The following is a 72089-nucleotide window of genomic DNA, read 5'->3' on the forward strand; positions in this document are numbered from 1 at the left end:
TTGTATAACCCACGAAAAAGTTCACTAAGTGAACTTGAAGTTCACTTTAGTGAACTTTGGCCTTTGTTGAGCCTTGGTTGAGCGTTCCTTTGCTCCTAGGCCTTGTGTAATCCGCGATAAAGTTCACTAAGTGAACTTGAAGTTCACTTTAGTGAACTTGGCTCCTTTGTTGAGCTTTGGTCCTTGGCCCATGCTTTTCTTGGAAGTTCACTTAGTGAACTCTAAGTTCATTTAGTGAACTTTACCCTTTGTTTCTCTTTTTCTTCCCTGCAAACAACCAAATAAACAATCAAAGCATCACCAAATTCACAAGGTCTTTGCATCATTCATAAAATCAATTAATTCCAACATAAACCCCTATGATTTTGTGTCAAATAAATGATGGTTGATTGATTCAACATAATCATGAAAATCCACTCCAAGTCACTTACTTATTGTGCAAGAAAGTGCATAAAACCTAATGGAACAAGTGAAAAATTCTTGAAAATCTAGCATAAGATGACTTGTCATCAATGCTTGATTTCTTCAATGTTACTCCTTTGCCTTTGTTGCTCTTCCTTCATAGCCCTTTGGTCTTCCCTTATGGCTCTTTGATCTTCTCTTTGGTCTTTGCTCCATCCTCAATTGTTCCACGTTAGTGCTCAATTCTCCAAGAGAAGTTTGCCATTAATCCCAATAAATTTGAGGAGGAAAATACATCCCTTGAGGCATCTAAGGGATCTCATACTAAGGCGATTGCACAGGCTCTTATGCATGCTCTCTAGTTTGCTCCATCCTCTTCTTAGTGATGGGCTTATCCTCCCCAATAGAGATATCTCATTCTATGGCAATACCAACTGAATTGCATAGATGACAAATAAGGTGTGGGAATGCCAACCTTGCATTGGTGGAAGGCTTCTCAGCTATCTTGTACAGTTCTTGAGGAATCACCTCATGTACTTCCACCTTACTTCCAATCATGATGCAATGGATCATGATGGCTCTGTCAATGGTCACTTTTGACCGGTTGCTAGTAGGGACGATGGATCTTTGGATGAATTTCAACCATCCTCTAGCTATGGGCTTAAGGTTAACCCTTCTTAACTGAATGGGCTTGCCTTGGAAATCCCTTTTCTACTGTGCTCCTTCCACACAGATATCTGAGAGCACTTGATCCAATCTCTAATCAAAGTTGACTCTCCTAATGTAAGGATGAGGATCTCCTTGTATTAGAGGCAAGTTGAACGCCAACCTCATACTTTCTGGGCTGAAATCTAAGATTCTTCCTCGGACCATGGTGATCCAATTTCTTGGATTTAGGTTCACACTAGTGTCATGTTTTTTAGTAACCCATGCTTTAGCATAGAACTCTTGCACCATGAGAATTCCAACATCTTGAATGCGATTGGTTAGGACTTCCCAACCTCTTCTCTGTATCTCTCTTCGAATTTTTGGATACTCAATCTTCTTGAGCCTGAAAGGGACCTCAGAGATCACTTTCTTCTCAGCCACTACTTCATGGAAGTGGTCTTAGTGGGCTTTGGTGATGAATCTCTCCATCTCTCAAGATTCAGAGGGAGTGTCTTTCCTTTCCTCTTTCTAGAGGGTTCTCCAATCTTGGGTGCCATGAATGGTAATGGAAAGAAAAACCAAAACCAAACTTAAAACTTTGTTTGTTCTCGAGCAAAAATAAAGAGAATAGAAGAATAGAGTAGAAGAAGAAGAAAATAGAAGGATAGAGAGGGAGAGAGAGGGCTCGGCCTTGTGGGGTGTATAAGGGTATGAGAGGTGTGTGTATGAAGGGTTATGGAGAGGGGTATTTATAGGAATGGGGATGGGTAGGGTTTGGCCATAGGGTGGGTTTTGGGTTGGAAATTCAATTTGTAAGTGGGTGGGGGTAGGTGGGAGTTATAATGGTCTTGGGGAAGTGGTATAGATGTGATTGGGCTAGGGTTTAAAGGGAAGTGTGTATAGGGAGGTGTGAAAGTAGGTGGGGTTAAGTCGGGTAGGTGAAGATGCTGTGGGACCCACAGGTCCTGAGAGGCTAGGAAATTCCAGATTTACTGCTTCTCTGCACTGGCGTTTGAATGCCCAGGGGCTACTCCCTGGCTGGCGTTCAACTTTAACACTATATTCGGAGTATTCTATTTTCACTGCTGTTAATTCTGTCTCTATTTTGACTGATGCACATGATCAAGACTCTAAAAGAAAAACAAAACAAACAAAAAGAAATAAATAAATAATTAATTAAGGTTGTGTTGCCTCCCAAGAAACGCTTCTTTAACGTCACTATCTTGACCTTTAGCTCCTTATGGAGCTGAGTATGGGCTCAGATTTTTGCCCCTTACAGTGAATTTTCTTCCTGTCCTCTCATGAATAAGCTCCACATGCTCTAGAGATAGGACACGACTCACTGTGTGTGGTAAGACTGTCTTCTTAGTGAAGACAACTCTCATGCCATGTGAGAGGTCTTCAATTGGGACTTTCTTGTCCCTTCAGCCTTTAGGTACTGACGTTAGAATTTTTGCCAGTAAAGAATTTCATAAAAATAGTCGCGTTGTAGATATAGTCTCTAAACTGACAGAAATCCCTTCATACAAACGTTTTGGTTGTCACAAGTAACAAACCCCTAAATAAATTGTTAACCGAGTATTTAAACCTCGGGTCGTCTTCTCAAGGAATTGCAGGGAGGTATGTTCTTATTATTGGCTATGAAAAAGGTAAAATTTGGGGTTTTGGAAGTAAGGTGGGAATATATTATATGACAAATAAAATAAAATAATAATAGCTGTAAAATAAACCCTTGGCAAGGTATAAGAACTGGAGGTCCTTTCCTAGTTATCCTTATCAATTGTGATGAGAATTGGATTTTTCTCCCACTTTGTTAACCTCTAACTATGAAGGTAAGTTAAGTGAATGAATTAATTCCAATTCTCAACTAACAATGAGTTTGATAACTCAAGAGTCACCAATTATTTAACCAAGGCCAAAAGGGGAAAAACTAAATCTACTAGAATAACAATATCCTCAGATTGGGAATAATAAAAAGGAACAATCATAAACTGAAATGCTTCAAATATCATTAAATAAAATATTCAAATCTTAACATGGAAAAGTTCATAAATTAAATTGGGATAAATAAAAATAAAGAACCTGGGATTGAGAGTCACTCTTAAAAACTAAGAGAAGTCCTAAATCCTAATCCTAAGAGAGAGAGGAGAGAACCTCTCTCAAAACTAATCTAAATCATGAGAAGTGAATTATGAAAAGCTTTTTTATGATGGATGCATTCCTCCACTTTATAGCCTCTAATCTGTGCCTTCTGGACTTGGATTTGGGCCAAAAGGGCCTCAGAACTCGTTATGAGCGTTTTCTGCAATTTCTGCGTGCGTGGCCGGTCGTGTCACTTGCCACGTGGTCGCGTCAGTCATCGGAGTCATGTGCGTTCTGCTTAAGGCGCGCGGTGGCGTCAGTCATGCGGCCGCGTTGCTGCTGATTCGTGCTTGGCACGCGATCGCGTCGTCCATGCGATCGCGTGGATACCAGTTTCCTTAAAGCTCCGTTTTGCTTTTTCCTTTCCTTTTAGTATGTTTCCTTTTTCATCCTTTAAGTCATTCTGCTTTAGAAAATCTGAAACTACTCAACACACTAATCACGACATCGAATGGAAATAAGAGAGGATTAATAATAAGCAAATATAAGTCCAAAGAAACATGTTTTCAATCAAAGCACATAATTAGGAAGGCAAATGTAAAACATGCAAATAGTATGAATAAGTGGGTAAAGAGTTGATAATATCCACTCAATTGAGCACAAGATAAACCATAAAATAGTGGTTTATCAACCTCCCCACACTTAAACAAAAGCATGTCCTGATGCTAAGCTCAAGAGAAACTATAAAGGAATGAAGAGGAATGGTAGAATGTATGAAATGCAACCTATCTATATGAATGCAACTACATGCAAAAAAATGTTTCTACCTACTTGGTTAAAAGTAAATAAGCTCTTCAAGACAAACATAAACCAGATTTCACTAATTCAAATCATACAATAAAAAGCAAGTAAACTTGTAAGAAGACAGCTCATGAAAGCAGGGAACATAGAATCAAGCATTGAACCCTCACTGGTAGTGTGTATCACTCTAATCTCTCAAGTGTATAGGGTTATTCACTCTACTCTTCTCTAGTCATGCTTTCTAAACCTTGTTCTTCATCTAACCAATCAACAATATTTAATATACCAATGCAAACGTCATGAGGTCTTTTTCAAGGTTGTAATGGGGTTATGGTAAGGGTAAAGGTATATATATGGCTAAGTGAGCTTTATAAATTGAATCTTTAATTAACCTAAACTCTCACCTAATATACATATACTCTATATACTTTTAAATTCATCCCTAGCTACCCATAATTCCCACTTTTGTATAATTCCCATACTCATGTATCAACTTTTTCTTTTTAATTTATTACATGTGCATTGATTTTTTCATTAACTTAACATTGGGGTAATTTTGTCCCCTTTATATATTATATATATTATTTTTTTTTTGTAGAGAAATAAACATAACTTATCAATGCACATGGATTTTCTATTATTTTTCTATTTTGGTTTTTCATGAGTAGGTTCCCAAATTCCTAATATTCAAATAAATTAGAAACATGTTACATTCCCTTATCAACCCATGTTCCCAAAATTTCCCCACACTTATTTGCTACACAATCTCTATCTTAAGCTAACCAAAGATTCAATTGGGATAATTAATTTGTTTTCCGCTTAAGGCTAGTGATGTGGTTATAGAACAGAAGGGGATTAAAAGCTCAAGGGGCTAACAAAGGTGATGTAAAAGGTAGCCTTATTTGGGGTAAGTGAGTTGATAATCAAATATGGCCTCAATTATACGCAAGCATGTAAATATACTAAACAAAGGACATATAGACTGGAACAAAATACAGATTACAATCATGGAGAAGGAAACACACAGGAATAAAATATTTATGGTTAAATAATATAACCATGTAAATAAGCTCAAAGTCTCACAGGTTGTGTGTTCTTTAGCTCAAAAACCATGTTCCAAATACAACTTCAAACAAATTTAACAAACAAATTTTCAATTTAAATTAGTAAAATTTTTCAAAAAATAGGATCTTAAGAAGAAACTTATTATTTTAACCAAGCAGTAGCTAAATGCAAAAATCAAATAAACATGAAATGAAATATGCAAATGCAACAATTAACAAAGAAAATAAAATATTGGTGTTTGAGACAGGAAAGTACTAACCCATGGAGATCGGTATCGACCTCTGATGAGCGGATAATTTGTACGCTTTTTGGCATTGTTTTTAGTATGTTTTTAGTATCTTTTAGTTAGTTTTTAGTATATTTTTATTAGTTTTTAGTTAAAATTCACTTTTATGGACTTTACTATGAGTTTGTGTGTTTTTCTGTGATTTCAGGTATTTTCTGACTGAAATTGAAGGTTCTGAGCAAAAATCTGATTCAGAGACTGAAAAGGACTGCAGATGCTGTTGGATTCTGACCTCCCTGCACTCGAAGTGGATTTTCTGGAGCTACAGATGCCCAATTGGTGCGCTCTCAACGGCGTTGGAAAGTAGACATCCTGGGCTTTCCAGAAATATATGATAGTCCATACTTTGCCCAAGATTTGATGGCCCAAACCGGCGTAGCAATTCGGCCTCAGAAATTCCAGTGTTAAACGCCGGAACTGGCATAAAACTTGGAGTTAAACGCCCAAACTGGCATGAGAGCTGGCGTTTAACTCCAGAAAAGGTCTCTACACGAAAATGCTTCATTGTTCAGCCCAAGCACACACCAAGTGGGCCCGGAAGTGGATTTTTCTGTCATTTACTCATTTCTGTAAACCTTAGGATACTAGTTTTCTATTAATAGGATCTTTTGACATTGTATCAAAAACCTCATGACATTTTTACACGTTTCTTTGTATACATTCCACGGCATGAGTCTCTAAACCCCATGGTTGGGGGTGAGGAGCTCTGCTGTGTCTTGATGGATTAATGCAATTACTACTGTTCCTTATTCAATCATGCTTGCTTCCATTCTAAGATATCACTTGTTCTTAACTCGGATGAATATGATGATCCGTGACACTCATCATATTCTCAACTATGAACGTGTGCCTGACAACCACCTCCGTTCTACCTTAGATTGAGTAGATATCTCTTGGATTCCTTAACCAGAATCTTCGTGGTATAAGCTAGAACTGATGGCGGCATTCAAGAGAATCCGGAAGGTCTAAACCTTGTCTGTGGTATTCTGAGTAGGATTCAATGACTGAATGACTGTGACGTGCTTCAAACTCCTAGCAGGCGGGGCGTTAGTGACAGACGCAAAAGGATCGATGGATTCTATTCTGGCCTGACCGAGAACCGACAGCTGATTAGCCATGCTGTGACAGAGCATAGGAACATTTTCACTGAGAGGATGGGAGGTAGCCATTGACAACGGTGAAACCCTACACACAGCTTGCCATGGAAGGAGCCTTGCGTGTTTGATGAAGAAGACAGTAGGAAAGCAGAGATTCAGAAGATGAAGCATCTCTAAAACCTCAACCTATTCTCCATTACTGCTGAACAAGTAATAATTTCATGTTCTTTCGCCTTTCACAATCAATCCTGATAATTTCTGATATCCTGACTAAGATTTACAAGATAACCATAGCTTGCTTCAAGCCGACAATCTCCGTGGGATCGACCCTTGCTCACGCAAGGTATTACTTGGACGACCCAGTGCACTTGCTGGTTAGTTGTGCGGGATTGCAAAAGTGTGATTGCAATTTCGTGCACCAAGTTTTTGGCGCCGTTGCCGGGGACTGTTCGAGTTTGGACAACTGACGGCTTATCTTGTTGCTTAGATTAGGACTGTTTTGTTTTTATTGGTTTAGAGTCTTTTAGTTGAGTCTAGTTTCATATTTTAAGTTTGGTGTCAATTGCATGCCTTTGTTTTTCTTTTAAATTTTCGATTTTGCATGTTCCTAAGTCCCTTTTTGATTCATAAAAATTCTAAGTTTGGTGTCCTCTTTGTGTTTTTCCTTTAAAATTTTCGAAAATTAGTGTTTGATTTTCTAAAAATTTTAAGTTTGGTGTCTTTTTGTTGTTTTTCTCTTTCCTCTTTTTAAAAATCAAATCTTTTTCATAAAAATTTTTCAATCATATCTTCTTAATTGCTGTTTTCAAAATCTTTTTAATTAACTAATTGATTCAATTCTCAATTTGCTTTGATTTTATTTTCTTTTTGATTTTCGAATTTTTATCTTAATTTCCTTTTATTTTATTTTAATTTTTTTCGTTTAATTCAAAAAAAAAATTTATCTATTTGCAATCATTATCATTTCCCTTTTGTCCATTATGGACTTAAGTGGGATTAATCAGTCCAAAAGGACTCTGGGGTCATATGCTAACCCCATTACAGCTGCATATGGGAGTAGCATCTGTATACCTCCCATCAAAGCAAGCAGCTTTGAGCTAAATCCTCAACTCATTATCATAGTGCAGCAAAATTGCCAGTATTCCGGTCTTCCACAGGAAGAACCTACTGAGTTTCTGGCACAGTTCTTACAAATTGCTGACACAGTACATGATAAAGAGGTAGATCAGGATGTCTACAGACTACTACTGTTTCCATTTGCTGTAAAAGATCAAGCTAAAAGGTGGTTGAATAACCAACCTACAGCAAGCATAAAAACATGGAAACAGTTGTCAGACAAATTCCTGAATCACTTTTACCCTCCAAAGAGGATGACACAGCTAAGGCTGGACATCCAAGGCTTTAAACAAGAGGATAATGAATCCCTTTATAATGCCTGGGAGAGGTATAGAGGTATGCTTAGAAAATGCCCCTCTGAAATGTTTTCAGAGTGGGTACAGTTAGACATCTTCTACTATGGGCTCACAGAAAAAGCTCAGATGTCTTTAGACCACTCAGCTGGTGGATCTATACACATGAGGAAGACAATTGAAGAAGCTCAAGAGCTTATAGACACTGTTGCTAGAAACCAACACTTATATTCTAGCAATGAGTTCGTTCCAAAGGAGGAAGTCATGGCATTAGTCACTGATCATAATCCTCAAGAACAGATGAATGAGCTTAATCAACAATTGCTCCTGATGACAGAACAGTTAGCAGAATTTAAAGAAATGCTCCATGATACTAAGGTTGCTAACAAGAGCATAGAACTGCAGTTGAATCAAGCAAAACAGCAAATATCTAAACAGATAACAGAAGAATGTCAAGCTGTTCAACTAAGGAGTGGGAAGACACTGAATACCACTGCTCAAAAGAGCAAAAAGCCAAACAAGGAACAATTGACAGAGGATAACCAACCCACTGTTCAAAATCCCTCTGAGGACAATAAGAGCCCAGAGAGGAATGTTATTGGTGTTCAAACGCCAGAAAGGGAAGGAAAGCTGGCGTTAAACGCCCATTCCTTGCCCAGTTCTGGCGTTCAAATGCCAGAAAGGGGGGAAAAGCTGGCGTTAAACGCCCATTCCCTGCCCAGTTCTGGCGTTCAAACGCTAGAAAAGGGGGAAAAGTTGGCGTTTAATGCCCATTTTCCACCCAATCCTGGCGTTCATACGCCAAGGGAGGATCAGACACCTGAGAGTGCTGACAGTAATCCCTCTAAAAAGGCTTCTTCAACCACTTCTGTAAGGAATAAACCTGCAGCATCTAAGGTTGAAGAATATCAAGCCAAGATGCCTTATCCTCAGAAACTCCGCAAAGCGGAACAGGATAAGCAATTTGCCCGCTTTGCAGACTATCTAAGGACTCTTGAAATAAAGATTCCGTTTGCAGAGGCACTTGAGCAGATACCTTCTTATGCTAAGTTCATGAAAGAGATCTTAAGTCATAAGAAGGATTGGAGAGAAACTGAAAAAGTGTTTCTCACTGAAGAATGCAGTGCAGTTATTCTGAAAAGCTTACCAGAAAAGCTTCAAGATCCTAGAAGCTTTATGATACCATGCACATTAGAAGGTGCTTGCACCAAGACAGCTCTATGTGATCTTGGAGCAAGCATCAATCTAATACCTACATCCACTATCAGAAAGCTTGGGTTGGCTGGAGAAGTCAAACCAACCAGGATATGCCTCCAACTTGCTGATGGCTCCATTAAACACCCATCAGGCATAATAGAGGACATGATTGTCAAGGTTGGGCCCTTTGCCTTCCCCACTGACTTTGTGGTGCTGGAAATGGAGGAGCACAAGAGTGCAACTCTCATTCTAGGAAGACCTTTCCTAGCAACTGGACGAACTCTCATTGATGTACAAAGAGGGGAAGTAACCCTAAGAGTCAATGAGGATGAGTTCAAGTTGAATACTGTAAAAGCTATGCAGCATCCAGACACACCAGATGACTGCATGGGCGCTGACATTATTGACTCTCTGGTAGAAGAGATCAATATGGCTGAAAGCCTAGAATCAGAGCTTGAGGACATCTTCAAAGATGCTCAACCTGATCAAGAAAAACTAGAGGAAGCAAAGGAATTTTCGAAAATTCCTCAGGAGGAGGATAAACCTCCCAAACCTGAACTCAAATCTCTACCACCATCCCTGAAGTACGCATTTCTGGGAGAGGGTGACACTTTTCCAGTGATTATAAGCTCTGCTTTGAATCCACAGGAAGAGGAAGCATTGATTCAAGTGCTAAGGACACACAAGACAGCTCTTGGGTGGTCCATAAGTGATCTTAAGGGCATTAGCCCAGCTAGATGCATGCACAAGATCCTGTTGGAGGATAATGCCAAACCAGTGGTCCAACCACAGAGGAGGCTAAATCCAGCCATGAAGGAGGTAGTGCAGAAAGAGGTCACTAAATTACTAGAGGCTGGGATTATTTATCCTATTTCTGATAGCCCCTGGGTGAGCCCTGTCCAAGTTGTCCCCAAAAAGGGAGGCATGACAGTGGTTCATAATGAAAAAAATGAACTGGTTCCTACAAGAACAGTCACAGGGTGGCGCATGTGTATTGACTACAGAAGGCTCAATACAGCCACCAGAAAGGATCATTTCCCTTTACCATTCATAGACCAAATGCTAGAAAGACTAGCTGGTCATGATTACTACTGCTTTTTGGATGGCTATTCAGGCTACAACCAAATTGCAGTAGATCCTCAGGACCAAGAGAAAACAGCATTTACTTGCCCTTCTGGCGTGTTTGCTTACAGAAGGATGCCTTTTGGTCTGTGCAATGCACCTGCAACCTTTCAGAGGTGCATGCTCTCTATCTTCTCAGATATGGTAGAGAAATTTCTGGAAGTCTTCATGGATGACTTCTCAGTATATGAAGACTCATTCAGCTCCTGTCTTAACCACCTATCACTTGTCCTGAAAATATGCCAAGAGACTAACCTGGTTTTAAACTGGGAGAAATGTCACTTTATGGTGACTGAAGGAATTGTCCTTGGGCACAAAATTTCAAGCAGGGGAATAGAGGTGGATAAGGCAAAGGTAGAGGTAATTGAAAAATTACCACCACCTGCCAATGTTAAGGCAATCAGAAGCTTTCTGGGGCATGCAGGATTATACAGAAGGTTCATAAAGGATTTTTCGAAAATTGCAAAACCTTTAAGTAACCTGCTAGCTGCTGACACACCATTTGTGTTTGACACACAGTGTCTGCAGGCATTTGAGACCCTGAAAGCTAAACTGGTCACAGCACCAGTCATCTCTGCACCAGATTGGGCATTACCATTTGAATTAATGTGTGATGCCAGTGATCATGCCATTGGTGCAGTGTTGGGACAGAGGCATAACAAACTTCTGCATGTCATTTATTATGCTAGCCGTGTTCTAAATGATGCACAGAAGATTTACACAACCACAGAAAAAGAATTACTTGCAGTGGTTTATGCCATTGACAAGTTTAGATCTTATCTAGTAGGATCCAAGGTGGTTGTGTACACTGACCATGCTGCTCTTAAATACTTACTCACAAAGCAGGATTCAAAACCCAGGCTTATCAGATGGGTGTTGCTTCTGCAAGAGTTTGATATAGAAATAAGAGACAGAAAAGGGACAGAGAACCAAGTAGCTGATCATCTGTCCCGAATAGAACCAGTAGCTGGGGCGTCTCTCCCTTCTACTGAGATCTCTGAGACTTTTCTAGATGAGCAACTCTTTGCCATTCAGGAAGCTCCATGGTTTGCAGATATTGCAAATTATAAAGCTGTGAGGTTCATACCCAAGGAGTACAGCAGTGTGCAAAGAAAGAAATTGCTTTCAGATGCCAAGTACTACCTCTGGGATGAACCATATCTCTTTAAGAGATGTGCTGACGGAGTGATCCGCAGATGTGTACCCAGAGAAGAAGCACAAAGGATCCTATGGCACTGCCATGGATCACATTATGGAGGACATTTTGGAAGTGAGCGAACAGCCACTAAAGTCCTCCAGTGTGGCTTCTACTGGCCTACTCTCTGTAAAGATTCCCGAGAGTTTGTGCGTAACTGTGATAGTTGCCAAAGAGCTGGTAACCTGCCTCACGGATATGCCATGCCTCAACAAGGGATATTAGAGATAGAATTGTTTGATGTATGGGGAATTGACTTCATGGGGCCATTCCCACCATCATACTCAAACACTTACATTCTGGTGGCGGTGGACTATGTATCTAAGTGGGTAGAAGCAATTGCTACACCCACTAATGATACCAAGACCGTGCTAAAATTCCTCCAGAAACACATCTTCAGCAGATTTGGTGTTCCCAGAGTACTAATCAGTGATGGGGGCTCTCATTTCTGCAACAAACAGCTATACTCTGCTATGGTTAGATATGGAATCAGCCATAAAGTGGCAACTCCGTATCATCCACAGACAAATGGGCAAGCTGAAGTCTCTAACAGAGAGCTAAAAAGAATCCTAGAACGGACTGTAATAGCCCGAAGAAAGGATTGGGCAAAGAGCTTGGATGATGCTCTGTGGGCATACAGAACAGCATTCAAGACTCCTATAGGAACCTCTCCATACCAACTGGTGTATGGGAAGGCCTGTCATTTGCCTGTGGAACTGGAACATAAAGCCTACTGGGCAACCAGATTCCTAAACATGGATGCTTAGTTAGCTGGTGAAAAAAGATTGCTCCAGTTAAATGAGCTAGAGGAGTTCAGACTCAATGCCTTTGAAAATGCAAAAATTTATAAGGAAAAGGCAAAGAAATGGCATGACAAGAAATTGTCAACCAGAGTCTTTGAGCCAGGACAAAAAGTTTTGCTCTTCAACTCCAGGCTCAAATTGTTCCCAGGAAAACTCAAATCCCGGTGGAGGGGTCCGTATGTGATCACAGGAGTGTCACCATATGGATATGTTGAGCTTCAGGATATTGATTCTGACAAAAAGTTCATTGTTAATGGACAGAGAATCAAGCATTATCTTGAGAGCAATTTTGAGCAGGAATGCTCAAAACTGAGACTTGAGTGATTCTCAGCAAAGGTCCAGCTAAAGACAGAAAAGAAGCGCTTGCTGGGAGGCAACCCAGTCATTAGGAGGTTATATGATTAGTTCTTACAGAGGCAAGTATCAAAAATGAAGGAATTCACAGAGTTACAGAAGGATTCAGCTCAAAAAGCAGAGAAAATGAGCTTACTGGCGAAAAAACGCCAGTAAGGGGCATTTTGGGCGTTAAACGCCAGAATGGGTACCATTCTGGGCGTTTAACGCCAGGAATGGTGCCATTTTGGGCGTTAAACACCAGAATGGGCACCATTCTGGGCGTTTAACGCCAGGTGTGCAGCATCCTGGGCGTTTTGGAAAAACGCCCAGTGATAAAGGATTTCTGGCGTTTAACGCCAGCCAGGGCACCTGGCTGGGCGTTAAACGCCCAAAAGGGGCAACAAATGGGCGTTAAACGCCAGAATGGGTGCCATTCTGGGCGTTTAACGCCAGAAAGGTGGGGGGACCACAATTTTGTTTTCAAATCAGATTTTTTCAAACTTTCCTTTTCTTACCCATACTTTTCTACAAAATCACACTTCAATCATTCATCATTCACTTTCAAATCTTCAAAAAAACAAATCCATTCTTCAAATTTATTTCATATCAATTCCAAACTTTGTTCAAAAATTTCAACCTTTTCTCAATTTCTTTCCATATCTTCCCAAATCTCCTTTCAAATTTCTCTCTTTTTTCGAAAACTCCCCTCCCCACCTTATAAATTCACGTTTGTCACCCTCATTCCACCACACCATTCGAATTTTCTCTTCCTCTCTCTCTTCTTTCCTTTCTTTTGCTTGAGGACAAGCAAACCTCTAAGTTTGGTGTGCTTTTCCGTGATCACTAAGCCAAGATTCATCAATATCATGGCTCCTAAGGGAAAACAAACCAATTTAAGAGGCAAGCAAGAGAATAATCCAAAGAATCTTTGGAATCAAGAGAAGTTCTTAACCAAAGAACATGAAGACCATTATCACAAGATAATGGGTCTGAGGTCAGTGATCCCGGAAGTAAAATTTGATCTGAAAGAAGATGAATATCCGGGGATCCAAGAGCAAATTCAAAACAGAGGATGGGAAGTTCTAACCAATCCTGAGACAAAGGTTGGAAGGAACATGGTTCAGGAATTCTACTCAAATCTGTGGCTGACAGATAAGCAGAGAATGACTGGAACCGCTTACCATACCTACAGAACCATGGTCAGAGGGAAAGTTATGTACTTCCATCTGGACAAAATAAGAGAAATCTTCAAATTGCCTCAACTGCAAGATGATCCTGACTCCTTTAATAGGAGGATGGTGAGAGTAGACAAAGGGTTGGATCAAGTTCTAGAGGACATATGCCTCCCTGGAACTAAGTGGATAACCAATTCTAAGGGTGTCCCAAACCAACTCAAGAGAGGAGACCTCAAACCAATTGCAAGAGGGTGGCTAGACTTCATTGGGCGTTCCATATTGCCCACTAGCAACCGTTCTGAGGTCACTATCAAGAGGGCAGTGATGATTCACTGCATTATGCTTGGAAAAGAAGTGGAGGTTCATCATGTGATTGCTTGTGAGATCTACACAATTGCAAATAAAAATTCCACTGAAGCCAAACTGGCTTACCCAATCTTGATCTCCTTGCTCTGTAAAGAGGCTGGGGTGAAGATGGGAGTAGACGAATTCATACCCATTGAACACCCAATCACCAAGAAGTCAATAGAAGGACAAATGCAAGACAACTCTATCAAAAGGAGGGCGCAGGAATTCCTCCCTGAATTCCCAAGAATTGACTACTGGACCAGCCTAGAAGCATTTATTACCAAGTTGCAAGAAACTATGGAGCAACTGAAGGAAGAACAGCAGAATCAGAACTGCATGCTCTGCAAATTGCTGAAGGAACAAGAGAAGCAAGGGCGTGAAATCCAAGAGATGAAATGCCAAAAGCTATCCTCTCAAGCTGAGGGGGCATCCACTTCTCAAAATCAAGGTTGTTGAGTCCTAACTCTGTGAAAACCTCTATCATTAGAAGCCTATTTAGTATTTTTGTTTTCTATTTTTAGTTTTATTTTATATCTATTTTTTTTAGTATTTGTCTTAATGCATAATTAATAAAATTTAAAGTTTATGCCTTTAAGCTATGAATGTCCTATGAATCCATCACCTCTCTTAAATGAAAAATGCTTTAATCACAAAAGAACAAGAAGTACAGGATTTCGAATTTATCTCTGAAACTAGTTGAATTAGTTTGATGTGGTGACAATACTTTTTGTTTTCTGAATGAATGCTTGAACAGTGCATATGTCTTTTGAATTTGTTGTTTTGAGAATGTTAAAATTATTGGCTCTTGAAAGAATGAGGAGAAAGAGAACTGTTATTGAGGATCTGAAAAATCATCAAATTGATTCTTGAAGCAAGAAAAAGCAGTGAAAAAAAAATTTCGAAAAAAAAAGAAAGGAGAAGAAAGAAAAAGAAAAAGAAAAAAGAGAGAGAAATAAAGTTGTGAACCAAGGCAAAAAGAGTGTGCTTAAGAACCCTGGACACCTCTAATTGGGGACTCTAGCAAAGCTGAGTCACAATCTAAAAAGGTTCACCCAATTATGTGTCTGTGGCATGTATGTATCCGGTGGTAATACTGGAAGATAGAGTGCTTTGGGCCACAGCCAAGACTCATACACTAGCTATGTTTAAGAATCATTATACTTAACTAGGAGAATCAATAACACTATCTGAGTTCTGAGTTCTCATAGATGCCAATCATTCTGAACTTCAAAGGATAGAGTGAGATGCCAAAACTGTTCGGAGGCAAAAAGCTACTAGTCCCGCTCATCTAATTGGAACTATGTTTCTTTGATATTTTGGAGTCTATAGTATATTCTCTTTTTTTTATTCTATTTTGATTTTCAGTTGCTTGGGGACAAGCAACAATTTAAGTTTGGTGTTGTGATGAGCGGATAATTTGTACGCTTTTTGGCATTGTTTTTAGTATGTTTTTAGTATCTTTTAGTTAGTTTTTAGTATATTTTTATTAGTTTTTAGTTAAAATTCACTTTTCTGGACTTTACTATGAGTTTGTGTGTTTTTCTGTGATTTCAGGTATTTTCTGACTGAAATTGAAGGTTCTGAGCAAAAATCTGATTCAGAGACTGAAAAGGACTGCAGATGCTGTTAGATTCTGACCTCCCTGCACTCGAAGTGGATTTTCTGGAGCTACAGATGCCCAATTGGCGCGCTCTCAACGGCGTTGGAAAGTAGACATCCTGGGCTTTCCAGCAATATATGATAGTCCATACTTTGCCCAAGATTTGATGGCCCAAACTGGCGTAGCAATTCGGCCTCAGAAATTCCAGCGTTAAACGCCGGAACTGGCATAAAACTTGGAGTTAAACGCCCAAACTGGCATGAGAGCTGGCGTTTAACTCCAGAAAAGGTCTCTACACGAAAATGCTTCATTGTTCAGCCCAAGCACACACCAAGTGGGCCCGGAAGTGGATTTTTCTATCATTTACTCATTTCTGTAAACCTTAGGATACTAGTTTTCTATTAATAGGATCTTTTGACATTGTATCAAAAACCTCATGACATTTTTACACGTTTCATTGTATACATTCCACGGCATGAGTCTCTAAACCCCATGGTTGGGGGTGAGGAGCTCTGCTGTGTCTTGATGGATTAATGCAATTACTACTGTTCCTTATTCAATCATGCTTGCTTCCATTCTAAGATATCACTTGTTCTTAACTCGGATGAATATGATGATCCGTGACACTCATCATATTCTCAACTATGAACGTGTGCCTGACAACCACCTCCGTTCTACCTTAGATTGAGTAGATATCTCTTGGATTCCTTAACCAGAATCTTCGTGGTATAAGCTAGAACTGATGGCGGCATTCAAGAGAATCCGGAAGGTCTAAACCTTGTCTGTGGTATTCTGAGTAGGATTCAATGACTGAATGACTGTGACGTGCTTCAAACTCCTAGCAGGCGGGGCGTTAGTGACAGACGCAAAAGGATCGATGGATTCTATTCCGGCCTGACCGAGAACCGACAGCTGATTAGCCATGCTGTGACAGAGCATAGGAACATTTTCACTGAGAGGATGGGAGGTAGCCATTGACAACGGTGAAACCCTACATACAGCTTGCCATGGAAGGAGCCTTGCGTGTTTGATGAAGAAGACAGTAGGAAAGCAGAGATTCAGAAGATTGAGCATCTACAAAACCTCAACCTATTCTCCATTACTGCTGAACAAGTAATAATTTCATGTTCTTTCGCCTTTCACAATCAATCCTGATAATTTCTGATATCCTGACTAAGATTTACAAGATAACCATAGCTTGCTTCAAGCCGACAATCTCCGTGGGATCGACCCTTGCTCATGCAAGGTATTACTTGGACGACCCAGTGCACTTGCTGGTTAGTTGTGCGGGATTGCAAAAGTGTGATTGCAATTTCGTGCACCAACCTCCCCACACTTAAAGATTGCACCGTCCTCGGTGCATGCTGAGATGTGCAAGTGGACGGGTTGCTCCAACTGACGCTTGTAGATGGAAGCGCCTTAGTTGGAGATCTCTTGGTTCCTTTCCTTGCTGGTGTCTTGTCAGTGGCCTTCTCTTTTCCTTTCTTGGTACCCATGCCTAAGGAAGAAGAAAAAGGAAGAGTGTGAATTATAGAAAACTAAGACCAGAAGGGAGGAAATTCCAAGTGATAAAGAATGCCAAAGGAAAGATGATAGTCCATCTACATGGTAGCTATAACATGTAGGGAAGACAACAATAAAGAGCAATTCAAAATAATTAGATGCAAGAGGGTAAAAACATGCAAATAATAGGCATGAGAGGCATAGCTGAAGCATCAAGTAATAAATGTGCCAAATTAAAGAGCATGTGTAATGATGACAATTGTGAATGATAATCCCAAATACATTGGGTGTGCAAGTTAAAATAGGGATGAAAATAATGTAATCCAAATGTATATGAGAGCCATAAGTAAATGTCAATTGTCAAATCTCTTCTCCGAGTAGCCACGTGCTCAAATAAAATAAGGCACTTATCCAAATAAAACTCCAACACCAATGAGAATAATGCAATGAATGAAATATGCAAATAAATGAAGTAAAATAAAATGAGAGGGAAAAAGGATGAGAAGATAAAAGAAAGTGAGAAACGAGAGAGAAGGAAGAAATTAGGATTAGAAAAGAAAAGATAAGAAAACTGGCACTAATCTGGATAGGTTGTGCGACGCTGGCGACGCAGTCGCGTAGGTGACGCGGTCGCGTGGTGCGCGATAAGGTTGGGTGACGCGGACGCGTGGGGGACACGATCGCGTGACTCGATTTGTGCTAGTGACGCGAGTGCAGCCTCGCAGCCGCACAACTCTCTGTTCAAAACGTCAGTATTGCCAAAATCCAGGGTGACGCGGTCGCGTGGTCGACGCGATCGCGCGGGTGGCCTTATTTCCAATATGACGCGGATGCGTGGGTGACGCGTTCGCGTGGTAGGGCTTGTGCTACTAGCACGGGTCCAGCCCAATTCCAGCATAACTCTCTGTCATACACCATTTTTACACCGATTACACTACAACAAATAAGGGTTTTCGCAACGGTCAAAAACTGTTGCCATAGATCAAAAAACCGTTCTTAAAACCTTAGGCAACGCTTTGGCAACGGTTTTTAACCTGTGGTATATGCGGCCGTTGCCAATACTCATAGGCAACGGTTTTTTCCTAAGGCAACGGTAACAAAAAAAACCGTTGCCATACTTATTGTCATAAACAACGGTTTTGAAAGAAATTTTTAAAGAACGGTTTAAAACTGTTACTGAATAGGCAACGGTTTAGAACCGTTCTTGTTCATGATGTAACGTTTTAAAACCATAACTAAATAGGCAACGGTTTTAAACTGTTGTCGTTTTGTAATTCATAAAGCCAACAGTTTTAAAGCGTTACTGTCGGTGCTATTTTTTGGCAACAGTTTTAATACCATTACAATTTTGTAGTCGTCTTTGACAACGGTTTTAACACCATTACCTTTTGTAACCTTTGACAACGGTTTTTTGTAATATATAATTTTTTATTTACAATAGTTTTCTCATAGATGAAATTAGTTCCAACTTTTTTTTTATTTAATATCAATAAATAACCTTAACTATTTGACTCAAATTACTAAAAAAAACTAATTGAACATTTACCATCAAATTTGATTTATAAAGTAATACATAAGATCTACAATCACATTATATCATCATTGCAAAATACCATAATACTAGTTTAAGTCGTAACTACTTCTAATTATCATCATCTTTTTTAAAAATACTATAGTACTAGCCTAAGTCATAACAACCTTGAACTATATCATCTAATTTTGCGAAAAATACTATAACAAAAGAGAGTTGAAATAGCTAAGTAGCAAGTAGGTTTATCGTCATCATGTCTACAAGTTCATGACTTTTACTAGCTAACATTTGCTCTTCAAAATTTGTGACCTTAATTAAGTTCGTTTTCCCCTTCAACATGGTTTTCCTGTAAATAAAACAAAAAATAGCAAAAGTGTGAAGTAGGAAGTAATCCAGCACACTACATCAGATTAAGCGTTAAAACATAAATCATCAAAATAGAAGTCTTGAAATGAAATTTATTCATATCAAGTTATCAACAAAAGGCTTGATATAAAGTGATTCATACTTACAGTGAGCCTTCTTGTTCATTTTTTCTTCTTCATCAACTTTTTTGGTCTAGGAACACATACATATAGGGTTATCAAAGTCAAGTTACCTTTAAAGTGGGTGATGGGGAGTTTAAAGATGAATTAAGCAAGGGTAGATCCTCTGCATCTATGCATGTTACTTCTCCAACAGGAAAATTTGTCCCATATCTACCAACTCTCCCTACAATAATATGCATGCAAAAATCTTGGAATAAAATAAGATTCAAATATCCAAGTCTCCAAATTTGAATAGAATATAAAAATATAATTTGATTAATTTCTAATAACATAACATAAAATACAATTCTTGACTTTATTTTTTTTCTTTTTTTTTTCAAAAAGGTGTCTATCTACTTACTTGAATCTTGTGTTACCTGCACTCTGTTTCATTTCAGGTACAGTCAAGTCCCAAAATTCAAAACCATCAAACTTTTTCAACGTTGAAAATATGATCCTAGATATATTTAAATTAAGACCCATTCTGATGGCATCAATGGCCACTAGAACATCAAACTCACTTGTTGCATCATTGAACATGCTTGCCTGAAGTCCTAATTAAAATTTCAACTCAGAAAATCCTTAAGGGTTGGCATCCAAATACAATCCATTATAAATAACACTGGACCACAACTGATTTTGGTTAGCATGATATTTATTGTCAATTATTGACACACGTGAAGTTTTCGAAATAAGGAAACAAATAGCATAAATTTTTGTATGGAAAGAGAGAGTAAAACTTTAAATTCAAATATCAGATTTCCATGAAACAAGTGAAAGGCAACAGGGAAATTAAAACTTAGGTAAGAGTCCACACCTGCCTTGTTTGAGTTTCTGGTGGCAGCGAGCCATATACTACTAAACAAAGATGCTTTCCTTGATTCTCAATTTTCTTCTGAACAATATGAATGCCAACTTTAACCAGTTAGTCCATTGTTTATATAAGACAAGTGAATGAAATATGCAAGTAAATTCACAAAAAAGGATAATTGACTATAACAATGAATTTAAGATAGATTGGTCTACTTAGGAGGTTGCTGTAAATATACATAGCACTCTACTTAAGAGGCTGCTGGCAAGAAAATTAAGAGTGTAGTGCATTTAGTTGGTGGAGAGAAAGAAAGAGAGTGACATGAATGAATGAATGAATGAATGATTGTAGAGTTGAACTTGTTCACAAGTTATCACTGGTGATGTGATAGCTAAAAATGCAGTATGCGGGTCTTCCATCCATCAACCATGACTAAAGTCTATACCGCATATTCTTTAATTTGTACCAAAACACATGGATTCGACTTTGGAAAAACAAATGAAGAAAAGTAGTAAAAAGGAACACAATACATACAACACTAATAGTAATGAACAATTATTTATATGATTTTACTTTTTTTTTTGCTTAAGAAGAGAATATATATATTCAACTTGTCTTAAATTTATTTTCCCTAATTAAGTGACTTGATGACTAAAAAAGTTATTAAGGTTTTCTTTTTATTCAAACTATTAATTAACACATGAAAATAATAATTTAATGCTAGCTTCAACTACAACCTCTTATTTAATCCTTTTTTACCTTTTATCTCCGGTGAAATATATCCATAATTCACTTCTATATACAACTTTAAGAACTACCATTACTATGTATAAAATAAAACTAATGACCCCTAATAATATAAAAAGTCCTTTTACGTAACATTTTTCTCTATGCTACAAAGCCAATTTCTTTCTTCCTCTTGAACTCTGTTATATGCCACTACTGTTCTTACTTTTTCATGATCCTTATTTTCTTTTACATGAACTATCTCCAAATATAATTAGTGCCATATACAGTATATGTATAACATGATCTTCCTATCCTCAGCTGATAGGGATGAGGCTGTTAATCTTATCTTGTAAATGCATAACTTTCTTATCAAACATAAATGACTTTTGTACTTAAGATAAGTTTGGTTTGATCCTAAACTACAGGGGATTATAGTGCCAATGATTAGAACTATATACTTTTGTATGCTTTAATTTGATCAATTCATCTCCCTTTGGTTATGCGTTAAAATTCCTTTTTGACATTTGCCTATCACTCAAAGCTAGTCTAAATTATCCTTTCGAATTAAGTATAGTAATCAATACAAGAATAAATATATGAATTATCTTAAATTCATACAGATAACAATGAATCATCTTAAATTTACAATGAAAGGATAACAATGAATCATCTTAAATTCACAATGAAAATAGCAATAACTATAACCAGTCTACAAGCTACACAGAACATAATTTGAAAAAAGGATTCACAATAAAAAATTGACTTGCCTGAGCTATAGGATTGTTACAGAGCAATAAGAGTTCAGAAATGGTGGTTCTGGTAGCTAGGGCACAACCAACTCACCATGAACGACGGCAGCGACCAGGAATTCTGGCGGCGGCAGAGGAACGGCTCCTCCTTTGTTGTGTCACTTTCTCACACGCGTCCCTTCCTTCCTCTCTGCGGCAGCATCAACAGCGACCTCCTATCCTTGTTTGGTTCCTTCCACCGGCAGCGGCGGCAAGGCACGGCAGCGGCAGCATGGCGCAGCGATGGCAGCAACGAAGACGAGCTCCTTCTCTTCCTCGGGTCGCGCGTTCTGTGTGTGTCTCTCTCTCACTCTCGTTTTCCTCTAAAGGTCAGCGGCGACGGTGGCTGTGGTCACCACTGGCAGCGCCTCTCCCTTCCCCTCACCTTCCCGTTCTCTAATCCCCCCTCCTTTGAGCTCTCCCTCTTCTCTCGTTTTACCCCTCTCTATTTCCCCTTCTCTCGTATTCCCCTTCTGTATGTTTACATTATGTTAGGGTTAGGAATTGTTAAATTTGGATTTTATTTAGGAATTTAGAGTTAGAATAAAATATATACAAGTAATATAATAATTTTATAAAATATTTAAAATAGAATAATAATTTAAAATATAAATATAATATTGTAAAAATTATTTTTGAAATAGAAAATTTTATTTATTAATATATTAATAGGTTTAAATAATTATTTTTAATTTTAAATTATAAAATAAATATATTAATCACATTTGTGAAATACAGTTTAAATTAAAAAATATTAATTATTTAAATTAAATAATATAATTTTTTATTATCTTTTTATTATCAAACTTTTAATTTTAATTTATATAATATAAAAATCAATTTAATCATTCCTAATGAATTAATTTTTTAAGAACTCAAATTAATAAAATAAATCATAATTTATTCATAATAGAAATGACTTAAATTAAATTATATAGTTCTTCAATTACTGAATTTTTAATTTTAAATTATGTGAAATAACCAATTATAAAAATTTCACAAGAATATTAATTAGCTTAACTCTAAATATTAATAAAATTAATTTAATTATTCTTAATTAATTAATTTTTAAAAATAAAGAGTTCATATTAAGGTGGGTTGGGGCTCGATGGTACGGTGACGACTGCGTGAAGTTATGCGATGATGGCTAACGTATGATGATGAATGGTGGGTTATGGTGATCGGTTAAGGCTCGCTAGTAAAGGGAGGGAAGATGATGAATGGTGGTGGGTTAGGATTCGCCAGAGGGAGGAAAAAAGAACGAGCGAGAAGTCTGCATTAGGGTTATGAATATTTTTTTTGGGTTTTTCTTTAAGTGTAAAAAAAATATTATATGTTAAATTTTAGAGCAGGAATTAAATGGAACAAAAACTGTTATTTGTTAAATTATTTAAACAACATTAGAAAATTATTTCTTCATAAAATAATTGATGTAACGGTTATAAAACCGTTCTTTAAGATAGTCAAAGAGAACGGTTTTATTTTGTTGTTATAACGTAGTGAAAAAATGAACTTCAACAGCAACGTTATAAAAACCGTTCTCTAAGATCATCTAATAGAACAGTTTTAAAGTGTTACAATATTGACAACAGTTTTTATGTGTATCCTTTGCACAAATATTTAAACAAAAATAGAAAACCGTTGCCTAAAAACAAATAATTGTAACGGTTATAAAACCGTTCTTTAAAATAGTCAAAGAGAACGGTTTTATTTTGTTGTTATAACGTAATGAAAAATTGAACTTCAACAGCAACAGTTTAAAAAACTGTTCTCTAAAACCATCTAAGAGAACGATTTTAAGGCGTTACAAATTTTGGCGTTGCTAAAGCCCATATTTATGGTAGTGATTTCAGGTCACGCGGCCGCGTGGGTGACGCGGTCGCGTGGGAGGCCATTATTCCCATGTGACGTGGTCGCGTCAGCGACGCGGTCGCGTGGGTCGATTTGTGCCATTGGCACGCCTCCAGCGCTGCTCCTGCGAAACTCTCTGTTCATATTAATATTGTCTCCCAGCGACGCGGACGCGTCGCTGATGCGGTCACGTCGCGTGCTCGCTTTTTTTTTATAATCTGAAAAATGCAGAATGCAGTGTTAATATGAATGTGATGCAAAACTCCAGGTTCAATATAACAAAATAAAATAAAATTCAAAAACAAATAAAACTAAATAAAAATGAAAAAGGACGATCATACCATGGTGGGTTGTCTCCCACCTAGCACTTTTAGTTAAAGTCCTTAAGTTGGACATTTGATGAGCTTCCTGTTATGGTGGCTTATGCTTGAACTCATCCAGGAATCTCCACCAATGTTTGTATCTCCAGTAACCTTCGGGGTCCCAAACTAAGCACGTAAAGCCCTTACGAAGCTTCAAATAGATTCTTAGGCTCCCGGGGTGACAAATGTCAGAACAGATTCCAGGATCCCAAACTTTACCTTTACACCCGTTTTTGTCTTGATCTGCATTTTTCCAGCCGGGTGAAAGGTGATCTGAATTCTCACTGCAGCGACCAAACAGCTTCCTAGACCCATTCAGTTGAGCTCTATACCAACCTTTGCGTTTAAACTTAAAGCTTCCAACCATAATGAACCTTGCAGGACAATTCTTACCACTGGCCATCTTTCGCTTACTCTTAATGTCACAAAGAGCTCTAAGTTGACCATCCGTCTCCAGTAGCCCATATTCAAGTGGAATTAGAAAGCTAAGGGATATGAATTTTACCCACTTGAATGTTGTGAAGGATGATGGCAACTTATGGGGAGGTATTTTTAATGAAATTGCAAGCTCTACTCCCTTATGCTCTTTTCGGATAACTACCACCTCTTTGCAAGCTTCTTCAATTTCAACTTCTTCCTCTTGGTAGCTCCCTTCCAATTCAATCTCCTCTTCATTGCTTTCCAAGGGCATGGGAGGTCGTGCTTCTTCTTCTTGAAGCTCCATCTCCTGATCAACCTCTTCCAAGTCTTCAACTATGATATGCTTTGGAGGTTGTACACCCTCTTCAGCATCAATTTCAACCGTCTTGGAAGGAGGTTTTATGACTGGACTTTCCCATGGAGGTTCTGTATCTCCTAAGTCTTCAACCAACTCTTCTTCTTGAACAACGATAGCTTCTTCTACTTGTTCTAGTATGAATTCATGCTCTGTCTTGTCCACTGGAGTTTCTGGTATCTCCTTTATGCTATGCTCTTCACTAGACTGTCCACATGGGGCTGTGGCTGATCCTTGTGTATTTAAGCGTCTAGAAGCCCATTGAATTAATACTTGCCCCAGTTGTTGAGTGGTTGCCTGAAATCGATCCATTGTTTCCTTGAGACGATCCTTTGCCTCTTGATGCACTCGGTTTTCATAAGTAGGATCATAATGCTCTTGGATTGATGGATATGGAGATGGTGAATATTGAAGTGGTGGTTCTTGTGAGTAATTGGGTTGGAATTGGGGTGGTTCTATATATGGTTCATATGGCTCATAAGGTGGTTGCTATGGTGGTTGAGGGTTAGGGTTATATGGAGGTGAATGGCGGAAAGGGGCTTGTGAGTATGGTGGTCTAAAGTCATGTTGAAGAGGGGGTTCATAGGCATATGGTGGTGGTTATTGATAATCAAAAGAGTGCTCACCATAGCCATCATCTTGATATGCATCACAAAATGGTTGTTGATAGTCCATTGGAGGTGGTTGTTGCCATGAGGGTTGATTAAATCCTTGTGGTTCCTCCCATCTTTGATTGTTCCAACCATAGTGCATGTTGTCATTATAATCTCCTCTTCCTACAACATAATTGTAACCAGACTCATAGCCAAATGGGTGAGAGTTCATGGTAGTAAGAGAAAATAAAAACAAAAATTAATAAAAAGAAAATATTTTTAAAAAGATATAATTTTTGAAAAAGATATGATTTTTGAAAAAGATAAGATAAGATAAAAAAAATTTTAAAATAAAAATCTGAATTTTTGTTTTTGAAAAATATTTACAATAACCAATAATAAGGCACACGTTTGCAATTCCCCGGCAACGGCGCCATTTTGACGTTAGGATTTTTGCCAGTAAAGAATTTCATAAAAAACAGTCGCGTTGTAGATATAGTCTCTAAACCGACAGAAATCCCTTCGTACAAACGTTTTGGTTGTCACAAGTAACAAACCCCTAAATAAATTGTTAACCGAGTATTTAAACCTCGGGTCGTCTTCTCAAGGAATTGCAGGGAGGTATGTTCTTATTCTTGGCTATAAAAAAGGTAAAATTTGGGGTTTTGGAAGTAAGTGATGTGTGGAAAACGATCCAACACAAAACTCACCGGCAAGTGTACCGGGTCGCATCAAGTAATAATAACTCACATGAGTGAGGTCGATCCCACAGGGATTGAAGGATTGAGCAATTTTAGTTTAGTGGGTGATTTAGTCAAGCGAATCAGGTTTTGGTTGAGTGATTTGTGTTTAACAGAAAGTAAATGACAGTAAATGTAAAGGGGGAAGGGAAAAGTGCAGTAAATTGAAGAACAGAATGGTAAATTTGCAGAATCTTAAAGAGCAAGAAAGTAAATGACTGAAACTTAAAGTGCAAGAAGCTTAAATTGCAGTAACTTAAATGGCAAGAAAGATAAATGGCTTGAATATAAAAGGGAATTGAGGAATGGGATTGCAAGATCTAAACAAAGAAAAAGTAAATTGCAGCAATTAATTGAGCAGAATTTAAATCAGAGGCAATAAACATTCAAACAGAAAAGAAATAAAATGCAGTAAAGGTTCACAGAAGAACCCCAAAATGAATTGTGATCTCAGGACCCAAGGGCTTAGGTAGCAGAGCCTAAAACCCAATTTCCTTCCCAGATCTGAATTATCTAAGCAATTGACAGAAAATTAAAGAAGAAGCAATAGAAGAACAGAATTGAAACTGAATTATGCAGAAAACAATTTGAGAAGAGTTTGAATGGGAATTGGGACAGAATTTCCCCAATTTCACACACCCAAAACTCAAAACAGAAGAGTAGATTTGCCCAAGGGAAATGAGGAAGGAGATCAGTCAATTCTCCCTTGATCCTCTTAGTGCTCGGACAAGTCTCTCAAGAAAGCTCAAAGAAAGTGAAAGATTCAAAAGTTCCAAAAATGAAAGTCAAAATTCAAAGCTCAAAGTAAAGGTAGCTAAAAAAGGTCCTAATTACATCAAACTAACTCCTATTTATACACTTTCTATTCTTGGATAATGGGATTTGGATGGGCTTTTGAATTGGTGAAGAAATGAATTCAAATGAATTTATAATTTGAATTCTGGCCCAAAAAGTCACTCCCAGGAGGCTGCCCTGCCCTTGTGGAGGGCAGGGCAGAAAATTGATGTATGGTGCACAAGCTTGGTGCGGCCTTGGTGCAAGTTGGTGCTGCGTGGTGCGCGTCTGGCACGGCGTGGTGCTTGAGAAGCTGCCCTGCCCGCGTCAAGGGCAGGGCGGGAAAAGGTTGATGCGCCAGGGACGAGCGTGCGTGCGCGAGATGCTTGTTGGTGCGTGGGACGCTGCCCTGCCCGCGCCAAGGGCAGGGCAGGAGGGCTTTGGTGCGCCAGGGGAGGAACGCGCGCGTCAGATGCTTGCCAGGACGATAGTTTGGTGCGCCAGGAAGCAAAGTTGGTGCGCCAGAAATTTTTGTGTGGTGCGCCAGTCCAATTGCTGCCCTGCCCGCGCCAAGGGCAGGGCAGAGTTGCCATATTGCACGCCCGTGTTCGAACCTGGGCGAATACACACGCTTCATTAATTTTCTTGATTTCTTGGCACGGCAATGGGTCTTAGAGCTTGGCTTCCTCATGGTTCCTTGTTCGAACCTTGTGGCATGCATGGGTGACCTTTTCTCTTTGATTTTCTTCCTTATGGAGCCCGATTCTGCTCTCCACAAGGGCAGGGCAGAGTTTGCTTTCTCTTGTTTGGTTCTCTATGTTGCCCTCCTAGAGGGCAGTCTGCCCTTGTGGAGGGCAATGTTGCTTCCCCCATTGTAATGCGGCACGCTTCTCTCCTCTTTGGCCACGCTTTCCTTTTCTTGGGCTACACTTTTTATGCCACGCTTTTCCTTTTCTTTTCTTTTCTTCACCTATAATAAACCAAACAACCACTCAAAGTATCACTAAATTCAAGAGGCTTATAAATCAATTAAAATTCAATTAAAATTAGCTTAAACCTCATGGATTAACATTAATTTCATGGTGGTTGCTTGATTTAAAGAGTTTATGCATTTTCACTCCAAATCACTTACTTAGGATGCAAGAAAGTGCATAAATGCTAACAAAACAAGTGAAATTAGCTTGAAAAATGGGTATATGATGACTTGTCATCACAACACCAAACTTAAACCTTGCTTGTCCCCAAGCAAGCATCAAAACTAAGAGAAAATGGAATGAATAAGAAAAGAGTATATATCCTTATTATGCAGATAGCAGAACTTGATCTATGGGGCATTTATGCAGACAATGACAACTCATTTATTGTTGCTGCTGCATAATACACATTTTACATCAAAGGTTTGCTAGACTTGCTGTTATAAGACTCACTTTGTTACTCTCTCCCTTGCTAACTTTTCTTGGCTTACAAAGCTTAACAAGCTTATTATTCTTTCATAGGTTGGGTGTCAAATGCTGCAGCATAGCCTTTGGCTTTATTTTTTTCTTTCTTTTTTTTTTTTTCAACATCTCTCCACCACAGACACTTGGCTTGCTAATTCTTCCTAGGATCATTGATGCCCAGCATCTCTTTGGATAACTAAATGCTTTGTATCTAAGTTGCTCTTTATTGTGGATTTTCAATTGGCCATCCCAAATCAGTTGATCTAAGTGACCAGGTTTCAAAATACCCCTTAGAATTTACTCATCCAAGCAGATCTTAGTACAAGAACACCACAGGCATATGTCCTAAGATTCAAGCTATTGGTGTCCAACCTTTATTCTTTGTTTTTCTTGCCATTTTGGCTTTTTTCTTTCCCTTTTTCTTTCTGTTTTTGTTACCAAGGGTTGTTTCATTCTTGATAGGAGTTTTTATAACAGCAAGCTAACTCACAATTGAATGAGAATGATATTATGCAACACTTATTTCATGAGTCATGCATTTAATCAAACACATATGCCACCACCAACTTCCATTCATACTCATGCAACATTGGATATTTTACTTTTCAATTCAAACCAAACTCTTTTATTCAAGCATATGGGAAACAAAGCAATATTTAAGCTAAGTGATGGATACAAGCATTATGCAGACTTGGCATTTTCAACAAACAATTTCACTTGCAACTATATAAACACTTTAGCAAGACCTACAAAGGTTCCCAAATTCAAAACATCACACAACAGCATGGATTAAGTTCAGATACAACCTTTGAAGTTGCAGCTCTTTGATTTTTCCTTCTGTTGTGTCCTCTTTGAGTTAAGATGCATAATGTCTTCAATTATTGACTCTTGTCCTGCATAATCCTCAAAGTTGCTTGCTTCTCAAGCCTTTAAGTGCATGGTTAATATGCATACATTGAATGTGGCTCTTGGATTTATTTTGGTGTGGGAACACCAAACTTAATTGTTTGCCACTGTCTCAGATACAACAAGTTAACCATATTTGAAACCATGTATCCTTGCTAAAGGTTAATGGAATTAAAGCTAGAAAACAATTCAATAGTTGAATAATATGTTTGATTGCTTGGAGCTAGAATCATGCAAGAGGTGAGAATGTGTTTTTAAATGATATTTTTGGTGGAACACCAAACTTAGAAGTTTTCATTCTCCCTCAAATTGTTTTGGTGTGCAACACCAAACTTAGCTCCTTGCAATGCATACCAATTATTCAACATTTTTATTGAAAAGCTATGAAAAAGACAACTACCTCAGGTTGGGTTGCCTCCCAACAAGCGCTCTTTTATTGTCATTAGCTTGACATCTTCATTTTTGCTTCAAGAGGGATTCAGGTTTTGGACCTCCTTTTCTTTGTTCCATTGCCCACCTAAGTACAGCTTTGCTCTATGACCATTTGCTGTAAATTGACTCTTTGTTGCTTCATCTAGCAACTCAATACTCCCATAAGGAAAAACCTTGGTCACCAAGTATGGACCAGTCCATTTAGACTTGAGCTTGCCAGGGAATATCTTGAGCTGTGAATTATACAAGAGTACTTGTTGTCCTAGTTTGAACTCTTTCTTCAAAATCTTCCTGTCATGCCATCTCTTAGCTTTCTCCTTGTATATCTTGGTATTTTCATAGGCTTCTAGCCTAAACTCATCTAGCTCATTCAGCTGCAACAATCTTTTCTCTCCTGCATAAATCAAAACAGCAAGCTTAGAATATAATGTAACCGTGGCAACTTATTTGCAATAATAAAATAGGTTGTTTTGGTTTGTTTAATAAGTATTAAAATTTTTTTGTGATCAATTGTGTCCCTAAATAAAATGTTAAAAGTTGGTGAACACCAAACTTATCTTTTATTAAGGGGATGGCTTAACAATGCAAACCGTTCTCACAATTGATGCATTTTTTTTAAACAAATTGATGTATGATCCCTTATCTGTATGGTTTTGAGTCCATGATTGAAAATGATCCTCTGATCATTGTTGCATATGCAGACACCAAACTTAGTGTTTGGTCACATACTTTATCAAAAGACTTATGCATATGCTCTAAAAGACAATATTCTTCTTTGAACAATGAGCTTGGGTGTGCCTTAAGGTACACCAAACTTAGAAGTTTGCCATGTGCTTCAAAATGACATATGCATTTACCAGGCATGAAAATTCAAAATCATATTTAGAGGAATCATAGCTTATTAAATGAAAGAGAAGACAGAAATCTTAAACCATGGGTTGCCTCCCATGAAGCGCTCTTTTATTGTCATTAGCTTGACATTGACCTCCCTTTAAGGTGGTTGATGTTGGTGATGTCTCAGCTTGTCACCTCTCACTGTCAGCTTTCTCTGTGTGCTTTGATGCTCAATTTCCATATGCTCAAGAGAAAGAATTTGGTTGACAGTGTAATAATCTTCTGCTCCCTGCTATTGGTATATTAATTGCACCTTATCACCCTTAGAAAATCCTTCAGTTGGGATTTTCTTATTCTTCCACCCTTTGTGAGCCTTTTTCTTGCTCTTCACCTTTTTCTTGCTTGTTGATCTTTTTTTCTTGACAGTTACTTGAGTTGTGATGCCTTCCTTCTTGCTGATCACCCCTGCTTCCTTGTGAATCCCCTTTTCTTCTTGTATCTATTTGTTTTTCTGTTCCATTTCCTTTTCAGTTGATTGCTTTGGAAGGAGATAATCACTCATTCTGCTTGTTTCTTCATCCCTTTGTAATTCTGGGAAGACTTTCAGGATGATGCTCTCCTCATGCATCCTAAGGGTTAACTCTCCTTGCTCTATGTCCACAATGGCTCTAGCAGTGGCTAAAAATGGTCGACCAAGTATTATGGAATCATTTCCATTTTCTGAAGAATCCAGGATCACAAAGTCTGCCGGATAGATGAACTTGCCAACCTTAACTAAAAGGTTCTTGGTGGACGAAATTGTATCTCTTTATAGAATATGATAATAGAATATGGTTCAAGATCAACTTCGTTCAACTAACCAGCAAGTGCACTGGGTCGTCCAAGTAATACCTTACGTGAGTAAGGGTCGATCCCACGGAGATTATTGGCTTAAAGCAATCAATGTTTATTTTAATTGTCTTAGTTAGGAAGTCAACAAAATTGTTTGGATTACTTGAACAATAGAGTTACTTGTTGTGCAGTAATGGAGAATATGTTGGAGTTTTGGAGATGCTTTGTCCTTTGAACTTCAACTCTTCCTTGAGATCCTCTTCTCACACGCAAGGTCTATCCATGGCAAGCTCTATGTAGGGTGTCACTGTTGTCAATGGCTACTTCCCATCCTCGCAGTGAAAGCTAATGCTCACGCACTCTGTCACAGTACGGCCAATCACCGGTTGGTTCCCGCTTCCTACTGGAATAGAATCCCTCTTTTGCGTCTGTCACTAACGCCCAGCAGGTTGCAAGTTTGAAGCACGTCACAGCCATTCAATCCTGAAATCCTACTCGGAATACCACAGACAAGGTTTAGACTTTCCGGATTCTCATGAATGCCGCCATCTATCTAGCTTATACCACTAAGATTCTGTTGGGGAATCTAAGAGATATTCATTCATTCTGATGTAGAACGGAGGTGGTTGTTAGGCACACGTTCATGGATTGAGGAAGGTGATGAGTGTCATGGATCATCACCTTCTTCACAGTTAGGCGCGAATAAACATCTTACATAAGAACAAGCGTGTTTGAATGGAAAACAAAGGAATTGTATTAAATCATCGAGACGCTGCAGAGCTCCTCACCCCCAACAATGGAGTTTAGAGACTCATGCCGTCACAAAGTATGTAATTCAGATCTGAAAATGTCATGAGGTACAAGAAATGTCTGTAAAAGTTGTTTAAATAGTAAACTAGTAACCTAGGTTTACAGAATATGAGTAAACTAAGATAATTGGTGCAGAAATCCACTTCTGGGGCCCACTTGGTGTGTGCTGGGGCTGAGACTAAAGCTTTCCACGTGTGAAGACCTTTCTTGGCGTCAAACTCCAGGTTATGACGTGTTTTGGGCGTTCAACTTCGGATCATGACGTTTTTCTGGCGTTTAACTCCAGACAGCAGCATGTACTTGGCGTTCAACGCCAAGTTACGTCGTCTATCCTTGCGCAAAGTATGGACTATTATATATTGCTGGAAAGCCCTGGATGTCTACTTTCCAACGCCGTTGAGAGCGCGCCAATTGGATTCCTGTAGCTCCAGAAAATCCATTTCGAGTACAGGGAGGTCAGGATCCAACAGCATTAGCAGTCCTTTTTCAGCCTAAGTCAGATTTTTGCTCAGCTCCCTCAATTTCAGCCAGAAAATACCTGAAATCACAGAAAAATACACACACTCATAGTAAAGTCCAGAAATATGATTTTTGCTTAAAAACTAATAAAATTCTATTAAAAACTAATTAAAACATACTAAAATCTACAAGAAATTACCCCCAAAAAGCGTATAAAATATCCGCTCATCACAACACCAAACTTAAACTGTTGCTTGTCCTCAAGCAACTAGATAAATAAAATAGGATTTAGCAGAAATTAAGAAGTAATAAAATTTTAGAGTTTTAGATGAAGCTCATATTCTTATTAGATGAGCGGGGCTTGTAGCTTTTTGTTTCTGAACAGTTTTGGCATCCCCCTGTATCTTTAAATTTTCAGAATAATTGGCATCCTTAGGAACTCAGAATTCAGATAGTATCATTGACTCTCCTAGTGTAGTATGTTGATTCTTGAACACAGTTATTTTATGAGTCTTGGCTGTGGCCCTAAGCACTTTGTTTTCCAGTATTACCACCGGATACAAAAATGCCACAGACACATAACTGGGTGAACCTTTTCAGATTGTGACTCAGCTTTGCTAGAGTCCCCAATTAGTGGTGTCCAGAGCTCTTAAGCACACTCTTTTGCTTTGGATCACGACTTTAACCACTCAGTCTCAAGCTTTTCACTTGGACCTTCATGACACAAGCACATGGTTAGGGACAGCTTGATTTAGCCGCTTAGGCCTGGATTTTATTTCCTTGGGCCCTCCTATCCATAGATGCTCAAAGCCTTGGATCCTTTTTACTTTTGGCTAGTGCTCATGGCTTGTGAATATATATATATATATATATATATATATATATATTTTTTTTTTGAACTGCTTTTTCTTGCTTCAAGAATCAATTTCATGATTTTTCAGATCATCAATGATATTTTTCGTGTTTCTCATCCTTTCAGGAGCCAATATTCATCAAATTCAAAGTACATATTATGCACTGTTCAAGCATTCATTCAGAGAACAAAAAGTATTGCCACCACATATAATTAATTATAAATTTTATTATTAAGAACTCGAAAAATATAGATTACTTCTTTATTCTAAAATAAAATCTACTACTTTATTCATGCCTGATGATGATGAGAAAAATAAACTATAGCTTAATTGGAAATAAAATCAAAATAGACATACTAATTACTACTAAATATCTCCTAAGGTGAAATTAAATAAATAAAAAAAAAACGCTATCACTAAGTTAAAGCAGGAAAATTGGAACTCAGCAACCTTTTGTTTTGAGGAGGGAATGTTCCTCTAATCTCTGGGGTGTTGTTCAAGGATTAATTTTTGGCGCTTCAGCTCCCTTAGATCACGCCCTTGCTCCTCCTGTTCCTTGAGTAGTTTGCAAAGCATGCTACTTTGATTATTCTGTTCTTCCTTTATTTGATCCATAGCTTCTTGCAATCTGGAAATAGAGGCTTCAAGATGTTCCCAATATTCGAATTGAGGCAGTTTTGGGAGAGCTTCTTGTGCTCTCTTCTTGGTTGAATCATCTTGTTGCTGTTGTCTGACCATTGATATTCCAGTAATGGGCTTTTCAATTAGGATATATTCAGTTATTCCCATCTTTACTCCAGCATCTTTGCAGAGCATAGAGATTAAGCTTGGATAGGCCAATCTGGCGTCCTTAGAGTTCCTGTTTGCTACTTTGAATAGCTCACATGAGATCAGCTGATGGACTTCTACCTCTTTTCCCAGCATGATGCAGTGAATCATGACAGCTCTTTTGATGGTTACTTCAGAACGGTTGCTGGTGGGCAATATGGAACGCCCTACGAAATCCAGCCAGCCTCTGGCTACTGGTTTTAGATCCTCCCTTTTTAGTTGAACTGGGACGCCAGTCGTGCTGGTAGTCCACTTGGCTCCAGGGATGCATATATCCTCCAGAATCTTGTCCAACCCTTTATTGACCCTCATCATTCTCCTATTAAAGGAGTCTGGGTCATCTTTCAGTTGAGGAATCTTGAATATCTCCCTGATCTTGTCAGAATTAGTATGAATGATCTTTCCTCTGACTAAGGTTTGATGGTCAAAGAGAGCAGCTCCAATTAGTCTTTGCCTGTCTGTCTGCCATAGATTGGCATAGAACTCTTGAACCATGTTTCTTCCCACTTTTGTTTCAGGATTGGCCAGAATTTCCCAATGCCTGTTTCGGATTTGCTCTTGGATCTCCGGATATTCATCTTCTTTCAGATCAAATCTGACTTCCGAGATCACTGATCTGTGACTCATTATCTTGTAGTAATGGTCTGCATGTTCTTTAGTTAAGAACATCCCTTGATTCCAAAGTGGCTTTGGAGTGCTTTCTTTCTTGCCCTTTTGGGTGGGTTGCTTTTCTCTTGGGGCCATGAATTTGATGATCACGGATAACCACACCAAACTTAGAGCTTTACTTGTCCTCAAGCAAAAGAGAAGAAAGAAGAGGGATAGAAGGAGAGCAATGTGGGATGGTGATGATGATGGGGACGCCGAACACAAGATATAGGGAGGGGGTGGGTAATTTTTGAAAAATAAGAAAGAGATAAGATAGAAGATATGATTTTTAAAAGATATGATTAGAAAAGGATATAATTTTTTTAAAAAGGAAAAGATATGAATCATAATTTACAAGATAAATTTGAAGTTTAATTTTGAAAAGGATTTTTAAAAGATAATTGATGTGTTGAAAACAAATTTGAAAAGAGGTTGGATTGAATTGGAAAGCCATTTGTTCTTTTGGGTTAAGATAAATCTAAAACAATTGCAATCATTGGATTTTAGAAATTAGGATAAAAACTTTTTGGAATAAAAAGTGATAGTTTAAAATATGTTTATGCAAGAAATCATGAATTAAAACATAAAAATTTGGAAAAATTGTAAAGAAAAACAAAAATTACCTCCTCCCCACCATTCTGGCGTTAAACGCCCAAACGATGCATGTTTTGGACGTTTAACGCCCAACAGTTGCTTCTCCTGGGCGTTCAACGCCCATTTGGTGCTTCTTGCTGGCGTTGAACGCCAGGAAGTCCTTCTTCACTGGGCGTTTTCTAAACGCCCAGAATGCTAGCAGATTGGCGTTAAACGCCCAGAAGGTGCATCTTTCTGGCGTTTAACGCCCAGATAGCTACCCTTACTGGCGTTAAACGCCCAGTGGGTGCTTCTTTTGGGCGTTTAACGCCCACAGTGTTTCTTACTGGCTTTTTCACGCCAGTGAGCTTCCAAATTTCCCTGTAACTCTGTGACTTCAACCAATTGCTAGTTCACCTTTGAAGATACTTGGACTTAAACCTGTAAAAAAAGAAAATTTATTTAATTAGTAAATAAACTTTGTAAATGGTTGGGTTGCCTCCCAGCAAGCGCTTCTTTAATGTCTTTAGCTGGACTGTCACTGATCTTCAATGTAATCTCAGTCTTGAGCATTCTTGCTCGAAATTATCTTCAAGATAGTGTTTAACTCTTTGTCCATTGACAATGAACTTTTTGTTAGAGTCATTATCCTGAAGTTCTATGTATCCGTATGGTGATACACTTGTGATTACATATGGACCTCTCCACCGGGATTTTAATTTCCCAGGGAATAATTTGAGCCTTGAATTAAATAATAGAACTTTCTATCCTGGCTCAAAGACTCTGGATGACAATTTCTTATCATGCCATCTTTTTGCCTTCTCCTTGTAAATTTTTGCATTTTCGAAAGCGTTGAGTCTAAATTCCTCTAGCTCATTTAACTGGAGTAATCGTTTTTCTCCAGCTAGCTTGGCATCAAGGTTCAGGAATCTGGTTGCCCAATAGGCCTTGTGTTCCAGTTCCACTGGCAAGTGACATGCCTTTCCATACACAAGCTGGTATGGAGAGGTCCCTATGGGGGTCTTGAATGCTGTTCTGTATGCCCACAGAGCATCATCCAAGCTTCTTGCCCAATCCTTTCTACGGTTAATTACAGTCCGTTCCAGGATTCTTTTGAGTTCTCTATTTGAGACCTCAGCTTGCCCATTAGTTTGTGGATGATATGGAGTAGCCACCCTGTGGTTGACTCCATAACGTACCAGAGCAGAGTAAAGCTGTTTATTGCAGAAATGAGTGCCCCCATCACTGATTAACACTCTAGGGACACCAAATCTGCTGAAGATGTGTTTCTGGAGGAATTTTAACACTGTTTTAGTGTCATTGGTGGGTGTTGCAATAGCCTCCACCCATTTGGATACGTAATCCACTGCCACCAGAATATAAGTGTTTGAGTATGATGGTGGGAAAGGTCCCATGAAGTCAATACCCCATACATCAAACAACTCAATCTCCAAGATTCCTTGTTGAGGCATGGCATAACTGTGAGGTAGGTTGCCTGATCTTTGGCAACTGTCACAATTAAGCACAAATGCTCGGAAATCTTTATAGAGAGTAGGCCAGTAGAAGCCACTTTGGAGGACTCTTGTGGCTGTTCGCTCACTTCCAAAATGTCCTCCATACTGTGATCCATGGCAATGCCAAAGGATCTTCTGTGCTTCCTCTTTAGGCACACATCTACGGATTATTCCGTCTGCACATCTCTTAAAGAGATATGGTTCATCCCAAAGATAGTACTTTGCATCTGTGATTAATTTCTTTGATTGCATCTTACTGTACTCTTTGGGTATGAATCTCACTGCCTTGTAGTTTGCAATGTCTGCAAACCATGGCACTTCCTGGATGGCAAACAGTTGCTCATCCGGAAAGGTTTCAGAGATCTCAGTGAGAGGGAGGGACGCCCCTTCTACTGGTTCTATTCGGGACAGGTGATCTGCTACTTGATTTTCTGTCCCTTTTCTGTCTCTTATTTCTATATCAAACTCTTGCAGAAGCAACACCCATCTGATGAGTCTGGGTTTTGAATCCTGCTTTGTGAGTAGATATTTAAGAGCAGCATGATCAGTGTACACAATCACTTTTGATCCTACTAAATAGGATCTGAATTTATCAATGGCGTAAACCACTGCAAGTAGCTCTTTTTCTGTGGTTGTGTAATTTTTCTGTGCATCATTTAGAACACGGCTAGCATAGTAAATGACGTGCAGAAGCTTGTCATGCCTTTGTCCCAATACTGCACCAATGGCATGGTCACTGGCATCACACATTAGTTCAAATGGTAATGTCCAGTCTGGTGCAGAGATGATTGGTGCTGAGACCAATTTAGCTTTCAGGGTCTCAAATGCCTGCAAACACTCTTTATCAAAGATAAATGGCGTGTCAGCAGCTAGCAGGTTGCTCAGAGGTTTGGCGATTTTTGAAAAATCTTTTATAAACCTCCTATAGAATCCTGCATGCCCCAGAAAGCTTCTGATTGCCTTAACATTAGCAGGTGGTGGCAATTTTTCAATTACTTCTACCTTAGCTTGGTCCACCTCTATTCCCTTGTTCGAAATTTTGTGCCCAAGGACAATTCCTTCAGTCACCATAAAGTGACATTTTTCCCAGTTTAAAACCAGGTTAGTCTCTTGGCATCTTTTCAGAACAAGTGCTAAATGGTTAAGGCAGGAGCTGAATAAGTCTCCAAATACTGAAAAGTCATCCATGAAGACTTCCAGAAATTTTTCCACCATGTCAGAGAAAATGGAGAGCATGCACCTCTGAAAGGTTGCAGGTGCATTGCACAGGCCAAATGGCATCCTTCTGTATGCAAATACTCCAGATGGGCATGTGAACGCCGTTTTCTCCTGATCCTGGGGATCTACTACAATTTGATTATAACCTGAATATCCATCCAGGAAGCAGTAGTATTCATGACCTGCTAGTCTTTCTAGCATTTGGTCTATGAATGGTAAAGGAAAATGATCCTTTCTGGTGGCTGTATTGAGTCTTCTATAATCAATACACATAGGCCATCCTGTAACTGTTCTTGTAGGAACCAGTTCATTTTTTTCATTATGAACCACTGTCATGCCACCTTTCTTAGGGACAACTTGGACAGGGCTCACCCAGGGGCTGTCAGAAATAGGATAAATAATCCCAGCCTTAAGTAATTTAGTGACCTCCTTTTGCACCACTTCTTTCATAGCTGGATTCAGCCGCCTTTGTGGTTGAACCACTGGCTTGGCGTCATCCTCCAGCAAGATTTTGTGCATGCATCTGGCTGGGCTAATGCCCTTAAGATCACTAATGGACCACCCAAGAGCTGTCTTGTGCGTCCTTAGAACTTGAATTAGTGCTTCCTCTTCCTGTGGCTCTAAGGTAGAGCTTATAATTACAGGAAAGGTATCACCTTCTCCCAGAAATGCATATTTTAGGGATGGTGGTAATGTTTTGAGTTCGGGTTTTGGAGGTTTCTCCTCTCCTTGAGGGATTTTCAGAGGTTCTATTATCTTCTCTGATTCCTCCAAGTCAGGCTGAACATCTTTAAAGATGTCCTCTAGCTCTGATTCCAAACTCTCAGCCATATTGACCTCTCTTACCAGAGAATCAATAATATCAACACTCATGCAGTCATTTGGAGTGTCTGGATGTTGCATTGCTTCGACTACATTCAACTTGAACTCCTCCTCATTGACTCTCAAGGTTACTTCCCCTTTTTGGACATCAATGAGGGTTCGGCCAGTTGCTAGGAAAGGTCTTCCTAGAATGAGAGTTACACTCTTGTGCTCCTCCATTTCTAGCACCACAAAGTCAGTAGGAAAGGCGAATGGCCCAACCTTGACAATCATGTCTTCAATCACGCCTGATGGGTATTTAATGGAGCCATCAGCAAGTTGAAGACATATCCTGGTTGGTTTAATTTCTTCAGTTAAACCAAGCTTTCTGATGGTAGATGCAGGTATTAAGTTGATACTTGCCCCAAGATCACATAAAGCTTGCTTGGTACAATTACCCTCTAATGTGCATGGTATCATAAAGCTCCCAGGATCTTTAAGCTTCTCAGGTAAGCTTTTCAGAATGACTGCACTGCATTCTTCAGTGAGGTAGACTTTTTCAGTTTCCCTCCAATCCTTCTTATGACTTAAGATCTCTTTCATGAACTTAGCATAAGAAGGTATTTGCTCAAGTGCTTCTGCAAACGGAATCTTTATTTCAAGAGTCCTGAGATAGTCTGCAAAGCGGGCAAATTGCTTATCCTGTTCCGCTTGGCGGAGTTTTTGAGGATAAGGCATTTTGGCTTTGTATTCCTCAACCTTAGTTGCTGCAGGTTTATTACCTACAGAAGTGGGTTGAGAAGCCTTTTTAGGAAGGTCAGCACTTGTATGTGACTGATTCCCTACTGGTATTTGAATGCCAGTGGTGGGAGCTGGAGTGGCGTTAGACGCCACTTCCTTGCTTGTTACTGGCGTTTGAACGCCAGAACCATGCTCCCTTTGGGCGTTCAACGCCAGATCCATGCTTGTTTCTGGCGTTGAACGCCAGGAATGAGCATGATCTGGGCGTTCAGCGCCAGCTTTATTCCTCTCTGAGCTCTGACTGTCCTCAGAGGGATTTTGAGTATCCTCTTGTTCATTTCTTGGTTTCCTGCTGCTTTGAAGTGAGGTATTTAATGTTTTCCCACTCCTTAATTGAACTGCTTGGCATTCTTCTGTTATTTGTTTTGATAGTTGCTTTTCTGTCTACTTTAACTGCACTTCCATGTTCCTGTTAGCCATTCTTGTTTCCTGCAATATTTCCTTGAATTCGGCTAGCTGCTGAGTTAGAAAATCTAATTGCTGATTGAATTCATTAGCCTGATCCACTGGACTGAGTTCTGCAGTTACTGTTTTAGCTTCTTCTTTCATAGAAGATTCACTGCTTAGGTACAGATGTTGATTTCTGGCAACTGTATCAATAAGCTCTTGAGCTTCTTCAATTGTTTTTCTCATATGTATAGATCCACCAGCTGAGTGGTCTAGAGAAATCTGAGCTTTTTCTGTAAGCCCATAGTAGAAGATGTCTAATTGCACCCATTCTGAAAACATTTCAGAGGGGCATTTTCTTAGCATCTCTCTGTATCTCTCCCAAGCATCATAAAGGGACTCATTATCTCCTTGTTTGAAGCCTTGGATGTTTAGCCTTAGCTGTGTCATCCGTTTGGGAGGGAAATAGTGATTCAGGAATTTTTCTGACAGCTGTTTCCATGTTTTTATGCTGTTCTTAGGCTAGTTATTTAACCACCTCTTAGCTTGATCTTTTACAGCAAATGGAAACAGTAATAATCTGTAGACATCCTGATCTACTTCCTTATCATGTACTGTATCAGCAATTTGCAGAAATTGTGCCAGAAACTCTGTAGGTTCTTCATGTGGAAGACCAGAATACTGGCAGTTTTGCTGCACCATGATAATGAGCTGAGGATTCAGCTCAAAGCTACTAACTCCAATGGAGGGTATACAGATACTACTCCCATATGAAGCAGTAGTGGGGTTAGCATATGACCCCAAAGTCCTCTTGGACTGTTCATTCCCACTTGCTTCCATATTGAATACAAGTTGAGAATTTATATTTTATAGTAATGGAATAACAAAAATGGGATATAGATATAAAAATATTTTGGAGATATTTTGTGAAAGAAAAAAAAATTTTTTTTTTTCGAAAAAATTGAAATTGAAAATTGAATTTTATATTAAAAATTTCGAAAAAGTAGTTTTAAAATTGGTTAGAAAATAAATTTTTTTTTGAATTTTGAATTTTTATGATGAAAGAGAAAAACACACAAAAGACACAAGACTTAAAATTTTTAGATCTAATGCTCCTTATTTTCGAAAATTTTTGGAGGGAAAACACCAAGGAACACCAAACTTAAAAATTTTAAGATCAAGATACAAGAAAAACTCAAGAACACTTTGAAGATTCACAAGAACACCAAGAACACAAGAAAGAACACCAAACTTAAAATTTTTAGAAAACTTTAATAAATTTTCGAAAATTATAAAAAGATTAACAATAAAACACCAAACTTAGAGTTTGGCACAGGATTAAATCAAGAAAAATTATTTTTGAAAAAGATTTTCAAAAGTACTGGTGCTCCCTTTTCAAGAATATAAGCCAATGCTTTAGCCAATTGGGAATAAATATGACACTTGATGCAGATACTCCAATTGGTGCTTTAAAAGGAACACAAGTGAAACAAGAAAAGACACAAAGCAAGAAAAACTAAAGATCAAACAAGAAAAATAGACAAGAACAACTTGAAGATTAAGGAAAAACAAAGGACACTCACACAAAAAATTCAAAGAAAAATATAAAAGATGCAATTAACACCAAACTTAGAACAAGACACTAAACTCACGAAAATTTAACAATTACTTAAGAAAAATAATATTTTTGAAAAGAAACTATCCTATCAAAATTTAATGACTCTGTAACAACAAAAATAAATTATTCCTAATCTAAGAAATAAAATAAGCCTTCAATTGTTCAAACACAATAATCCCCGGCAACGGCGCCAAAAACTTGGTGGACGAAATTGTATCTCTTTATAGAATATGATAATAGAATATGGTTCAAGATCAACTACGTTCAACTAACCAGCAAGTGCACTGGGTCGTCCAAGTAATACCTTACGTGAGTAAGGGTCGATCCCACGGAGATTATTGGCTTGAAGCAATCAATGTTTATTTTAATTGTCTTAGTTAGGAAGTCAACAAAATTGTTTGGATTACTTGAACAATAGAGTTACTTGTTGTGCAGTAATGGAGAATATGTTGGAGTTTTGGAGATGCTTTGTCCTTTGAACTTCAACTCTTCCTTGAGATCCTCTTCTCACACGCAAGGTCTATCCATGGCAAGCTCTATGTAGGGTGTCACCGTTGTCAATGGCTACTTCCCATCCTCGCAGTGAAAGCTAATGCTCACGCACTCTGTCACAGTACGGCCAATCACCGGTTGGTTCCCGCTTCCTATTGGAATAGAATCCCTCTTTTGCGTCTGTCACTAACGCCAAGTAGGTTGCAAGTTTGAAGCACGTCACAGCCATTCAATCCTGGAATCCTACTCGGAATACCACAGACAAGGTTTAGACTTTCCGGATTCTCATGAATGCCGCCATCTATCTAGCTTATACCACGAAGATTCTGTTGGGGAATCTAAGAGATATTCATTCATTCTGATGTAGAACGGAGGTGGTTGTCAGGCACACGTTCATGGATTGAGGAAGGTGATGAGTGTCATGGATCATCACCTTCTTCACAGTTAGGCGCGAATAAACATCTTAGATAAGAACAAGCGTGTTTGAATGGAAAACAAAGGAATTGTATTAAATCATCGAGACGCTGCAGAGCTCCTCACCCCCAACAATGGAGTTTAGAGACTCATGCCGTCACAAAGTATGTAATTCAGATCTGAAAATGTCATGAGGTACAAGAAATGTCTGTAAAAGTTGTTTAAATAGTAAACTAGTAACCTAGGTTTACAGAATATGAGTAAACTAAGATAATTGGTGCAGAAATCCACTTCTGGGGCCCACTTGGTGTGTGCTGGGGCTGAGACTAAAGCTTTCCACGTGTGAAGACCTTTCTTGGCGTCAAACTCCAGGTTATGACGTGTTTTGGGCGTTCAACTCCGGATCATGACGTTTTTCTGGCGTTTAACTCCAGACAGCAGCATGTACTTGGCGTTCAACGCCAAGTTACGTCGTCTATCCTTGCGCAAAGTATGGACTATTATATATTGCTGGAAAGCCCTGGATGTCTACTTTCCAACGCCGTTGAGAGAGCGCCAATTGGACTCCTGTAGCTCCAGAAAATCTATTTCGAGTGCAGGGAGGTCAGGATCCAACAACATTAGCAGTCCTTTTTCAGCCTAAGTCAGATTTTTGCTCAGCTCCCTCAATTTCAGCCAGAAAATACCTGAAATCACAGAAAAATACACACACTCATAGTAAAGTCCAGAAATATGATTTTTGCTTAAAAACTAATAAAATTCTATTAAAAACTAATTAAAACATACTAAAATCTACAAGAAATTACCCCCAAAAAGCGTATAAAATATCCGCTCATCAGTTCTCAATCAGCCCCTTAGGATAGACTATTGATTGATCCACCAATTCCAAAGTCATCTCTGTTGGTTTCACCTCCTCTATGCCAAGCTTTTTCACTAGAGAATATGGGATTAGATTTATGCTTGCTCCTAGATCGCACATCCCTTTGTTAATGAACAGGTTTCCAATAGTGCATGGTAAGAAGAAACCTCCAGGGTCCTCAAGCTTGGGAGGGAGTCCCTTTTTAATGAGTGCACTGCATTCCTCACTAAGCATCACCGTTTCCTTCTCATTCCAATCCCTTTTCTTGTTGATGAGCTCTTTTAAGAACTTGGCATACAGGGGCATTTGCTCCAAAGCCTCTGCCAAAGGTATGTTAATTTCCAACTTCTTGAAAGTCTCAAGAAATTTGTGGAAGTGCTGGTCCTTTGTTTCCTTGTGAAATCTTTGTGGATAAGGGAGTGGTGGTGTTGAGCTCTTCTCCACTTGATGCTGTTTTGGAGTTGGTTCCTCCAAGATCTTCTTTCCTTTCTTCAAATTCTGTGGCTTGTTGTCTTCCTCTGTGAGCTTTTCTGGAGCATTCTTGCTTATCTTGTCTTGGTTGATGGTTTCATCATTCTTTGTTGGCTCAGTGTCATTCTCCATAAGCTTCTTTGTTGCTCCTTGGCTACCATCTGTTAACACTCTTCCACTTCTTAGTTGCACCACCTTGCATTCTTCCTTTGGGTTGGGAATGGTGTCACTAGGTAGTGAACTTGATGGCTTCTCAACAGAGATCTTCTTAGAGATTTGTCCAATCTGCCTCTCTAGGTTCTTCATGGAGGCTTCTTGATTTTTGGTTGTCAACTCTTGGCTCTTCATTAGTTTCTCCATGAGTAGCTCTAGATTGGTGATTCTCTGTGAGTCTTGGGATATGGTTTGATTTTGGGGTGTTGATGGATGAAGGTAAGTGTTTTGGTTAGTTGGGTGGCTATTGGGTGGGTATTGGTTAGAATTTGGGTAGTTGTTTTGTGATTTTCTGTATGAGTTTTGGTTAGTGTTTGGCTGGGGGTTGTGGTTTGTGTTTTTCCAATTGTTTTGGCCTGTGTTTCTTTGCCATGGTTGTTGGGTTTGATTATGGTTGTCTCCCCATCTGAGGTTGGGATAGTTCTTCCAAGATGGATTGTAAGTATTACCATAGACTTCATTTGTTCCAGGATTTTGGTTGTGCATGTATTGGACCTGCTCTTGTTGTTGCTCTTCTTGAGTTTCTTCACTTTGCACCCAAGTGGTTGGAGGTTGGCTTGTGGTGCTCACTGCTGCCACTTGCAAGCCATCAATTCTCTTAGCCATTTGTTCAAATTGTTGTTGGATCTGCTGCTGCATCATCTTGTTCTGGGCTAGAATAGAATCAACTCCTTCTAACTCCATTACTCCTCTTCTTTGTGATGGTTGGCGTTGTCTTTGATGAGCAAAGAAATATTGGTTGTTGGCCACCATCTCAATGAGGTTTTGAGCTTCCTCTGTGGTCTTCATGAGTTGCAAGGATCCTCCTGCAGAATGATCAAGAGCTTCTTGAGCTTTAAGAGTGAGTCCTTCATAGAAGTTTTGCAACTTATCCCATTCAGTAAACATTTCTGGGGGACATTTCCTCAATAGAGCCTTATATCTTTCCCATGCTTCGTATAAGTTCTCGGCCTCCATTTGAGTGAATGTTTGAACCTCTGTCTTCAACCTTAGGACTCTTTGAGGGGGGTAGAATTTGGCAAGAAACTTGCTCACCAAGTCATCCCAAGTGTTGATGCTTTCTTTTGGAAAGGTCTCTAGCCATTGAGTGGCTTTATCTCCGAGAGAGAATGGGAAGAGTAGCAACTTGTAACTATCAGGAGGTACACCATTTGTTTTCACTGTATCACAGATTCTCAAGAAGGTGGACAAATGTTGATTTGGATCCTCCAAAGGCCCTCCTCCAAAAGAACAATTGTTTTGAACCAGAGTTATGAGTTGTGGCTTGAGTTCAAAGTTGTTTGCATTGACATTGGGAGGAAGAATGCTACTCCCACAATGCCTAGCATTAGCAAATGTGTATGAAGCCAAAACTCTTCTCTGATGTTGACTATTATTGGCTCCTCCTTCGGGTTGATTGGTATCTCCTTCCATGTCTTGGAATTCCTCCTCAGATTCTTCTTCTTCTCCAACAATATTCTTCCCTCTTTCAGCTCTTCTTATTCTCCGAAGAGTCCTTTGATCAATTTCAGAGATGATACGAGAAGATCTTCCTATACCTGACATACAAACACACAACAATAAACACACAAACCCAGAAATACTATGGAACTTCAATCTGTAGCTAGAATGAAGGATTAGTTAGTTCAAGCAAAAATTCAAACAGTTAGTGTGTTAGTAAGAGTTAGAATAACAGAAAAAGAAAAAAATGCTTAATCTAAACCTCCACTTCACTTAATCATTGTCAATCTATTTCAATCCGCGGCAACGGCGCCAAAAACTTGATGTGTGGAAAACGATCCAACACAAAACTCACCGGCAAGTGTACCGGGTCGCATCAAGTAATAATAACTCACATGAGTGAGGTCGATCCCACAGGGATTGAAGGATTGAGCAATTTTAGTTTAGTGGGTGATTTAGTCAAGCGAATCAGGTTTTGGTTGAGTGATTTGTGTTTAACAGAAAGTAAATGACAGTAAATGTAAAGGGGGAAGGGAAAAGTGCAGTAAATTGAAGAACAGAATGGTAAATTTGCAGAATCTTAAAGAGCAAGAAAGTAAATGACTGAAACTTAAAGTGCAAGAAGCTTAAATTGCAGTAACTTAAATGGCAAGAAAGATAAATGGCTTGAATATAAAAGGGAATTGAGGAATGGGATTGCAAGATCTAAACAAAGAAAAAGTAAATTGCAGCAATTAATTGAGCAGAATTTAAATCAGAGGCAATAAACATTCAAACAGAAAAGAAATAAAATGCAGTAAAGGTTCACAGAAGAACCCCAAAATGAATTGTGATCTCAGGACCCAAGGGCTTAGGTAGCAGAGCCTAAAACCCAATTTCCTTCCCAGATCTGAATTATCTAAGCAATTGACAGAAAATTAAAGAAGAAGCAATAGAAGAACAGAATTGAAACTGAATTATGCAGAAAACAATTTGAGAAGAGTTTGAATGGGAATTGGGACAGAATTTCCCCAATTTCACACACCCAAAACTCAAAAACAGAAGAGTAGATTTGCCCAAGGGAAATGAGGAAGGAGATCAGTCAATTCTCCCTTGATCCTCTTAGTGCTCGGACAAGTCTCTCAAGAAAGCTCAAAGAAAGTGAAAGATTCAAAAGTTCCAAAAATGAAAGTCAAAATTCAAAGCTCAAAGTAAAGGTAGCTAAAAAAGGTCCTAATTACATCAAACTAACTCCTATTTATACACTTTCTATTCTTGGATAATGGGATTTGGATGGGCTTTTGAATTGGTGAAGAAATGAATTCAAATGAATTTATAATTTGAATTCTGGCCCAAAAAGTCACTCCCAGGAGGCTGCCCTGCCCTTGTGGAGGGCAGGGCAGAAAATTGATGTATGGTGCACAAGCTTGGTGCGGCCTTGGTGCAAGTTGGTGCTGCGTGGTGCGCGTCTGGCACGGCGTGGTGCTTGAGAAGCTGCCCTGCCCGCGTCAAGGGCAGGGCGGGAAAAGGTTGATGCGCCAGGGACGAGCGTGCGTGCGCGAGATGCTTGTTGGTGCGTGGGACGCTGCCCTGCCCGCGCCAAGGGCAGGGCAGGAGGGCTTTGGTGCGCCAGGGGAGGAACGCGCGCGTCAGATGCTTGCCAGGACGATAGTTTGGTGCGCCAGGAAGCAAAGTTGGTGCGCCAGAAATTTTTGTGTGGTGCGCCAGTCCAATTGCTGCCCTGCCCGCGCCAAGGGCAGGGCAGAGTTGTCATATTGCACGCCCGTGTTCGAACCTGGGCGAATACACACGCTTCATTAATTTTCTTGATTTCTTGGCACGGCAATGGGTCTTAGAGCTTGGCTTCCTCATGGTTCCTTGTTCGAACCTTGTGGCATGCATGGGTGACCTTTTCTCTTTGATTTTCTTCCTTATGGAGCCCGATTCTGCTCTCCACAAGGGCAGGGCAGAGTTTGCTTTCTCTTGTTTGGTTCTCTATGTTGCCCTCCTAGAGGGCAGTCTGCCCTTGTGGAGGGCAATGTTGCTTCCCCCATTGTAATGCGGCACGCTTCTCTCCTCTTTGGCCACGCTTTCCTTTTCTTGGGCTACACTTTTTATGCCACGCTTTTCCTTTTCTTTTCTTTTCTTCACCTATAATAAACCAAACAACCACTCAAAGTATCACTAAATTCAAGAGGCTTATAAATCAATTAAAATTCAATTAAAATTAGCTTAAACCTCATGGATTAACATTAATTTCATGGTGGTTGCTTGATTTAAAGAGTTTATGCATTTTCACTCCAAATCACTTACTTAGGATGCAAGAAAGTGCATAAATGCTAACAAAACAAGTGAAATTAGCTTGAAAAATGGGTATATGATGACTTGTCATCAGTAAGGTGGGAATATATTATATGACAAATAAAATAAAATAATAATAGCTGTAAACTAAACCCTTGGCAAGGTATAAGAACTGTAGGTCCTTTCCTAGTTATCCTTATCAATTGTGATGAGAATTGGATTTTTCTCCCACTTTGTTAACCTCTAACTATGAAGGTAAGTTAAGTGAATGAATTAATTCCAATTCTCAACTAACAATGAGTTTGATAACTCAAGAGTCACCAATTATTTAACCAAGGCCAAAAGGGGAAAAACTAAATCTACTAGAATAATAATATCCTCAGATTGGGAATAATAAAAAGGAACAATCATAAACTGAAATGCTTCAAATATCATTAAATAAAATATTCAAATCTTAACATGGAAAAGTTCATAAATTAAATTGGGATAAATAAAAATAAAGAACCTGGGATTGAGAGTCACTCTTAAAAACTAAGAGAAGTCTTAAATCCTAATCCTAAGAGAGAGAGGAGAGAACCTCTCTCAAAACTAATCTAAATCATGAGAAGTGAATTATGAAAAGCTTTTTTTATGAATGGATGCATTCCTCCACTTTATAGCCTCTAATATGTGCCTTCTGGACTTGGATTTGGGCCAAAAAGGGCCTCAGAACTCGTTATGAGCGTTTTCTGCAATTTCTGGTGCGTGGCCTCTGTCACGCGTCCACGTGGGTCACGCGGTCGCGTCATTCGGAGCTTTTCCCTTGCCATGCGGTCACGTCAGTCATGTGATGAGCGGATAATTTATATGCTTTTTGGCATTGTTTTTAGGTAGTTTTTAGTAAGTTCAAGCTACTTTTAGGGATGTTTTCATTAGTTTTTATGTTAAATTCACATTTCTTGACTTTACTATGAGTTTGTGTGTTTTTCTGTGATTTCAGGTAATTTCTGGCTGAAATTGAGGGACTTGAGCAAAACTCTGAAAAAGGCTGACAAAAGGACTGCTGAAGCTGTTGGAATCTGACCTCCCTGCACTCAAAATGGATTTTCCGGAGCTACAGAACTCTAAATGGCGCGCTCTCAACGGCGTTGGAAATTAGACATCCAGAGCTTTCCAGCAATATATAATAGTCCATACTTTATTCGGAAATTGACGACGTAACTTGGCGTTGAACGCCAAGTACATGCTGCTGTCTGGAGTTAAACGCTAGAAAAATGTCATGATCCGGAGTTGAACGGCCAAAACACGTCATAACTCGGAGTTCAACTCCAAGAGAAGCCTCAGCTCGTGGATTGATCAAGCTCAGCCCAAGCATACACCAAGTGGACCCCGGAAGTGGATTTATGCATCAATTACTTACTCATGTAAACCCTAGGAGCTAGTTTATTATAAATAGAACATTTAACTATTGTATTAGACATCTTTTGACAGTTTAATCTCTTGACTGTTTAGCCTTTGATTATTCAGTCTCTTGATCACTCAGGGGGCTGGCCATTCGGCCATGCCTGAACCTTTCACTTATGTATTTTCAACGGTGGAGTTTCTGCACACCATAGATTAAGGGTGTGGAGCTCTGCTGTACCTCAAGTTTCAATACAATTATTATTACTTTTCATTCAATTCTCTCTTATTCTTATTCCAAGATATACGTTGCACAACACTTTGATGAATGTGATGATCCGTGACACTCATCATCATTCTCACCTATGAACGCGCGTGATTGACAACCACTTCCGTTCTACCTTAGGCCGGGCGCGTATCTCTTAGATTCCCCAACAGAATCTTCGTGGTATAAGCTAGATAGATGGCGGCATTCATGAGGATCCGGAAAGTCTCACCTTGTCTATGGTATTCCGAGTAGGATCCTGGGAATCCGGAAAGTCTAACCTTGTCTGTGGTATTCCGAGTAGGATTCCGGTAATGAATGACTGTGACGTACTTCAGACTCGCAAGTGCTGGGCATTAGTGACAGACGCAAAAGAATCAAGGGATTCTATTCCAGCAGGAGCGGGAACCAACCAGTGATTAGCCGTGCTGTGACAGAGCGTGTGAGCGTAGTTTTCACTGCGAGGATGGGATGTAGCCTTCGGCCAGTGTGATGCCTCCAGACGATTAGCCATGCGAGTGACAGCGCAGAGGACCATTTTCCAGAGAGGATACAAAGTAGCCATCGTCGAACGGTGAACCCCTATACACAGCTTGCCATGGAAAGGAGTAAGAAGGATTGAGTTGAAGCAATAGGAAAGTAGGCGTTCTTGAGCCATACAGTATCTCCATTCGCTTATCTGAAATTCCCACCAATGAATCTGCATAAGTATTCTATCCCTTTTATTATTTCTTTTTATTATTAATTTTCGAAACCATAAACCAATTTAATCTGCCTAACTGAGATTTACAAGGTGACCATAGCTTGCTTCATACCAACAATCTCTGTGGGATCGACCTTTACTCGCATAAGGTTTATTACTTGGACGACCCAGTACACTTGCTGGTTAGTTGAACGGAGTTGTGAATTCAAATAGAGCCAATTATTAAATTTCATACAAGTACAAAGACAATAGATCACAATTTCGTCCACCAAGTTTTTGGCGCCGTTGCCGGGGATTGTTCGAGTATAGACAACTGACGGTTCATCTTGTTGCTCAGATTAGGTAATTTTCTTTTCAAAAATCTTTTTCAAAATTTTTCTTTTCTTTTTCATTTTTCTAAAATATATTTTCGAAAAAAATTTAATAAAAATCCAAAAAAAAAATCATAAAATCTTAAAAATAAAAAAATATTTTGTGTTTCTTGTTTGAGTCTTGAGTCAATTTTTAAGTTTGGTGTCAATTACATGCTTTTAAAAATTTTCCTTGCATTCTTTTTCGAAAATCCATGCATTCATAGTGTTCTTCATGATCTTCAAGTTGTTCTTGACAAGTCTTCTTGTTTGATCTTGATGATTTCTTGTTTTGTTTGTTTGTTGTTTTTCATATGCATTTTTCGTTTGTTAGAGTCCATGCATTAAAGATTTCTAAGTTTGGTGTCTTGCATGTTTTCTTTGCATCAAAAATTTTTCAAAATTATGTTCTTGATGTTCATCATGACCTTCAAAGTGTTCTTGGTGTTCATCTTGACATTCATAGTGTTCTTGCATGCATTATGTGTTTGATCCAAAATTTTTATGTTTTGGGTCATATTTGTGTTTTTCTCTCTCATCTTTAAAAATTCAAAAAATAAAAAAAAATATCTTTTCCTTTTTTCTCTCCAAATTTTCGAAACTTTGGGTTGACTTGGTCAAAAATTTTTAAATTAGTTGTTTCTTACAAGTCAAGTCAAAATTTCAATTTTAAAATTCTTATCTTTTCAAAATCTTTTTCAAAAATTATATCTTTTTCATTTTTTTTCTATTTTTCGAAAATCCCAAAAATCTTTTTCAAAATATTTTCAAAATCTTTTTTCTTATCTTTATATCTAATTTTCGAAATTACACTAACATTTGATGTGATTGATTCAAAAAAATTTGAAGTTTGTTACTTTCTTGTTAAGAAAGGTTCAATCTTTAAGTTCTAGAATCTTATCTTGTAGTTTCTTGTTAGTGAAGTAAGTAATTTTAAAATTTTTAAATTAAATCTTTTTATCTCTTATCTTATCTTTTTCAAAATTTTATCTTTTTCAAAAATTTGATTTTAAAATATCTTAGCTAACTTCTTATCTTCTTATCTTTTTAAATTTTGATTTTAATATCTTTTTCAACTAACTAATTAACTTTTTGTTTATGTCTTATCTTTTTCAAAACCATCTAACTACTTTCTCCTCTCTAATTTTCGAAAATATCTCATCTCTTTTTCAAAAATTCTTTTTGTTTTAAATTTTAATTTTAATTATATCTTATCTTTAATTTTCGAAAACTACTAACTTCTTTTTCAAAATTATTTTCGAAATTCTCTACCTCTTCTCTTCTTCTATTTAATTAATTATTTACTAACATTTCTCTTCACCTCTCTTCATCCAAAAATCCGAATCCATCCTTCTTCATTCTTCTACCCCCTTCTTCTTCTACTAACATAAAGGAATCTCTATACTGTGACATAGAGAATTTCTCTTTCTTTTCTTGTTTTCTTCTCTTTCATATGAGCAGGAACAGGGAAAAAGGCACTCTTGTTGAAATTGATCCAGAACCTGAAAGGACTCTGAAGAGGAAATTAAGAGAAGCTAAATTACATTATTCTAAAGGTAACCTTTCAGAAATTTTCGAACAAGAGAAGGAGATGGCAGCCGAAAATAATAATAATGCAAGGAGAATGCTTGGTGACTTCACAAAGCCAACGTCCAAGTTTGATGGAAGAAGCATCTCCATTCCTGCCATTGGAGCCAACAACTTTGAGCTGAAACCTCAGCTAGTTGCCTTAATGCAACAAAACTGCAAGTTTTATGGACTTCCATCTGAAGATCCTTATCAGTTTTTAACTGAGTTCTTGCAGATCTGTGAGACTGTAAAGATGAATGGAGTTGATCCTGAAGTCTACAGACTCATGCTTTTCCCTTTTGCTGTAAGAGACAGAGCTAGAATATGGTTGGATTCACAACCCAAGGATAGCCTGGACTCCTGGGATAAGCTGGTCACTGCCTTCTTGGATAAATTCTTTCCTCCTCAAAAGTTGAGCAAGCTGAGAGTGGATGTTCAAACCTTCAAACAAAAAGATGGTGAATCCCTCTATGAAGCTTGGGAAAGATACAAGCAGCTGACCAAATGATGTCCATCTGACATGTTTTCAGAATGGACCATTTTAGATATATTCTATTATGGTCTCTCTGAATTTTCGAAAATGTCATTGGACCATTCTGCAGGTGGATCTATTCACCTGAAGAAAACGCCTGAAGAGGCTCAAGAGCTCATTGACATGGTTGCAAACAACCAATTCATGTACACTTCTGAGAGGAATTCCGTGAATAATGGGATACCTTAAAAGAAAGAAGTTCTTGAAATTGATACTCTGAATGCCATATTGGCTCAGAACAAAGTGTTGACTCAACAGGTCAACATGATCTCTCAAAATCTGAATGGATGGCAACATGCATCCAACAGTACTAAAGAGGCAGCTTCTGAAGAAGCTTATGATCCTGAGAACCCTGCCATGGCAGAGGTTAATTACATGGGTGAACCTTATGGAAACACTTATAACCCATCATGGAGAAATCATCCAAATTTCTCATGGAAGGATCAACAAAAGCCTCAACAAGGCTTTAACAATGGTGGACGCAACAGGCTGAACAATAGCAAGCCATATCCATCATCTTCTCAGCAACAGACAGAGAATTCTGAACAAAACACCTCTAATTTAGCCAATGTAGTCTCTGATCTGTCAAAGGCCACTTTCAGTTTCATGAGTGAAACAAGATCCTCCATTAGAAATCTAGAGGCACAAGTGGGCCAGATGAGTAAGAAAGTCACTGAAACTCCTCCCAGTATTCTCCCAAGCAATACAGAAGAGAATCCAAAAGGAGAGTGCAAGGCCATTGACATAGTCAATATGGCCGAATGCACAAGGGAGGAGGAGGACGAAAATCCTAGTGAGGAAGACCTCCTAGGACGTTCCTCAAGCAAGAAGGAGTTTCCTATTAAGGATCCAAAGGAATCTGAGGCTCATACAGAGACCATAGAGATTCCATTGAATTTCCTTCTGCCATTCATGAGCTCTGAAGACTATTCATCCTCTGAAGAGGATGAAGATGTGACTGGAGAGCAAGTTGCTCAATATTTAGGAGCTATCATGAAGCTGAATGCCAAGTTATTTGGTAATGGGACTTGGGAAAGTGAACCTCCCTTGCTCATTAATGAACTGGATACTTGGATTCAGAAAATTCTACCTCAAAAGAAACAAGATACTGGCAAGTTCTTAATACCCTGTACCATAGGCACCATGATCTTTGAAAAAGCTCTGTGTGATCTGGGGTCAGGAATAAATCTTATGCCACTCTTTGTAATAGAGAAGCTGGGGATCATTGAGGTACAACCTGCCTTGTTCTCATTACAACTGGCATACAAGTCATTGAGACAAGCCTATGGAATAGTAGAGGACGAGTTAGTAAAGGTTGAAGGCCTTTACATCCCTGCTGATTTCATAATCTTAGACAATAGGAATGAAGAGGATGATTGCATCATCCTTGGAAGACCTTTCCTAGCCACAGCAGGAGCTGTGATAGATGTCAACAGAGGTGAATTAGTCCTTCAATTGAATGGGGACTACCTTGTGTTTAAGGCACATGGCCATCCCTCTGTGACAGAAGAGAGTAAGCATGAAGAGCTTCTCTCAGTTCAGAGTCAAGAAGAGCCCACACAGTCAAACTCTAAGTTTGGTGTTGTGAGGCCACAACCAAACTCTAAGTTTGGTGTTAAGACCCCATATCCAAACTCTAAGTTTGGTGTTGGCAACTATATAACATTGACCTGATCACCTTGTGGCTCCATGGGAGCCACTGTCAAGCTATTGACATTAAAGAAGCGCTTGTTGGGAGGCAACCCAATTTTATTTATCTAATTTTATTTTATTCTATATTATTGTTATTTTGTGTTTTATTAGGTACATGATCATGAGGAGTCACGAAAAAAATCATAAAAATTAAAAACAGAATCAAAAACAGCAGAAGAAAAAATTCGCACCCTGGAGGACGCACAGGCTGGCGTTCAACGCCAGTAAGATGCATCTGGCTGGCGTTCAACGCCAGAACAGAGCATCATTCTGGTGCTGAACGCCAGAAACAAGCAATATTCTGGCGCTGAACGCCAGGAATGTGCCCAGAGAGGAAAAACTAGCGCTGAACGCCAGTAACAAGCATGAAACTGGCATTCAACGCCAGAAACATGCTTTACATGGGCGTTGAACGCCCAGAATGTGCACCAATGGGCGTTTAAACGCCAGAATGATGCACGAAGGCATTTTACATGCCTATTTGGTGCAGGGATGGAATTCCTTGACACCTCAAGATCTGTGGACCCCACAGGATCACCTCAGGATCTGTGGACCCCACAGGATCCCCACCTAACATATTCCCACCTTACCTCCTAATCCTATTTTTGTGAATTCTCTTCCCCATATCACACTTCCCAACACTTTTCACCAATCACCTCAATTCCTCTTCCCAATTACCCCCTTCACCATTCACATCCATCCACTCTTCCCCATAAACCCCACCTACCTTCAAAAAAAAAAAATTTCAAAACCAATTTCCCGCCCATTCCCACCCTAAATGGCCGAATACACACTACCCCCTCTCCCTATAAATACCCTTCCATTCTACTTCATTTTCACCCAACACCACCCCCTCTTCTCACCCTTGCCCGAACCATCACTTCCCTTTCTCTACCATATTTTCTTCTTCTTCTTCTTCTCTTCTTTCTTCTCTTGCTCGAGGGCGAGCAATATTTTAAGTTTGGTATGGTAAAAGCATAAGCTTTTTGTTTTTTTCCATTACCATAAATGGCACCTAAGGCTGGAGTATCCTCTAGAAAAGGAAAAGGGAAGACAAAAGCTTCCACCTCCGAGTCATGGGAGATGGAAAGATTCATCTCCAAGAGCCATCAAGACCACTTCTATGATGTTGTGGCAAAGAAGAAGGTGATCTCTGAGGTCCCTTTCAAGCTCAAGAAAAATGAGTATCCGGAGATCCGACATGAAGTCCGAAGAAGAGGTTGGGAAGTCCTAACCAACCCCATGCAACAAGTCGGAATCTTAATGGTTCAAGAGTTCTATGCCAATGCATGGATCACTAGGAACCATGATCAAGGTATGAACCCGAGTCCAAAGAATTATCTCACAATGGTTCGGGGGAAATACTTGGATTTTAGTCCGGAAAATGTGAGGTTGGCGTTTCACTTGCCTATGATGCAAGGAGATGAACGCCCCTACACTAGAAGGGTCAACTTTGATCAATGGTTGGACCAAGTCCTTATGGACATTTGTGTGGAAGGAGCTCAATGGAAGAGAGACTCCAAAGGCAAGCCAGTCCAACTAAGAAGATTGGACCTCAAGCCTATAGCTAGAGGATGGTTGGAGTTCATTCAACGCTCCATCATTCCTACTAGCAACCGATCTAAAGTTACTGTGGATCGGGCCATCATGATTCATGGCATCATGATTGGAGAGGAAGTAGAAGTTCATGAGGTCATCTCTAATGAAATCTACAAAATAGCCGACAAGCCTTCACCCATGGCACGGCTAGCTTTTCCTCACCTTATTTGCCATCTATGTTACTCAGCTGGAGTTATCATAGAAGGAGACATCCTCATTGAAGAGGATAAGCCCATCACCAAGAAGAGGATGGAGCAAGCAAGAGAGACCCTTCACAGTTCTCAAGAGATGCATAAGGAAGCTCATCATCAAGAAATCCCTGAGATGCCTCAAGGGATGCACTTTCCTCCCAACAATTATTGGGAACAACTCAACACTTCCTTAGAAGGTTTGAGCCACAATGTGGAACAATTAAGGGTGGAACATCATGAGCACTCCATCATTCTCCAAGAAATAAGAGAAGATCAAAGAGCAATGAGGGAGGAGCAACAAAGGCAAGGAAGGGACATAGAAGAAATTAAGGACATTGTTGGACCTTCAAGAAGAAGACACCACTAGAGGTGGATTCATTCCTTGTTCTTTATTTCTTTCTGTTTTTCGGTTTTTAATGTTGTGTTTATCTATGTTTTGTGTCTCTACTTCATGATCATTGATGTGTGGAAAGCGATCCAACACAAAACTCACCGGCAAGTGTACCGGGTCGCATCAAGTAATAATAACTCACATGAGTGAGGTCGATCCCACAGGGATTGAAGGATTGAGCAATTTTAGTTTGGTGGGTGATTTAGTCAAGCGAATCAAGTGTTGATTGGGTGATTTGTGTTTAACAGAAAGTAAATGACAGTAAATGTAAAGGGGAGAGGGAAAATTTCAGTAAAATAAAGAACAGAAGAGTAAAAGTGCAGAAACTTAAAGAGCAAGAAAGTAAATGACTGAAACTTAAAGTGCAAGAAACTTAAATTGCAGTAACTTAAATGGCAAGAAAGATAAATTGCTAGAAGATAAAAGGGAATTAAGGAGTGGGATTGCAAGACCTTAACAAAAGAAAAGTAAATTGCAATAATGAAGATAGCAGAAATTGAATTGGATGCAAACAGAAATTTAAACAGCAAGGAAATTAAAGTGCAGTAAAAGTTCTCAGAAGAACCAAAAGTGATCTCAGGATCCCAAGGGCTTAGGTAGCAGAGCCTAAAACCCAATTTCCTTCCCAGATCTGAATTCACTAAACAATTGACAGAAAAATGAAAGAAGAAGCAAGAGAAGAATAAAATTTGGATTGAATTATGCAAAAAATTAAAGGCAAAGAGCTTGAATGGGAATTGGGACAGAATTTCCCCAATTTCACACACCCAATACTCAGGAAACAGAAGAGTAGAATTGCCCAAGAGAATTGAGGAAGGAGATTTTCCTTTGATCCTCTTAGTTCTCGGTCAAGTCTCTCAAGGAAGCTTGAAAGTAAAATTTCAAAGCCAAGGTAAAAGTGAAAATTCAAAAGTGAGCATAAAGGTCCTAATTACATCAAACTAAGTCCTATTTATACACTTTCTATTCTTGGCTAATGGGATTTGGATGGGCTTTTGGATTGGTGAAGAAATGAATTCAAATTAATTTTCAATTTGAATTTTTGGCCCAAAAGATTGCTTCCAGGAGGCTGCCCTGCCCTTGTGGAGGGCAGGGCAGAAAATTGATGCTAGGCACAAGAAGTTGGTGCGGCCATAGTGCGCATGGTGAAGAAATTGGTGCGCCAGAAGCTGCGTGGTGCGCATGAGGAGGAAATTTGGTGCGCCAGAGGCTGCCCTGCCCGCGCCAAGGGCAGGGCGGGAAGGTTGGTGCGCCAGAACGTGATGCGTGCGTGCGCTTGGTGCTGCCAGAATTGAGAAGCGCGCGTGCGCGTGCTGCATGCTGGTGCGTGGATGATGCCTGCCCGCGCCAAGGGCAGGGCAGGAATGGTTTTGTGCGCCAGGAAAGGAATGTTGCGCGCGGTTGGTGCGCCAGGAAGCAAATTTGGTGCGCCAACTTCAAATGCTGCCCTGCCCGCGCCAAGGGCAGGGCAAGGTTCCTTCCTTCAAGTCGTGGGTTCGATCCTGGGAGGAAGCAAACACGCTAGTTTTTCTTTTGATTTCTTGGCATGCTATTTGGTCTCAAGGCTTGGCTTCCTCATGGTTCTTGGTTCGACCCTTGTGGCTTGCATGGGAGCTATTTTCTCCTTGATTTTCTTCCTCATGGAGCCCGATCCTGCTCTCCACAAGGGCAGGGCAGAAATTGCTTCTCTTGGTTCCAAGGCATTATTTTGTGCTCTGCCCTTTGGAGTGGGCAGGGCAGGGTTGCTTATGCTTGCTTGGTCACTTGATTCTGCCCTTGTGGAGGGCATTCTACCCTTGTGGAGGGCAAGATTGATTCCATTATGAGTTGCGGCACGCTTCTCCCTTGATTCGGCCACGCTTTTCTTTCCTCGGCTACACTTTCTTAGGCCACGCTTTTCATTTTCTTTTCTTTTCTTCACCTAAAACAAACCAAACAACCACTCAAAGTATCACTAAATTCAAGAAGCTTATAAATCAATTATAATGCAATTAAAATTAGCTTAAACCTCATGATTTAACATTAATTTCATAGTGGTTGCTTGATTTAGAGAAGTTGTGCATTTTCACTCCAAATCACTTACTTAGGATGCAAGAAAGTGTATAAATGCTAACAAAACAAGTGAAATTAGCTTGAAAAATGGGTATATGATGACTTGTCATCACAACACCAAACTTAAACCTTGCTTGTCCCCAAGCAAGCATCAAAACTAAGAGTAAATGATATGAATAAGAAAAGAACACAAATCCTTATTATGCAGATAGCAGAACTTCAATTTATGGAGCATTTATGCAGACAATGATACTCACTTATTGTTGTTGCTGCATAATATACATTTTGCATCAAAGGTTTGCTAAACTTGCTGTCATAAGACTCACCTTTTGATTACTCCCTTGGTAACTTTTCTTGGCTTACAATGCTTTAACAAGCTTTTTATTCTTTAAGAGGTTTGGTGTTAAATGTTGCAGCTTAGCCTTTGGCTTCATTTTCTTTTATTTTGCTCAACATCTTTCCACCACAGACACTTAGCTCACTAATTCTTCTTAGGATCATTGATGCCCAGCATCTCTTTGGATCACTAAGTGCTTTGTATCTAAGTTGCTCTTTATTGTGGATTTTCAATTGGCCATCCCAAATCAGTTGATCTAAGTGACCGGGTTTCAAAATACCCCTTAGAATTTACTCATCCAAGCAGATCTCAGTACAAGAACACCACAGACATTTGTCCTAAGGTTCAAGCCATTGGTGTCCAACCTTTATTCTTTGTTTTTCTTGCCATTTTGGCTTTTTCTTTTCTCTTTTCTTTTCTGTTTTTGTTACCAAGGATGTTTCATTATAGATAGGAGTCTTTGTAACAGCAAGCTAACTTACAATTGAATGGGAATGATATTATGCAACATTTATTTCATGAGGTATGCATTTGATCAAACACATGTGCCACCACCAACTTCCATTCATACTTATGCAACATTGGAATTTTTTTACTTTTCAATTCAAACCAAACTCTTTTATTCAAGCATATGGGAAACAAAGAAATATTTAAAGCTAAGTGATGGATACAAGCATTGTGCAGATTTAGCATTTTTTACAAACAATTTCACTTGTGGCTAAATGAACACTTTAGCAAGAAATACAATGGCTTCCAGATTTGAAACATCACACAGCAGCAAGGATTAGGTTCAGATACAACCTTTGAAGTTGCAGCCCTTTGATTTTTCTTTCTGCTATGTCCTCTTTGAGTTATAATGCATAATGTCTTCAAATGTTGGCTTCTATCCTGCATAGTTCTCAAAGTTGCTTGATTCTCAAGCCCTTAATTACATGGTTAGTAAGCATAGTACTGAGTGTGGCTCTTGGATTGATTTTTGGTGTATGAACACCAAACTTAATTGTTTTGCCACTGTCTCAGATGTACCAAATTAACCATTAAGTGAAACCATGTATTCTTGCTGAAGGTTAATGGAATTAAAGCTAGAAAACAATTTAACAGTTGAATAATTTGTTTAATTGCTTGGAGCTGGAATCATGCAAGAGGTGAGAATGTGTTTTTAAATGAAATTTTTGGTGGAACACCAAACTTAGCTCCTTGCAATGCACAACAATTACTCAACATTTTTATTGAAAAGCTAAAATTTAGTGTACCTTAAGGGACACCAAACTTAGAACTCTGACTTATGCTATAAAATGTGCGCTTATCAAATATGAGGGTTCAGAATCATACTCAGGAAATCATAACTTATTAAAGAGAAGACAGAAAATTTTAAATCATGGGTTGCCTCCCATGAAGCGCTCTTTTATTATCATTAGCTTGACATTGAACTCCCTTTAAGGTGGTTGATGTTGGTGGTGTCTCAACTTGTCACCCCTTACTGTCAGCTTTCTCTGAGTGTCTTGATGTTCAATTTCCACATGCTCAAGAGAAAGTATTTGATTAACAGTGTAGTAATCCTTTGTTCCCAATTGTTGATACACAAGTTGTACCTTGTCACCTTTGGCAAATCCTTCTGTTGGGATTTTTCTGTTCTTCCAACCCCTTTTTGGTTTGCTCCTGTGTTTCATCTTTCCTTTTGTTGACCTTTCTTTTCTGGCCATGGGCTTCTTTTGAGGATATCTCTTCTCAGTAGCTAGTATTTCAATATCTTCTTGGGCTTCTTCATTGATTTGCATAATCCTTGGCTTTAGGGTGTTGCTGTGATTTCCCTTGTCAATTTCTTCCTTCAGCTGTGATCCTTCCTTATCAATGTCCACATAGTCTTTCTTCTTTTCACTAAACTGTTCCTCTGGTAGGACCTTCAGAATGACATTCTGATCATGCATTCTGAGAATTAACTCCCCTTTTTCTATGTCTATGATGGCTCTTGCAGTTGCCAAAAATGGCCTTCCTAGTATAACAGAGTCTCCATCATCCTCATCTGATTCTAGAATCACAAAGTCAGCAGGATATATGAGGTTGTCCACCTTAACCAAGAGGTTTTCAACTATACCCCTAGAGTGCACTATTGACTTATCTACCAGCTCCAGGGACATTTGCACTGGTTTGACTTCCTCTATGTGCAACTTTTTCACCAGGGAGGATGGTATTAAATTAATACTTGCTCCCAGATCGCACATTGCTTTAGTAATGGTTAATTCTCCAATGGTGCATGGCAACAGGAAGCTCCCTGGGTCCTCGAGTTTGGGGGGAAGCCCCTTTTGAATCAAGGCCCTGCATTCCTCAGTGATTGCTATGGTTTCTTGCTCATCCCATCTTCTTTTCTTGTTGATGAGCTCCTTTAGAAACTTAGCATACAGGGGCATTTGCTCTAAAGCTTCTGCCAAAGGTATGTTAATTTCCAATTTCTTGAAAGTCTCAAGAAATTTGTGGAAGTGCTGATCCTTTGTTTCCTTGTGAAATCTTTGTGGGTAAGGCAGTGGTGGTGTTGAGCTCTTCACCACTTGATGCTGTTCTGGAATTGATCCCTCCATGAGTTGCTTGCCTTTCTTTAAATTCTGTGGCTTGTTATCTTCCTCTGTGACCTTTTCAGAAGCACTCTTGCTTATCTTATCTTGGTTGATGGTTTCATCCTTCTTTGTTGGCTCAGTGTCATTCTCCATAAGCTTCTTTGTTGCTCCTTGGTCACCATCTGTCAACACCCTTCCACTTCTCAGTTGCACCACCTTGCATTCTTCCTTTGGGTTGGGAATGGTATCACTAGGTAGTGAACTTGATGGTTTCTCAACAGAGATCTTCTTAGAGATTTGGCCAATTTGCCTCTCTAAGTTCTTCATGGTAGCTTCTTGATTCTTGGTGGTCAGTTCTTGGTTTTTCATCAGTTTTTCCATGAGCTGTTCTAGATGGGTGATTCTCTGTGAGTCTTGTGAGGTGGGTTGATTTTGGGGTGTTGATGGCTGAAGATAAGTGTTTTGGTTAGCAGGGTGGTTATTGGGTGGGTATTGGTTAGAATTTGGGTAGTTGTTTTGTGGTTTTCTATATGAGTTTTGGTTAGTGTTTGGCTGGGGGTTATGGTTTGTGTTTTTCCAATTGTTTTGGCTTGTGTTTCTTTGCCATGGTTGTTGGTTTTGATTATGGTTGTCTCCCCATCTAAGGTTGGGGTAGTTCTTCCAAGATGGATTGTAGGTATCTCCATAGACTTCATTTGTTCCAGGATTTTGGGTGTGCATGTATTGAACCTGCTCTTGTTGTTGTTCCTCTTGAGTTTCTTCACTTTGCACCCAAGTGGTTGGAGGTTGGCTTGTGGTGCTCACTGCTGCCACTTGCAAGCCATCAATTCTCTTAGCCATTTGCTCAAATTGTTGTTGAATCTGTTGCTGCATCATTTTGTTTTGAGCTAAGATTGAATCAACTCCTTCCAACTCCATGACTCCTCTTCTCTGTGATGGTTGGCGTTGTCTTTGATGAGCAAAGAAATATTGATTGTTGGCCACCATATCAATGAGGTTTCGAGCTTCCTCTGTGGTTTTCATGAGTTGTAGAGAGCCTCCGGCAGAGTGATCAAGAGCCTCTTGAGCTTTAAGAGTGAGGCCTTCATAGAAGTTTTGTAGCTTGTCCCACTCAGTGAACATCTCTGGTGGACACTTCCTCAATAGAGCCTTGTATCTCTCCCATGCTTCATATAAGCTCTCGGCCTCCAATTGAGTGAATGTTTGAACCTCTGTCTTCAACCTTAGGACTCTTTGAGGGGGTAGAATTTGGCAAGAAACTTGCTCACCAAGTCATCCCAAGTGTTGATGCTTTCTTTTGGAAAGGTCTCTAGCCATTGAGTTGCTTTATCCCTGAGAGAGAATGGGAAGAGTAGCAACTTGTAGCTATCAGGGGGCACACCATTTGTCTTCACTGTGTCACAGATTCTCAAAAAGGTGGACAAATGCTGGTTTGGATCCTCCAAAGGCCCTCCTCCAAAAGAACAATTGTTTTGCACCAGAGTAATGAGTTGTGGCTTGAGTTCAAAGTTGTTTGCATTGACATTGGGAGGAAGAATGCTACTCCCACAATGCTTAGCATTTGCGAATGTGTATGAGGCCAGGACTCTTCTCTGATGTTGATTGTTGTTGGCTCCTTCTTCAGGTTGAGTGGTATCTCTCTCCATGTCTTGGAATTCCTCCTCAGATTCTTCTTCTTCTCCAACAATGTTCTTCCCTCTTTCTGCTCTTCTGATTCTCCTAAGAGTTCTTTGATCAATTTCGGAGATAATGGGGGAAGCTCTTCCTATACCTGACATACAAACACACAACAATAAACACACAAACCCAGAAAATTGACAGAACTTCAATCTATTGCTAGAATGAGGTTTTGGTTAGTTTAAGCAAAGTTTCAAACAGTTAGTGTGTTAGTGAAAGTTAGAATAACAGAAAAGAAAAAGTGCTTAATCTAGACCTCCACTTCACTTAATCATTGTCAATCTATTTCAATCCCCGGCAACGGCGCCAAAAACTTGATGTGTGGAAAGCGATCCAACACAAAACTCACCGGCAAGTGTACCGGGTCACATCAAGGAATAATAACTCACATGAGTGAGGTCGATCCCACAGGGATTGAAGGATTGAGCAATTTTAGTTTGGTGGGTGATTTAGTCAAGCAAATCAAGTGTTGATTGGGTGATTTGTGTTTAACAGAAAGTAAATGACAGTAAATGTAAAGGGGAGAGGGAAAATTTCAGTAAAATAAAGAACAGAAGAGTAAAAGTGCAGAAACTTAAAGAGCAAGAAAGTAAATGACTGAAACTTAAAGTGCAAGAAACTTAAATTGCAGTAACTTAAATGGCAAGAAAGATAAATTGCTAGAAGATAAAAGGGAATTAAGGAGTGGGATTGCAAGACCTTAACAAAAGAAAAGTAAATTGCAATAATGAAGATAGCAGAAATTGAATTGGATGCAAACAGAAATTTAAACAGCAAGGAAATTAAAGTGCAGTAAAAGTTCTCAGAAGAACCAAAAGTGATCTCAGGATCCCAAGGGCTTAGGTAGCAGAGCCTAAAACCCAATTTCCTTCCCAGATCTGAATTCACTAAACAATTGACAGAAAAATGAAAGAAGAAGCAAGAGAAGAATAAAATTTGGATTGAATTATGCAGAAAATTAAAGGCAAAGAGCTTGAATGGGAATTGGGACAGAATTTCCCCAATTTCACACACCCAATACTCAGGAAACAGAAGAGTAGAATTGCCCAAGAGAATTGAGGAAGGAGATTTTCCTTTGATCCTCTTAGTTCTCGGTCAAGTCTCTCAAGGAAGCTTGAAAGTAAAATTTCAAAGCCAAGGTAAAAGTGAAAATTCAAAAGTGAGCATAAAGGTCCTAATTACATCAAACTAAGTCCTATTTATACACTTTCTATTCTTGGCTAATGGGATTTGGATGGGCTTTTGGATTGGTGAAGAAATGAATTCAAATTAATTTTCAATTTGAATTTTTGGCCCAAAAGATTGCTTCCAGGAGGCTGCCCTGCCCTTGTGGAGGGCAGGGCAGAAAATTGATGCTAGGCACAAGATGTTGGTGCGGCCATAGTGCGCATGGTGAAGAAATTGGTGCGCCAGAAGCTGCGTGGTGCGCATGAGGAGGAAATTTGGTGCGCCAGAGGCTGCCCTGCCCGCGCCAAGGGCAGGGCGGGAAGGTTGGTGCGCCAGAACGTGATGCGTGCGTGCGCTTGGTGCTGCCAGAATTGAGAAGCGCGCGTGCGCGTGCTGCATGCTGGTGCGTGGATGATGCCTGCCCGCGCCAAGGGCAGGGCAGGAATGGTTTTGTGCGCCAGGAAAGGAATGTTGCGCGCGGTTGGTGCGCCAGGAAGCAAATTTGGTGCGCCAACTTCAAATGCTGCCCTGCCCGCGCCAAGGGCAGGGCAAGGTTCCTTCCTTCAAGTCGTGGGTTCGATCTTGGGAGGAAGCAAACACGCTAGTTTTTCTTTTGATTTCTTGGCATGCTATTTGGTCTCAAGGCTTGGCTTCCTCATGGTTCTTGGTTCGACCCTTGTGGCTTGCATGGGAGCTATTTTCTCCTTGATTTTCTTCCTCATGGAGCCCGATCCTGCTCTCCACAAGGGCAGGGCAGAAATTGCTTCTCTTGGTTCCAAGGCATTATTTTGTGCTCTGCCCTTTGGAGTGGGCAGGGCAGGGTTGCTTATGCTTGCTTGGTCACTTGATTCTGCCCTTGTGGAGGGCATTCTGCCCTTGTGGAGGGCAAGATTGCTTCCATTATGAGTTGCGGCACGCTTCTCCCTTGATTCGGCCACGCTTTTCTTTCCTCGGCTACACTTTCTTAGGCCACGCTTTTCATTTTCTTTTCTTTTCTTCACCTAAAACAAACCAAACAACCACTCAAAGTATCACTAAATTCAAGAAGCTTATAAATCAATTATAATGCAATTAAAATTAGCTTAAACCTCATGATTTAACATTAATTTCATAGTGGTTGCTTGATTTAGAGAAGTTGTGCATTTTCACTCCAAATCACTTACTTAGGATGCAAGAAAGTGTATAAATGCTAACAAAACAAGTGAAATTAGCTTGAAAAATGGGTATATGATGACTTGTCATCAATCATTAGTATGTAACCATGCCTTAAAGCAATGAATAAAATCCATTAATCCTTCACCTCTCTTAAATGAAAAATGTTTTAATTCAAAAGAACAAGAAGTACATGAATTCCGAATTTATCCTTGAATTTAATTTAATTATATTGATGTGGTGACAATACTTTTGTTTTCTGAATGAATGCTTGAATAGTGCATATGTCTTTTGATCTTGTTGTTTATGAATGTTAAAATTGTTGGCTCTTGAAAGAATGATGAACAAAGAGAAATGTTATTGATAATCTGAAAAATCATGAAATTGATTCTTGAAGCAAGAAAAAGCAGTGAACACGACGAAGCTTGCGAAAAAAAAACAAGGAAGAAAATGGCGAAAAAAAAATAGAAAGAAAAAGAAAAAGCAAGCAGAAAAAGCCAATAGCCCTTAAAACCAAAAAGCAAGGGTAAAAAGGATCCAAGGCTTTGAGCATCAATGGATAGGAGGGCCCAAGGAAATAAAATTCAGGTCTAAGCGGCTAAACCAAGCTGTCCCTAACCATGTGCTTGTGTCATGAAGGTCCAAGTGAAAAGCTTGAGACTGAGTGGTTAAAGTCGTGATCCAAAGCAAAAGAGTGTGCTTAAGAGCTCTGGACACCACTAACTGGGGACTCTAGCAAAGCTGAGTCACAATCTGAAAAGGTTCACCCAGTTATGTGTCTGTGGCATTTATGTATCCGGTGGTAATACTGGAAAACAAAATGCTTAGGGCCACGGCCAAGACTCATAAGTAGCTGTGTTAAAGAATCAACATGCTTAACTAGGAAAGTCAATAACACTATCCAAAATTCTAAGTTCCTAGAGAAGCCAATCATTCAGAACTTCAAAGGAAAAAGTGAGATGCCAAAACTGTTCAGAAGCAAAAAGCTACAAGTCCCGCTCATCTAATTATAATTAATATTCATTGGTATTCTGGACTTCATAGTATATTCTCTTCTTTTTATCCTATTTGATTTTCAGTTGCTTGGGGACAAGCAACAATTTAAGTTTGGTATGTTTTCATTAGTAAGTTCAAGCTACTTTTAGGGATGTTTTCATTAGTTTTTATGTTAAATTCACATTTCTGGACTTTATTATGAGTTTGTGTGTTTTTCTGTGATTTCAGGTAATTTCTGGCTGAAATTGAGGGACTTGAGCAAAACTCTGAAAAAGGCTGACAAAAGGACTGCTGATGCTGTTGGAATCTGACCTCCCTGCACTCAAAATGGATTTTCTGGAGCTACAGAACTCCAAATGGCGCGCTCTCAACGGCGTTGGAAAGTAGACATCCAGAGGTTTCTAGCAATATATAATAGTCCATACTTTATTCGGAAATTGACGACGTAACTTGGCGTTGAACGCCAAGTACATGCTGCTGTCTGGAGTTAAACGCCAGAAAAACGTCATGATCCGGAGTTGAACGCCCAAAACACGTCATAACTCGGAGTTCAACTCCAAGAGAAGCCTCAGCTCGTGGATTGATCAAGCTCAGCCCAAGCATACACCAAGTGGGCCCCGGAAGTGGATTTATGCATCAATTACTTACTCATGTAAACCCTAGGAGCTAGTTTATTATAAATAGAACATTTAACTATTGTATTAGACATCTTTTGACAGTTTAATCTCTTGACTGTTTAGCCTTTGATTATTCGGTCTCTTGATCACTCAGGGGGCTGGCCATTCGGCCATGCCTGAACCTTTCACTTATGTATTTTCAACGGTGGAGTTTCTGCACACCATAGATTAAGGGTGTGGAGCTCTGCTGTACCTCAAGTTTCAATACAATTATTATTACTTTTCATTCAATTCTCTCTTATTCTTATTCCAAGATATACGTTGCACAACACTTTGATGAATGTGATGATCCGTGACACTCATCATCATTCTCACCTATGAACGCGCGTGATTGACAACCACTTCCGTTCTACCTTAGGCCGGGCGCGTATCTCTTAGATTCCCCAACAGAATCTTCGTGGTATAAGCTAGATAGATGGCGGCATTCATGAGGATCCGGAAAGTCTCACCTTGTCTGTGGTATTCCGAGTAGGATCCTGGGAATCCGGAAAGTCTAACCTTGTCTGTGGTATTCCGAGTAGGATTCTGGTAATGAATGACTGTGACGTACTTCAGACTCGCAAGTGCTGGGCGTTAGTGACAGACGCAAAAGAATCAAGGGATTCTATTCCAGCAGGAGCGGGAACCAACCAGTGATTAGCCGTGCTGTGACAGAGCGCGTGAGCGTAGTTTTCACTCCGAGGATGGGATGTAGCCTTCGGCTAGTGTGATGCCTCCAGACGATTAGCCATGCGAGTGACAGCGCAGAGGACCATTTTCCAGAGAGGATACAAAGTAGCCATCGTCGAACGGTGAACCCCTATACACAGCTTGCCATGGAAAGGAGTAAGAAGGATTGAGTTGAAGCAATAGGAAAGTAGGCGTTCTTGAGCCATACAGTATCTCCATTCGCTTATCTGAAATTCCCACCAATGAATCTGCATAAGTATTCTATCCCTTTTATTATTTCTTTTTATTATTAATTTTCGAAACCATAAACCAATTTAATCTGCCTAACTGAGATTTACAAGGTGACCATAGCTTGCTTCATACCAACAATCTCTGTGGGATCGACCCTTACTCGCGTAAGGTTTATTACTTGGACGACCCAGTACCCTTGCTGGTTAGTTGAACGGAGTTGTGAATTCAAATAGAGCCAATTATTAAATTTCATACAAGTACAAAGACAATAGATCACAATTTTGTCCACCATCATGCAACCGCGTCATGTGCGTTCTGCTTAAGGCGCGCGGTCGCGTCAGTCCTGCGGCCACGTTGCTGCTGATTCGTGCTTGGCACGAGATCGCGTCGTCCATGCGATCGCGTGGATACCAGTTTCCTTAAAGCTCTGTTTTGCTTTCTCCTTTCCTTTTAGTATGTTTCCTTTTTCATCCTTTAAGTCATTCTGCCTTAGAAAATCTGAAACTACTCAACACACTAATCACGGCATCGAATGGAAATAAGAGAGGATTAATAATAAGCAAATATAAGTCCAAAGAAACATGTTTTCAATCAAAGCATATAATTAGGAAGGCAAATGTAAAACATGCAAATAGTATGAATAAGTGGGTAAAGAGTTGATAATATCCACTCAATTGAGCACAAGATAAACCATAAAATAGTGGTTTATCAGGTACTTTATTTTTAGTTCCTTTGTACTTAGAGCTTTGTTGATGGCTGCCCAATACCAAACTTAGAATTGATGTCTGGGGGCTCTGTAAAGCTCTGCCCAGAAAGAGAGGATTGGCACACTAAGTATTGTACAGTTATCTCTCTTTTAGAGAGAGAATTGGTATGAGGCATCTTGAATAAGATGTGATCCTCCCCTAGTTGTAAGGTCAGTTCTCCCTTAGCCACATCAATGATAGCATTAGTAGTTGCTAGGAAAGGTCTTCCAAGACAATGAAGTTTGCAGGGATGTAGTGGTTTTCAACCTTCACCAAGACATCCTCTACTAATTCATATGGGTTCTTCATTATCTTGTCTGCCATCTCTAATGAGATGTGTGTAGCTTGCACCTCAAGTGTTCCCAACTCCTCCATTACAAAGAGTGGCATGAGGTTTATGCTTGACCCTAGGTCACACAGAGCCTTTTCAAAGGTCATAGTGCCTATGGTGTAAGGAATCAGAAAGCGTCCAAGATTTGGGAGCTTCTAAGGTAGCTCTTGCTGAACTAAAGCATGGAGTTCTTTGGTAAGCAGTGGATGTTCTTGCTCTAGAGGCTTTGTACCAAATAACTTGGCAGTCAACTTCATTAGAGCTCCTAGGTATCGAGCAACTTGTTGTTCCCTAGTGTCTTCATCCTCATTAGAGGATGAATAGTCATCAGAACTTAAGCACTGTGAAGTGCATTCAAAGGAACCTCAACTGTCTTTATGGTTTCCTCTGGTTCAGAGATAGAGGGTTACTGAGTGGGCTTTAAGCACTCAAAGGGTGTGCTTTGACTGGCGTTCAACACTAGTTCTGTTGGCTTATTGTGCGTTGAACGCCCTTGCTGTCCACCTTGACAGGTGTTAAACGCCAGTCCCTCTAGCATTCTGGGTGTTGAACGCCCAGCAGGGATGTCCTTGCTGGCATTCAATGCCAGCTTCCCTGGGTGAGTGGGCATTGAACGCCTAGTGAGGGGTTCCTCATTGGCGTTCAGCACCAGAATGGCTGGGAGTTTGGGCATTGAACGCCCAGTGAGGGGTTCTTCCCTGGTGTTCAGTGCCAGAATGCCTACCTGGTTGGGTGTTGAATGCCCAACCAGTGCTCCCTGGCTGGCGTTCAACGCCAGCTTTTCTGCCAGGATAGGCGTTAAATGCCCAATGTGGGGTTCCTCACTGGCGTTTAACGCCAGACTTGCTGCCATTGTGGGCGTTGAATGCCCAATGACGGCTTCTTCACTAGCGTTCAACGCCTCCCTATTCTCGTCTGGTTCGGCCTTTACCTCCATGGTTATGGCCTTGCACTCTTCTCTTGCTTCTGCAGTTTTTTTCTTCAAGTGGAGTGATCCACCTGCAGAGCTATCCAATGAAATCTTGGATATCTCAAACAAGCCATCATAGAACACGCCTATGATGGACCACTCTAAGAGCATGTCAGGAGGACATCTCCTAATCAGTTGCTTGTATCTTTCCCAAGCTTTATAGAGGGATTCACTTTCTTTTTGTCTGAAGGTTTGAACTTTCACTCTAATCTTGCTCATCCTTTAAGGAGGAAAGAATTTAGCCCGAAAAGCATTAACCAGCTTTTCCCAAGAGTCAAAACTCTCTCTTGGTTGGGCATCCACCCATAGCTTAGCTTTGTCTCTTACGGAAAAGGGAAAGAGCATAAGCTTGTACACTTCAGGATTAACTCCATTAGTCTTTACAGTATCACAAATCTGTAAGAACTCAGCTAAAAACTAATGTGGATATTCTATTAGAAGTCCATGGAATTTGCAGTTCTACTGTAAAAGGGAGACTAACTAAGACTTAAGCTCAAAATTGTCAACTCCAATGGCAGGTACAGAGATACTTCTGCCATAAAAGTCAGAGGTCGGCATGGTGAAGTCACCAAGGACCTTTCTTGGCTCCTCTTGAGGTTCGGCCATGTCCTCTGTTTCTTGTTCAAAACTTTCTGAAAGGTCTCTTCCTGAGTGTTGTGCTTTAGCTTGTTATAAACGCCTCCTTAGGGTTTTCTCAGGTTCAGGATCAGGAGTCAAGAGGGGTTCTTTATCTCTGTTCCTGGTCATAAATAAGAAAAAAAGAAAAATAAGGAAAGGAAAGCACAAGAAAGCTTTTTGTTCCAATTGGCAAGAAGCTCCTCCTTAAAGTGAGATGTGATAAAAAAAAAGATAGAATAAACGAGAAAAGTGAAGATGGAAGAGAGGAAAGAAAAAGAGTTCGAATGATATGAGTGGAGATGAGAAGAATTATAAATAGAAAAAGTAAATAAGAATTAAAATATTTTTGTTTTTAAATTTATTTATTTAATTAATTTCAAAAATTAAGTTAATTAATTTAAAAAGAATTGAAAATTAGTTAATGAATTTTTGAAAATAGAATAGAGATAAGAAGGGGCAATTTTCAAAAATTAAGAGAGAAGAGAATTAGTTAGGTAGTTTTGAAAAAGAAGAGAGAGAAGAAGAGAGATAGTCTTCGAAAATTGAGGAAGAGAAGAGTTAGTTAGGAGTTTCTGAAAAAAAAAAGAGAGAGAAGATAAGATATTAATTAAGAAAAGGTTTGAATTTAAAATATAACAGAAGATAAGAAAAGATTTGAATTTTAAGAATAAGATAAGAGATAAGAAAAGATAAGATAAGAAATTAAAAAGATTTGAAAAAGATTTTATTTTAAAATTGGAAGTTCGAAAAGATAAGATAAGAAATAAAAAATATTTGAAAAATATTTTAAAAGGATAAGATTTTGAAATTTGATTTTGAAAAAGATTTAATTTTAAAGTTTGAAATTTGAAAATTGTAAGATAAGATTTTTAAATTTTGAAAAAGATAAGATAAGATTTTGAAAAAAAGATAAGATTTTTTTTAAAAAGATATGATTTTTAATTGTAAAAAGATTTGATTTTTTGAAAACTTGACAACTAAGATATGATAAGATAAATATTTAAAATAAAAATCTGAATTTTTATTTAAGATTTTCGAAAATATAGTTAAAATAAAAATAGAAAAGATCTTTTTTATTTTTGAATTTAATGATGAAAGAGAAAAACACAAAAAAGACACAAAACTTAAAATTTTAGATCTAGTGCACCTAATTTTCAAAAATTTGGAGGAAAACACAATGGGACACCAAACTTAAAAAATTTAAGATCAAAACACAAAAAAGATTCAAGAACACTTTGAAGACTAACAAGAACAAGACTCGAGAAATTTAAAGAACACAAGAACATAAAAAGAACACTAAGTTTAAAATTTCTAGAAAACCAAAACACATTTTTTGAAAAATATAAAGAAAAACAAAAGAAAACACCAAATTTAAAGATTTGACACAAAATTTAACCAAAGAAACTATTTTTGAAAAATTTTTAGAAAGAAAGACTTACCAAGAACATAAGCACAAGGCTCTAACCAATAAGAAAAATTGAACAAAGAAAATAAAAATATTTTTTGGAAAGCTTTTTGATTTTTTTGAAAATTGAAGAAGAAAATAAAATTAAAAGACTCAACAAAATAA

The 72089-nt window shown here is 39.1% G+C and overlaps 1 long non-coding RNA gene and 1 pseudogene across 2 annotated transcripts; both read right to left on the minus strand.

Annotated features, from left to right (window-relative positions):
- Positions 1 to 18621: 18621 nt before the first annotated feature.
- LOC130940643 (uncharacterized) lies at positions 18622 to 21932 on the minus strand. 2 transcript variants are annotated; one of them, XR_009070351.1, is made up of 4 exons: positions 21511 to 21932; positions 19945 to 20022; positions 19199 to 19311; positions 18622 to 18946 (listed from the first exon to the last, which is right to left on the minus strand). It is a non-coding gene; the product is annotated as an uncharacterized LOC130940643 (long non-coding RNA). The 2 variants fall into 2 exon arrangements; XR_009070352.1 differs by having other exon boundaries at positions 18622 to 19311.
- A 6770-nt stretch (positions 21933 to 28702) lies between these two features.
- Positions 28703 to 36393, minus strand: LOC130939723 (uncharacterized; annotated as a pseudogene).
- Between the last annotated feature and the right edge of the window lie 35696 nt (positions 36394 to 72089).

This window comes from Arachis stenosperma, chromosome 7, assembly GCF_014773155.1.
Source record: "Arachis stenosperma cultivar V10309 chromosome 7, arast.V10309.gnm1.PFL2, whole genome shotgun sequence".
Classification (NCBI taxonomy): domain Eukaryota; kingdom Viridiplantae; phylum Streptophyta; class Magnoliopsida; order Fabales; family Fabaceae; genus Arachis; species Arachis stenosperma.